General features: G+C 40.9%; 1 protein-coding gene across 2 annotated transcripts; it reads left to right on the top strand.

The window, feature by feature from the left end:
* The first annotated feature begins 32,965 nt into the window (after positions 1 to 32,965).
* ARRDC4 (arrestin domain containing 4) lies at positions 32,966 to 46,468 on the top strand. 2 transcript variants are annotated; one of them, XM_041752873.1, is made up of 8 exons: positions 32,966 to 33,388; positions 37,918 to 37,984; positions 38,226 to 38,373; positions 40,333 to 40,435; positions 41,449 to 41,705; positions 42,401 to 42,563; positions 43,123 to 43,277; positions 43,658 to 46,468. In XM_041752873.1, exons 1-8 carry the CDS (start codon positions 33,100 to 33,102, stop codon positions 43,712 to 43,714), a joined length of 1,239 nt encoding a protein of 412 aa, XP_041608807.1. In that variant the 5' UTR covers positions 32,966 to 33,099; the 3' UTR covers positions 43,715 to 46,468. The 2 variants fall into 2 exon arrangements, with proteins under 2 accessions (XP_041608807.1, XP_041608808.1); XM_041752874.1 differs by lacking the exon at positions 32,966 to 33,388 and adding an exon at positions 33,418 to 33,744.
* The last annotated feature ends 25,621 nt before the right edge of the window (positions 46,469 to 72,089 follow it).

Raw genomic sequence — 72,089 nt, 5'->3', positions numbered from 1 at the left:
TTTTGAAGGACATGAAATAAAAATCGGATAAAAATGCAATAAATGCTATTTCTTTGGCAAACTTTCCAATCATGATACAGCCAGCAAACTGCCCTGTTCCAGATTCTCAGATGCCCCTTGCCTGCCTGCTTGGCAGCTGTTTTGGTTATTTCTGGATTCCCCAACAACATGTGGGGTGGACAGAAAAACAATAGATAATTTGGATGTGATTATGCCCAGTCTGCACAGAACAAATAAAGAACAAAATGAAGTATGAGAGTGAGAAAGACAAGAAAAGCCAATAACTGTTTTAGTTCTATAATTATAAGAATCCTAAAATATTAAAATTTACAGGATATTTATAATGTGTTAAGCTCAAAAATAAAGCCTAATGCACCTATGTTTCATCATAACCCTATGAAGAAGATATCATTATTGTTTTCAATTTATACATAAGGAAACTGAGCTGGGGAGAGATTAGTGCCATTAACGAGTGACACAGCTAGGCATTCGGTAGGGATCCAAACTCAAGCAATGTAATTCCAGACCCTACTCTTAATCCTGACCCCGTGAAGTAGGTATTACTTCCTTCATTATTAGAGGTCATACTATTATCCTCACTGTCAGTTCCAGAAGCTTGGAATTCTGAAGTGACTTGACCAAATTCATCACTCTAGCCTTGAGATTCAAATGTGAAAGTTGACCAGATTCATATTCTTCCTACTGCAACCAACCATAGTCCAAAATAGAGTGACACTAGCAGGGGAGCAGGAGAAGAATAAAAAGCTTTAAGTATTAATTATTCATCAGATACTAGGATTTGGGGTGGAACAGACCTTCAGAAATGTCAATAGACTATACATTATTAATGGATTTATCAAAGTCAAGAATTTAAATATTTAAACATTTCTACCACTGAAACATAGGTAGCAAACCCCATAGTCACTAAAACTGTTTATAGCACATTAAATTTCTACCCTCAACTAATGATGTAGGGCTTCAATTTATCCAGTTCTAATAATTTGCTTTAGAAAGACAGGCCTGGGAGTCTCTGGAGAGAAGTGACAGGCAGGCAGGCATCCCAAGTTACTGATTCTCAATCTGCAAAACTGCTTCCTTCAGCTGCTACATCATCTTTTAAGTGTCTTTTCATTCCATCCTAGGTAGAGATTTAATCCTTGATGATAATAGTTCAAAATAACCTTACCCTTTTATTTTCTTTAGAAGGTAGCCCATTCTTACTGTAGATTTAAGAAAAGAGAGATAATCTTTGACAACACTAACACCCCCTTAATACTGCCATAAAATTGCCTTAATCGAGAGACTTGCTTCTACCTCAGCCATGGGCCACCAAAGTACCTAGGATTTTGTGGGGCAAAGGTTGAGTCCATGATGTAGAAGTAGAATTTGACCCCTCAATAAAGTAGTTAGTAAGCAAACTACTGCGTGTAAACGTTCTATTCAATGTCCGATGAACCAGCTCAAACCACCAGGTCAGAGTGTCTGAAGCTTCTGGACAGAGAATTAGTGCTAATAGAAGGAGTTTTCTGCTCAAGCACTCTGGATTAGGACATGATCCCAGGCAGCTGCTGGAATTACTGCAATAGCTTTGAAGCCTCTCAAGAAAGTCACCTTGGGTCAGTCATGGTCAGTCCGGGTTGAAAGCCCCATTCAAGCAGGATGAAATACAGCACAGCTGAATAAAGAACTCAACATTTGAGGCAGGAGAGTAATTCTTGGATATACCAGATGACTGGTCTGCTTCAGATTCCTGACCCAGTCAGCTTTGATTTCCTAGGCTCAGTAATGGGTAAGACCAAGACTGCAAATTGGATATCTTTTGTATGTAGTGCTGAGTGATACTAAAGCACCTAGTAAAGATCTTGTTGCCACATGATAGGTATTAGTAATAATAGGTCAGTCTTGATGTATTTCCAAAATGTCAAAGCATGATCATCAGATAGGCCTTGCTGCCTCAACATTTTAATCATATATACTAGGCTGATTTGTCCCAGCTAGCTGGGTGTGGTTAAAACGGAGCAAAGAGGATTTCATTCAATCTGGCTTAAAAAATTACCAATAATTATCAAATTATTGGCCAGGATCCAGGTGAGAAGTCACTGCATAAAAGCAAAACAAATAGGGATCCCTGGGTGGCGCAGCGGTTTGGCGCCTGCCTTTGGCCCAGGGCGCGATCCTGGAGACCCGGGATCGAATCCCACATCAGGCTCCCGGTGCATGGGGCCTGCTTCTTCCTCTGCCTGTGTCTCTGCCTCTCTCTCTCTCTCTGTGACTATCATAAATAAAATAAAAAATTAAAAAAAAAAAAAAAAAAGCAAAACAAATGGTCCCCAAAAGAAACAGCATTGACTTTAAGGGAAGAGAAGAAAACGGCCAAAAGTCTGAATATTCCATCTGAGACTGAAGGCAATGTGGCATTCATATAAGAGCAGGCTGGTAAAGACGTAAAATAAACAAAGTAAAAAGAAAAATTCATAGACAAAAATACAATTAGCACAATATAAAGTAGGGCATAGAATAATAGTGAGGCACAGGATAATAAAATGTACAGTTAACCTCCAAATAGTAATTTAAAAGCCCAATTTGAGGGGCACATGGGTGGCTCAGTTGCTTACCCATCCAACTCCTGATTTAAGCTGAGGTCATGATCTCAGAGTCATGGGATCAAAACTTACATTGGGCTTTATGCTCAGCATGGACTCTTCCTGGGATTTTCTCTCCTTCTCCTTCTGCATCTCCCCCTGCTTGCACCTGTACACTCTGTAAAAAATAATAATAATACAAATAAATAAATAAAATTAAAAAATAATATGAAATGAAAAAATAAAAGTCCAATTTGGCAATGTAAAGCAAAAGACAAAAGAAATATGAATTCTTCAAAAACAACTTGAGTTTTTATAACTAAAGTGCCACCTAAATGCCAAAAAGAAGTACTGAAAGGAGTCGCATATTACTAGATATATCCTGCTATTAATTCTGAATTTAAAAGTTAATTCTAAAAAAATACTACTCAGAACTTTTAGAAAGATAAAACAATTTTATTTAAAAGGATAGGGAAACAAACATGCTTAATTTATTGTAAGATGCTAAAGACTAAAAACACAATGAAGAAATATCTACAGTGTTCTGAAGAAAATGTTGTGAACCTTAAATCTTTTAGCCAGCCATATTATCATTTGCACATAAAGACCAACTAAATATTTCTTCTGTTGTATAAGGATTCAGAAAATATACTCCCAGATTTTTCTTTTCTGGAAAAGGATATTACTCCATTATATATTCTAGCCAATTAAAAATTATATGTACATATCCAAAAAAAGAGAAAAACCTTGGATATAAAAAATACTAGAGGTAAAGGCAACTAGTAAACCCTAGGACTATATCAAAACAAGGGTGACAATGCATTTCTAGAGTTTAATGCAACTGCTCAGAACAGATACTTTTATAAACAAGACAAATAAATAAAAATTTTAAGTTTCTAAAATAGAGAATTAGATTTTAAAAATAAAAAATTTTAAAGCATTTTTTAAAAATCTGGAGCTAAAATAATGATTTTTAGAATTACAAATATTATCAAACCTGGGTCTTAGGAAGCAGAGGAAGACAAATTGAAATTTTTAGAAATGCAAAGGTTTTATTCTCATCAGAGATTATAGATATTAATGTGACAGTAAAACATAGGCTCAAGAATATAAAAATTTAGGAGTACGTTTTGGAAAGGAAATATGGCTGAAAAAAGAATAAGGAATATTCTATGATGCTGATACATAGTGTGCTACCTTTTTGAAAAATCATGCTGCACACTATTGATCTAAGCAATTTTCTATATGCATGTTATACTTTTTAAAATTGATCTTAAATTCTAGAAACTATAAGGTAGGGATCCCTGGGTGGCGCAGCGGTTTGGCGCCTGTCTTTGGCCCAGGGCGCGATCCTGGAGACCCGGGATCGAGTCCCACATCGGGCTCCCGGTGCATGGAGCCTGCTTCTCCCTCTGCCTGTGTCTCTGCCTCTCTCTCTCTCTCTCTGTGTGACTATCATAAATAAATTAAAAAAAAAAAAGAAACTATAAGGTATTATAATCAAAGTTGTAGGATATAAGTTAATATATAATATCCACCACTTTCCTATATACCAGCAATGAATAAAAAGGAATTTAAAATTAAAATCACAATACCGGGCAGCCCCGGTGGCGCAGCGGTTTGGCACCATGGTTTGGCGCCGCCTGCAGCCTGGGGTGCGATCCTGGAGACCTGGGATCGAGTCCCACATCAGGCTCCCTGCATGGAGCCTGCTTCTCCTTCTGCCTGTGTCTCTGCCTCTCTCTCTCTGTGTCTATGAATAAATAAATAAAATCTTTAAAAAAAATAAAAATAAAATCACAATACCATTTTAATAACACCTCCCCAAAATTAAATACTTAGGTATAAATCTAACAAAATATGTACAAGAGCTATATTAGAAAAATTACAAAACTCTGATGAACAAAATCAAGGAATACCCAAATGAATGGAAAGATATTCCACGTTTATGGATAGTTAGGCTCAACATTGTCAAGATGTTAATTCTTCCCAACTCTAATTACAGATTCTACATAATCTCAATCAAAATATCAGCAAACTATTTTGTGGATATTGAAAAACTGATTCTAAAGTTTATACTGAGAGGCAAAAGACCCAGAATAGACAGCTTAATTTTGAAGAACTAACATTATCCAACTTCAAGACTTACTATAAATCTAGTATTTGCCATTGGCAAAAGAAAAGACAAATAAATCAGGGGAACAGAATAGAGAGTCCAGAAACATACTCACATAAGTATATGATCTTTATCAAAGAAGTAGAAACAATACAAAAGAGAAACAATAGTCTTTTCAACAAATGGTGATGGAGCAACTGGATATTCACCTTAAAAAAAAAGAAGAAGACTAATCTAGACACTGACTTTACACCCTTCACCAAAACTAGCTTAAAATAGATCATAGATTTAAATGTAAAACACAAAACTATAAAAGTCCTAGGCAAAACATGGGAGAAAATCTAGACAAATGAGTATGGTGATGACTTTTTAGATATAGTACCAAGGGCACAATCCATGAAAGAAATAAGTTGGATTCCATTAAAATTAAAAACTGCTCTATGAAAGACAGTGCCCCAGAGAATGAGAAGACAAGTCACATGCTGGGAGAAAATATTTATAAAACACACATCTGATAAAAGATTTTTCAAAAATACAAAGAACTCTTAAAATTCAACAATAAGAACACAAACAACCTGATTTTAAAATGGGCCAAATACCTTAAAAAAATGAACCAATGGGGCAGCCCAGGTGGCTCAACAATTTAGTGCAGCCTTCAGCCCAGGGCCTGATCCTGGAGACCCAGGTTAGAGTCCCACGTCAGGCTCCAGGCATGGACCCTGCTTCTCCCTCTGCCTGTGTCTCTGCCTCTCTTTCTCTCTCTGTATCTCTCATGACTAAATAAATAAAATCTTAAAAAAAAAGAACCAATGAATATATAGATATGGAAAATGAGCATATGGAAAAATGTTCAACATCATGTCATTAGGGAAGAGAAAATTAAAACAATAAAATATTTCTATACACCTATGAGAGTGGCCAAAATCTAGAACACTGACAACACCAAATGCTGGTGAGGATGTTGGAGCAAAAGGAAGTTTCATTCATTTCTGGTAGGAGTGCAAAATGGTACAGTCACTTTGGAAGACAATTTGATGGTTTCTCACAAAACTAAACATGTTCTTACTATAACATCCAGCAATCATACTCGTTGGTATTTGGCCAAAGGAGTTGAAAACTATGTCCACACAAAAATCTGCACATGGATGTATATAGCAGCTTTATTCATAATTGCCCAAATTTGGAAGTAACCAAGATATTCTTCAGTAGGTGAATGGATAAATAAACTGTGGCGCATCCAGACAATGAAATATTTTCTAGAACTAAAATTAAATAAGCTATTAAGCCATAAGAAGAAGTGAAAGAAATGTAAATGCATATTGCTAGGTGAAAGAAGCCAATCTGAAAATATTACATACTGTATGTTTAACTTTATGACATTCTGAAAATTGCAAAACTGTGAAAATAGGAAAAAGACCAGTGGTCAGAGGGGAAAGGAAGATTAAGTGAAAAACAAAGGATTTTTAGGGCAGTGAAACTATTCTCTATGATAATGTAATGGTGGATACACGTCATTACACAATTCCCCAAACTCAGAATATGCAACACCAAAAGTGAACCCTAGTATGAGCTATGGAGTTTTGGTGACTATGATGTGTCAATGTAAGTTCATCTATTGTGATAAATCCACCTCCCTGGTGTGGGATGTTGATAATGGGGAAGTTATGTATGTGTGGAGGCAGGGGTATATGGAAAATATCTGTATTTTTCTCTTGATTTTGCTGTGACCCTAAAACTACTCTAAAAACTAAAATCTAAAAAAAAAAAATTATCTCAATGCCTAAAAACAAGATTAGAAATTCCAAATTGTTACAGGTAAAATAGAACAAATAAAATTTGATCAACCAGTCAAAAATCAAGAAAAGGACTAAAGGAACAATATAAATACAGTAATTATAGGGCTATAAAATAAGATAGTAATCAAATCAAATAAAAAAGATAGTAATCAATATAAATGCTAAAGGGTTAACTTCACCTTTTAAGAGTAAACAATTCTTTCCGATTAAGTAAAAAAAATAAAAAAAAAAGTAAAATCCAGCTCTATGCTGTTCAAAAACAAAAGCACTAAACCAAGAAGAGCCATAACACAGGAATAAGTGCTATGGCTGGTAAGATATGCCAGGTAAATAGGAACAAAAAGAAAAAAACAAAGCAACATCCATACCAGACAAATTAGAAAGCATGAAACGGTGTTTTACTCAGGTCTAACCAGGGAAACAGAAACCACTTTAAGGATCTTCAATAGCAGGAATGTGGGGCAGAGAACTATTTTTTTAGAAGATTTTTATTTATTTACTCATGAGAGACACAGAGAGAGAGAGGCGGAGTCATAGGCAGAGGGAGAAGCAGGCTCCCTGTGGGGAGCTCAATGCAGGACTTGATCCCAGGACCCCGGGATCACAGCCTGAGCCAAAGACAGATGCACAACCACTGAGCCACCCGCATACCCCTACAGGTGTTATTTTAGGTGTGGAGGTGCTGAGATATCAGTAAAGGGAGAGTGTGGTTATACCAGGAGAGAGTCAATGTCTCTAGTACCTGGGGGTGCCAGCATCACTGTCTGGCAGAGGGTAGATTCACAAGGAAGTGCAGTTGAGACAGGAGTCAGAAAGGAAGGGGTGATAAGTACCCTAGCTTTTCTGTTTCTCCAGTTTTATCCCCCTCCAGGGCTTCTCACTGGCCAAACCCATCTGAAAACGAGCCAACAAAGGAGCCTGGGAACCACAGCCTCAACATGTCAGCCCCTCCCCGCCCCCCCCAATGCATCAGACAGTGAGGGGCAGAGGTGGGGCAAAGAATAGGAATGGATACAAAAGTCTGAGGACCAACAAAGAATTTGAAAGAAATGCTTTTAATATAGATAAGAGAGAGGTATAATCCACCAAGATCATATACGAAGCATGCATCTCTATGCCCTGAACAATACTGCTTTTTTAAAAAACATAAAGCAAAAACCTCCATGGATGAGACAAATGGAAAGGAACTTCTGGGAACAGAAATCTTTAATGTAAACTTCTAACGTAAACCCCTCTTCCATCCTCTACCCTCTTTGAGGGGAAGGCAAAGAACTGCTGAACTTCACATTGAGTCAGCAAGGTAGAGTAGTAGAGAGTCATGTAGCAAAGCCATAGGACTGAGAGAATGAAGAATGTATATGAAAGAGAGGGTCCAAGGAATTAAAAAGAATCCTACAGAGATTTAGGCTTCCTTAAACACCACAGAAGGAAATACTCAAGACTGTGTAAGTTGCATTGTGTGTGTGTGTGTCTGTGTGTGTCTTGTGCACCTGGACCCAGACATCTCAAGAGGAGGTGCTGGCCTGCTGGTGACCTGGAAATGCCATGAAGCTGATTCTGCACGTGTAAGAAAAATTACATAAACTTTAATTAGCTGGAACTACCAGGGCAAGAAAAGGAACCAAATACAAAAGCCACAGAACCCAGTCAGGTCTCCCTCCATCAGCTCTGCAGACTCTCTCCAGGATCCATTTGACAAAAACCTATCACAGAGGCAGCTGGCAGGAAAGCAATGTGATTTGAATAATCCCAGTCTTCTTACATTATAAGAAGCAAGGGCATAGACAGGTACGTAAAGTTGGAAAGAGTTTTCCCATGTGAATATAGTCACACTAACTAGAGCCCTAGTCATGTACAGAGTAAAGATACTTTATTTCCAATATCATTAAAGACATTTTCCTTTTAAAGATAACTGTCTTAGCTATAATTTACACTTACTGGAATTGGCCAAATTATCACTTTTTTTTCAGGGTAAGTCACCTTTCATATGGTTTCTGAAAATTGTCCATACCACCTCTAAACCTTTAAAAGTATATATTTATTTGTTTACCTAATAAAATATGTACAAAATTTACTAATGTGACACGATGATATATAAGGATTAACAATGGAGTCTTTTGTGACAATTTTATTTGGAGACAAACAGTGAAAAGAATTACATAAAATAAACAGTATGTTAGACAACAATAAGTGCTATGAGGAAAAAAATAAAGGCAGATAAGGAGATATGAACTACTAGGGGTGACATTTTAGATGTGTTACAAGGGAGATCTCACTGACAAGGTGAGCAGAGATCTGAATAAAGTGAGGACAGTAGCCATAAAGATACCTGGGGAAAGAGAACATTCCAAAGACAATGATATGTGCAAAGGCCCCGGGGTGGAGCATACCTAACTGCAGACTCAAAGCCATGACTTCTTGGATTCATCATGATACTGCTTTTACCCCTAAAGATGTTAGCTTTGGGAGGATGTTACATCCAATACACACAAATGCATACACATCAAATTTGTTTGATTTTACATGCTATTATATGAGTATACTTTTTGGCATTTTGGCAGTTCTAGCAACATAGGTGTTACTATATATATATTTTTTAATGTAATGTTAGAGTTAAAAACAAAACCAATGAATACAACACAGTTTGAATTATAACTGTATTTTAATTTTACTGCTAGGAATTTATCTTTAAGCCAATAAAGATTGTAATTTTCATTTTCAAAAGACATGTTAATTATTCCAAACAGACATTTTAAAGGAAGTTGATTGTGTTTATACTTTCTGTCAATGTAAGTTTAATATTTTCAATTAAATATTTTAATTGGTTGTTCATAAGGTAACTTTTCAAAAGACACAATCATTTTCAAGAACTGGAGACGTCCAAACACCATCTTAAAATTCAATTAGTTTATAATGCATTTGAATAAATTATAGCTTTAAGGACAGCTCTTTTAGAAGGCTGAACAAGATAGCTTAAACAATTAAAATTCTGTTACCTATATAGCTAGTGTGAATGCAAAATTTATTTAACTTATTATTATTATGAAATATTTAATACATGCTAACAAGTAAATAATATAAAGGTATAAGGTATAAAAATAGTTGTAAAATACTCATAAACCTTCCACAAAAGTTAACAGAACATTAGCAATATTTTTGAAGCCTGCCCCAACCTGATATGTTATACCATCTTCCTCTCTATGCCTGTTCCCCTCCCTCTCTTCCATTATCTCTCAGGAGTGACTAGTCTTCCAAAATTTGTATGCATCACTTTCTTGTTTGAATTCAAACAAACTCGTCAAAGTGTATGAATCGGGATTCATACACTTGTTTGAATTCAAACTTGTCAAAGTGTATGAATCCCTAGACAATATATTTTATATGCCTCTGAGCTTATAACAAATGGTATGATGCTGTGTTTTTACTGTAACTTTCTTTTTTCATTTAACACTGTGATAAGACTTGTTGATATTGAGATATATAAGCTGCCCTGAACTCATTTTCATTGCTACCCAGGATTCTATGGTATGAATATATCACAATTCATTCATTTTCCTATCAATGAGCCTTTGCTTGTTTTAAAAACTTTGCTATTATAGGCATTGCTGCTATGAATACTCAAACACATTTAGGTATTTCAAGTGTATACCTAAGTTGTAGATTATACACACCTTCAATTTTAAAAATGAATGACAAATTCTTTTACAAAACATATGCATAAATTGATACTCTCACCAGCAATGAAAGCCCTGTGATTTCTGCAGCTTACTGCCTGAAGAGTGTTTCTGATTCATAGAGCAGAGAAACAGAGCCAAGGAAGAAACAGGCAGACTTCCTGATTTGAAGAGACAATGTTAAGAGTCTGGGGAGACCAAGGTGGCTAGTGCCTATAGAATGGCTTAATAAAGGAAAGCTAAGTACTCACAAAAAAAAAAAAAAAAAAAGAATGGCTCAATAGAGAGAAGAGAGCAGGTCAGAGATACAACTATGGGAATCTGCTGAGGTCCTCCCTCAAGCATTCAGCTTAGTACTAGTCAGTGCATGTGTGCAAAGAAACTACCTAAGGTTGAGGAAAGAATCACCTGGAAGTAGTAGAGGTAACAGAGCTCTGATTCATAGAAGACTGGAAATGATGCCTGTTCCCACTGGCCAAACTGGAAAACCTCCTGATTCAAAAGGCATTAGGCAGACTGCTTAGAAGGCTTTGCCTCTGTAGTGGGGAATAATTAGCCATAGACTGAGCACTGCTTCAGTTCCTCCTAACAAATCATAAAGATGTGACAATCAAATTCCCTCTAAATAATTGCATCCCAGAACAAAGTTCAAGATCTTTTAGAATACAAAAATATCCAGCACTCAAAAAATGTAAAATTTATAGTGTCTGATATCTAATAAATTTGCCATGCATGCAAAGAGAAGCAAAGTAAGTACAACCTGTAATGTGAAAAAAAACTCAACTAAAACTGACCCAGAACTAACATGGACATTAAAATTAGCAAAGACATTAAAACATTTATTATACTGTATTTCATGTGCTCAAAAAGTAACACAGACACAGAAGACATAAAGAAGATCCAAATCAAAGATCCAAAGGTGAGAACTACAATGTATAAGCTAAAAGATACACTAGATGGCATTAACTACAGGTTAGAGATTGTGGGGGAAAGATTAGTGAACATGAAGACATAAAAAAGAGAAACTATCCAAAACAAAACAAAGTAAAAAAGAAAGATTGAAAAATGAACAAAGCCCCAGTGAGCCATGGGATAATTTCAGTCAGCCTAAGTTTAATTGTAGGGCAATAGGGATGGGTAGAAAAAAATATTTGAGGGATGCCTGAGTGGCTCAGTTAAAGCAACTCACTCTTAGTTTCAGCTCAGGTCATGATCTTGGGGTCATGAGACCAAACCCCAAGTGGGGCACCCAGGTGCCCCATAAATAAAATCTTTAAAATTTTTTGAAAAGAATAATGGTTGAAAATTTTACAAACGTGACATAAATTCTAAACTCATTAATCCAAGAAGCTCAATGAAACCTACATCATAGTCAACTTCTCAAACACTGATAAATAGAAAAATATTAAAACTAATCAGAGGGAAATTACGTGTGATATACAGAGGCACAAAGGTCAGGATGACAACATATTTCTCCTTGGAAACAATGTAGGTATTATGACAGTGAAGCAACATCTGTAAAGTAGTAAAAGAAAACAATGGCAACTTAGAGTTCTAATCCAGTGAAAAAACATTTCAAAACAGAAGTCAAAATAAGAACTTTCTCAGGGTTGCAGTAACTAAAGAATACATTAGCAGCAGACACTAAATATGCTAAAGGAAGTCATTCTAGCGAGGAGAAAATGATACCATTTGGAAATATAGATCTATATACAAAGGAATCTATACAAAGGAATGAAAACACTATAAACTATGACTACATGGGTAAACAGGTGTTTTTCTTTGTTTAAAAGATAATTGGGAGGCGCCTGGGTGGCTCAGTGGTTGAGTGTCTGGCTTTGGCTCAGGTGATCCTGGAATCCTGGGATCAGGTTCCACATCAGGCTCCCTGCGGGGAGCCTGCTTCTCCCTCTGCCTGTATCTCTGCCTTTCTCTCTCTGTGTTTCTCATGAATAGATAAATAAAGCCTTAAAAAAAAAAAAAGAAAGACAGTTGGTTGTTTATTTCTTTCTTTTTTTTTAAAGTAGCCTCCATGCCCAATGTGGGTCCTGAACTCATGACCCTGAGATCAAGAGTTGCATCCCCCTACTGACTAAGCCAGTCAAGTGTCTCAATAATTGATTATTTAAAGTAAAAATGGTAACAATGTACTGCAATGTTTATAACATATGTAAAAGTAAAATATATTACAACAATAACACAAAAACTACAGGGAGATATTAGCTTAAGTGTCCTTAACTGTAAGTCAATTGGTACATTATCACTTGAAAATAGACTGCATAAGTAAAAATGTATTTTTTAAAATCAATAAGCTGGCAAAGGGATAAAAATGGAATCATATTAGATTGGATTCTACCTACCCTTATATCTTTATTCTCTGCTTTAATTTTACTCTGAAACTTGGGGATAATGTATCAATCTAAATTTAAGATAAACTTTAAGTAACTATAAGTATAAAAATTGTATAGGAAACTTAGAAATAGGTAATAACTATAAAAACATCTGACCAAGATAAAGAAGAGAAATGAAAATCTTTGATTTAATGACAAAAAACATAATCTAAATATATGACTAATATACCTGCATATGTGAGAGGATTTATTTACCATTCAGGAAGTGGGTTGAAATTCCGCTCACATATTCAAAAGTATTGTTATATAGTCACTTTGTTGTCTATGTAGCAATGTGATTTTGAGTTGAATCATGAATGCCAGAACTGTAATTGTACCCTGTTTAGTAACTGTGGACTGAAAGGAAGTGCATAAGCAATACCACAGTTGACAAATAATGTAAATTCTCTTGTAGCTCATCACAAAACTGCTGTTCTCAGAGTTAAAAATCTTTAAAGTCCCTGGAAAGCCACACTTTGCATTCAATGTAGAAAAATATTTGTCTTTAGCACACATACCTACATACGTGTTTAATGCAACACTAGATATGGCATAAAAAGAAAATTCACAATAACCATTTTTAAAAAGAGTTTTGATTTTGGAACAATTCAGAATTAGTGATTAATGAAGTTAATTAACAACATGGTATATATTCATAAACTACTTTCAATTACACTAAAAATAATCATCTTTCTTAAATCACAGAGATAGCCATAGGAATACATAGTAGAAATGAGATATATTTTTCACTATTACAACAAAATTGTAAAATACCTAGGAATAAATAAAATGAAAACACAAAAAAATGTACTTGAAGAAAGCAATAAAATGCTAATGAAGGACATCAAAGAAGACCTGAACTAATGTTCTAGGATGCCAAGACTATATTTTAAAGATGGCAATTCTCCACAAATAATCAGTGCAGCCTCCAACTAAAATTCTAACAGAATTTTTTTGAATTAATGGACTTCATTTTTTAGAGAAATTTATGACTACAGAAAAATCGAGTAGAAAGTAGAGGGTTCTCATATATTCCTTTCTCCTGCCCTCCATTTCCTAGTATTACCATCTTTCATGGATATGGTATACTTATTACAAATGATGAACCAATATTGATACATCATTATTAACTGAAGTCCATGGTTTACATTGACTTTTTATGTTGTACAGTTTATTTTTGTTTTGGTATTCATGAATTCATAATATCATAATGTATAATGTCCATCAGTACATTATCACATAGAATAGTTTCACTACCCTAAAAATCCCCTGTGCCCCACAGGAATTTTTAAAACAGGAACCCAATGACCTGATTCTAAAATCATCTGAAAGAAAAAAAAATGCATGAAAACCAATAAGGATTTTTTGACAAACAAGAACAAAAAGAGATGTTGTCTTATCAAATATTAAAACATAATAAAAAGTCATAGAAGTTGAAATAGAGGTGTATAAATGCAAAAATATGTATGTAGATTAATGGGACACAAGATAAATCCCAAAATTAAGCATATATTTATGGAAATATAGATAGCTATTTCAAATTAGTGATTAAAAGCATTTAATAAAAATACAAAATTAGTTCTTATATCATACCCAATAATACCCACATTTAAAAGCCCAAACATAACAATATTATAAATAAAAATATAGAATATAAGACAATATCTTAATAACTTTGTAGGTAAGAAAATCCATTAGCTCACTCAGGGATTGATTGAAAATTGGGAGAGGATTGAATAATAATTTTTATTGTAAATCTCTGTATCACTTTCAGAATTAAATAGTACATAGAAAAAGAAAAAACAATGAGGTTTCTTTTGTGACTATCTTTTCTGATCAGGAAAAAAATGTACTTACACAACTTTTCCAAACAATGGTGGTGTCATAAAAATCTTTAATTTGTGCATACTGTAAAAGAAAATTGTCAGTTCATATTTAAAATTAAGTTCATATTCCTAACAAGGAGCCATATAAAACACTAAAATATAATCTTATGGAAAACAGGATTAAGAAGGTGTTTTCAAAAGTCTTGCCTTGGCAATTACTCACTAGAAATAATTTCCTTGATTCTTATTTTTTTGCAAATGTATTCTCAACTCAAAAAAAGTGGTGTCTTTTCATGGTTTCATCATGGAGCAAAAAGCCCAGTCACTGATTGACCTGTGGACCCTGGTTCTTCTCATCACAGCACAGGATCACGCTGACCATAAAACTTATTGCTCAAACCAGGACTTTTTTTGACAGTGAAAGGGAGCCCTTCAATAATTACACCCAGGCAGCAAGCATCAACTCGCACTCTCCTGGGAACACGAAGATGAATGACCAACTATGGGGACAGCTTGTGACGTTCTGTCCCTTTCCTACCTCTTTATACTTGTTCTCCACCAGTGCTTCCTCGGGTGATAGGAATTCCACACTACTAGTTTCTAAATTATGCCATTATTCCACACCTTCAATGTGTTGTATATTCAAAGCCCTCTGAAGAATTCAGTAATTACTATTGAGTAATTCAGAAACTCCTACTGTGCTTTTAAATGCATGCTCAGATGGTTAACTCTTCCAAAGGACCTCCAGGATCATCCTCTTCCTGTATCAAGAGCCAGTCACTGAGCATCTACACTGTGCTCTACTTTGCAGGGCTACTCAAGGTAGACATCACATTTGTGTTCTGGAAGCTTAGAATCTGGGATAACTCTGGACCTTGAAATGCTTCTACTACTATGATTGTTTCACTGTATAACATCTACCTTGCCATGCTTTATAGAACTACCAAGGTTTGGGGAGCCTGGGTGGCTCAGCTGGTTAAGTGCTCCACATTCAGTTTAGAGTCTGCTTGGGATTCTCTCTCTCTCCCTCTACCCTTCCCTGCCTCCATTTGTGTGTGCATGCTCTGTTTCTCTCTCTCTCAAATAAATTTTTAAAAACTTAAAAAAAAAAAAAAGAACCATCAAGGTTCTGTAAAGACAAATATTTCAACAGACTTCTGTGTCTGGCAACATCCTGACCCTCCTTTGGAAAAATTAGCCTTCCCTCACCGCATATGGTCTCGGTAAGGATGTTAATTAACTACTGCTGGGACTCCTGGGTGGCTCTGAGGTTCAGTGTCTGCCTTTGGCTCAGGTCGTGATCCCAGAATCCTGGGATCGAGTCCCACACTGGGATCCCTGCAGTGTGGGCTCCCCCACACTGGGCTCCCCAGGCTCCCTGGAGAGCCTGCTGCTTCTCCTCTGCCTATGTCTCTGCCTCTCTGTCTGTCTCTCATGAATAAATAAATAAAATCTAAAAAAAAAAAATAATTAACTACTGCTATATAACAAACCATGCCCAAACCTAGAGATTTAAAACGTGCACTGATTTGGTTGATGGTTCTGCAAGTTAGGGGGTAAGTTCTGTGGATATGGGCTTGCCAGGCTGATGCTGGAGGCTTACCTATGCACCTATAGTCAGTCGGAGGGGTCACTGGAGGCTCGCTCTTTGTGGTGGTTTTAGGATGTGTCCAAACATTCTTTCATGTTCTCCCTTTCAAAAGGTGAAACCTAATTCTCCTTCCCTTGAATATGGGCCAAACATATTGACTCATTGCTAACAAGCAGAATGTGGCAGAGCAGCGAAGGTAGGAGACTTCTGAGGCTAGGGCCTCAAAGGCACTGCCACTTCCAGCTTGCCCTCCTCAATTGCTTGCTTTGAGGTGCGGAGGAGCAGGGGGGATCCATTTTGTTGCCTCTGGAGAGAGGCCCTGCTGGGGAGGTAACTGACGCCTCCAGCCAATAAGCAATACCAAGTCACCAGCCATGAGGAGGGAGTCACCTTGGAAGTGAATCTTCCAGCCTCAGAAGATTACTGGCTTAGCCTACACCTTATCTGAAACCTCAAGCCAGGACCTCCCATCTAAGCTGCAACTGGATTCCTGACTTCAGAATCAACAGCCATTGTTGTTTTAAGCCGCTAGTTTGGGAAATAATCTGATTCATGGTAGTAGACAGTAGATACACTGGCTAAGATGACCTCAGCTGGGACAACTCGCTTCCACTCCATACCTCTCATCCTCCATCATGCTAGCCAGGCTTCCAAGAAAGGAAGCAGAAGCTCCTGAGACCATTGAGCCCAGCTTCAGAAATGGCCTGCCACCTACTCTTGCCTAAAGCAGGTCTACTGGGCCAGCTCAGGTTCAAGGGTGGAGACATAAATACCTGCCCCTGGATGGAACATCCTGCAAAGTCACATTAGTCAAAGGGGTAGGGAAACATTTGGCTGGCTCAGTCTGTAGAGCATGGGCTCTTGATCTTGCAATCATGAGTTCAAGTCCCATATTGGGCACAGAGCCTACTTAAGAAGGAGGGGACATGGATAACAAGAGGGAGATAATTAATAGGAGTGGGTTAACCAAGGCCACTTTGGCAAACAGCTACCACAACAAAATGGTCCCTTGACTGAAAGAAAGAAGGTCAACTGCTCCCCGCCCCAAGAATCTTGACTGATTGACTCAAGAGGAAGAAGAAATGGTTTCATCCCAACAATGAGCAATGTGAAATGGCTGCGCTTTAGTTCCTGATGTCGAGATTTCTTGAGTTTGTCTGCGTCCTCTCTTGCCCTGTGTCTCCTTCCTCAGATTTTCCTTTTGGAAACTACCATAGTACTTTCCAATAAGCACCCTCCTTTCCTACTATAATCAGCCAGAGTTTGTTTCTATTACTGACCCCCAGAGAACGCAGCCAGAGGGTTCTTGGCAGCACTCAGCATAGGCCTGCATGGTCTGCTTAGGAAGTAAATGTCCCTTGCCAAAGCAGGAACCAGAAGATGCCATAAACAGTACCATGAGATCCCTCAGATGATGACTAGCATGCAGAAAACCCTTTGAAAAAGTCCTTAAACATCCTTAAGGACAAATGTAATACAAATGCAAAGCAGCAGCAATAAACACTGTAGAAACCACTCTGGAATGTGATTTTTCCGTAAGGGCTGAATTGTTTAGTAGCATTTCCATGTGGCAGTGCTGCTGTATGCCAGGCCTCTCACGTGCCAGGAGAGGCCAAAGTGCTTGGCAATTGGACCAAATATTCATATTCAGGCTAGGAAGGCAACTGTCTCATGGCTCCTGCCTCCCGTTGACATATGGCAGCTGCAGGCCCCGGTTCTATTAGCTCATCTATTGTACTATAGTTTTACAATCACTCTGGGCATGAAATACTTAATGATTTCCACTGACGGCTGGTCATGTTTCCTTACTAATTCCCTACACCAATCGGGGATGACAGAAGGTATCAACTCCCTCCTCGGGTATTTAAACTGTGAATAGTCATCTATATGCAGAAAGTGTGCCCACAAACTTTTGAGAACTTTGCTTACACAGAGCCCAGAGACAAATGCTGCAGAATCAGACGCAGGAGCAAACGCTGCAGGATCCGATGACATTAGGCAGCTTCTAAAAGAAACTCATTAGCGTTTTGAGTTTTGGGTCTTTTTTTCCTTTTTTTTTTGTTTTGTTTTGTTTTGTTTTGTTCTATTTTGTTTTGTTTTTAGGTTGAAGTTCTAGCAGTTGTCAATCAGGGACTGGCGTGGCACTTGCAGCAGAGACAGTATGTCAGAGTGGTTAGAAGTACCGCCTTTTAGTCTGAAAACTGTGAGTTTCAATTTCACTCCACTCTTACTATCTGAGTGACCTTGGGCAAGTTACTTAATACTTCTGGGCCTCGGCTTCACCTTTAGAGTGATTGTGACAAAAACAGAAACTATCTCTTAGGGTTCTTTTGAGACTTAAATGTAACAACAAATGTGATATGCTTAGTCCAGAGCTTACAGCACGGGGCACTGAATAAATGCTAATCATTCCTGCTTTTTTATTATTACTAGTACTACTAATAATAGCAATAAATGAACATGCTAGCAGCTTCCAGGGCTGGAACAGCAAGACCCAGGGACGTCTGACTCACCAAATCGAAGCAGCAGAGCTAATGCTGGTGCAGGAGGGATTGGCATCAGTCCCAGGGGCAGGAATCTGGGAAAATAGGGCAAAATATTGTGTCTCAGTGTCTAAGTTCATCAATCACCTGCAGTCAGCATCTCACCTTCATGCTCCATCCGGGTTGGACCAACAGAATCAGAGGCAGACCTCGAGAGATGGGAGGTGAGAACACATCTAGGTTTCAGGACTGGGCTTCAGACTCAGCAGAGAACAAAAGCAGGTGCCTGGGTGGGAGCAAGAAACAAGACAGCTGGGAAGGGCCACAGACTGATGCTCATGGAGCACCAGGTCTCTGGTCATCCTGCATGAACTGGAGCAGCAATTCCTCTTCAAACCCATCCAATCAGCAGAAGGCAGTGAGCTTGCAAGGAGCTGCCAAGATCAGCTCTCCAGCAGACTGAAGGCAGCACTGGAATGTGAGCTGTTCTTGATTGTAAGGATAAGGTCATCTTCCTGGACTAAAGGGAAGAATGAGATCAGCAATGTTAGGGAAATCACAGAGCCCACTGGGATGGCACATCACAGCAACTGCAGAGTGCTCTAGCAGGGAGCAGGGCTGATCATCTGAAACAGGAGGAGTCACCGGCTCTGTCAAATCTCTAGCTCTGCAGCAGACAGAGCCAAAGGGTCCCAACCTCAGAGTCATCCTCAACAGAATCCTTTTGGATCTTGCCATGTACAGTGGTTCTCAGGGGGTATCAGAATCTGCACTTGAGCAAGATAGCCTTGGGATTCAAATGCACATTTCCATTCAAGAAGTTCTTCTAGGATTCCCTTATCAACTGGTAGGATTTAGCATGTGAGTTCAAATCTACTTTTGAACTCACTCCATTTTTGCTTTGAAAACAGACTGAAGTTGAAAGGTGCGGAAGGCATGAAGCATATCCCACCCACATTTCAGAAATGATAAGCTTCTTACTGATCTGCCAGGGACTTTTGGCTCATGAGAATGTTCCCATGTAACCAAAAGTAAGAGGGTCCTGGGCCAAGTGGAGATGCAGGTTTGGGGGGAAGCCAGTTAAGATATATGGGGAGTGGAACAGAAATTTGGAGCATGAGCACAGTAAGAATTAAGACTCTCCATCTGAAATTTTTAAGAGAGAGAGACAAAGACAGAGACTCTCCATGTGACCTGCTATGATTTCCTTCATTGTTTGATCATCTTGATTACTTGTTCTACTTCATCATTTGTAGGTTTGAGAAGATTGCACTCAATCAGCCATGCTCAGGTATACCAAGGAAAGGTGATTTTTCTCTGGGTCGGAATTGTTCAGTGGGAGCTGTCGCAGGCACCAGGAACTGGTGACCAGGGAAGTTAGAGAGTGGGAATAGGAGAAAAGTAAAAGTGTGGGGGACCCTCCCACTTGTAGGCTTTCTTTCTTCAAGACTGTGTGTGGGGCAGCCTGGGTGGCTCAGTGGTTTAGCACTGCCTCCAGCCCAGGGCCTGATCCTGGAGACACTGGATCAAGTCCCACATCAGGCTCCCTACATGGAGCCTCCTTCTCCTTCTGCCTATGTCTCTGCCTCTCTCTGTATGTGTCTCTCTCATGAATAAATAAATAAAATCTTTAAAAAAAAAAACCTGAGTGTGTATGTCTTTGTGTAGGCATGAATTTCATGAAGGTGCTTTGTCAGCAGTTAAAATATTTGCTCTCTGTGGCTTCCTTTGAGAATCCTCTAAAGGGAATGAACCCTTTCTCCCTATCTCCCCACCTGTCAAATATGAGACATACATATGCTCAAAGCTTGGCATACAGTTTAAGGGGGTTATGGAACTCCTATATCTTGTGGACCTCAAGTTAAGAACCCACACCTGGCACCTTCCATACATTTTTATTTTTTCTTTGGATCTATAACATAAGACCTTCACCAAACCATTGTCTAAATAAATAAGATGATAACCGGGTTGCTTCCCATTGGTGGGGATCAATGAGAACTAACGCATCTTTGAAAGAATGAATGGTCCTACACCAGATGTGCTATTTAAGCTGGAAATAACCAGGGAGCTCATAATAAACACTAGTGACCAGGTCAAAGGCTATGATTCAATTGATCTGAGTGGAGTCCAAGCACCCACCTTTTTTTTTAAGATTTTATTTATTCCAGAGAGAGAGACAGAGAGTACTTGGAGGGAGGAGCAGAGGGAGAGGGACAAGCAGACTCTAAGTCCAGCAGGAGCCAAACACAGGGCTCAACCTGGGGCTCAATTCCAGGACCCTGAGATCATGACCTGAGCCAAAACCAAGAGCCAGACACCTCATCAACTGAGCCATCCAGATGCCCCCCTCCCACAAATATTTGTATTTCTTTAAAGCTCTCTAGGTGATTCTAAAGTGCATCCTGAGTTTAGAATCACTGATCTAGGGGGCTTTTGTCCGGAACTGAGTCTGGGGTAAGCAGTGATCACTAATCTGCTCTCCCCTGTCCCTCTCAGCTGCTTCAGTGTACAGGAAGCAGGTGTGCCCAAACCTGGGCAGTATGAGATGAATGTCTTCTATTCATATCCTTTCCCTCGGATACAATCCTGTTTCTGTCCTAAGCACGAAACTTGGAACATATGTACACACACACACACACACACACACATAAAATCTAAGGTTAAGAAACACCTGCCAATAAACTGTGAATCTTCACCTCTGTCATCCCTCCTCCATCAATGACAAAGGTCTTTCACAAACAGGGTGGGGACACTGCCTCTGACCTCACTCACAGAGCCTTTCACCACTTGTGGGTGTGAAAACTCAGGTGAGCCACTTGGGTGTTTAGTAAACATAAGTATCTCCAAGCTACTTGCCTGGAAGTCGACCTCTGATCCATGTGTGCATATCATTTTCATATGCATTTGAAGGGGTGGATTTTTCCAGTCAACTCATAAAGTAAGTTACATCTTTGAAAATCACTAAGCAGCAAATTTAAAGCTTGTGGGTATTGGTAACAAATGTGATGAATTACCTAATTGGCAGTCTTAAAGCTCCACTTGGAAACATTCATTACTTCTAATGGCTTTACAACACACTCTTCATTTTTGGTTTTCAAGGATAGAGAGATACATGGTTGCCACACCTTGGTGGCTGGTTAGTGTCTGGCTTGTCCTCTAGAAGGTATGTATCAGCCACTGTTTGGTTGCAGAATCTGTAGAAACAGTGCCTCAGCAAATAAGGTTTCCTTCAAGGAAACATTAATCTCACACCCCAACCCACCATGTCCAATTTTAAAAAACTTCTGACTCTAGGGCCACCTGGGTGGCTCAGTGGGTTGAGCATCTGACTCTTGATTTCAGCTCAGGTTACAACCTCAGGATCTCAGGATCATGATATCAAGCACCACATTGGGCTCTATGCTGATCTGTAGCCTGCTTAATATTCCCCCTCACTCTCTTCCTGCCCTTCTCCCTCTTTGAAAAAACCTGACCCCAACTCAAAATTTGTGATAATCAATTAACTTTCTTTATTAACAATAATTGGACTACCTCTCTGCTAGCCTAAGTGCAATGAATAAATGAAATGGATTATTTCAACTCTGCTAATGAGACTCAAAGTATATTGGGCCCAATGCAACTGAGAGTTCTTCATTGTTTCCCCAAGTAATCCATGATGGTGTGGCTTGAGGTACAAAATCAAGGTTGTAAGTTGGTCTCATTATACCATTGAAAAGTAGTGTCCTGTGATGCTCAGGTTTGTGAGAGCAATTAGACTACAATTTGAGCACACAGCTTGGATTACTACCTGGGATCCTTATTCCATATATTTGTGGGAAATGGCCTAGTTGAGAACATGTTTAAAACACATACAAGGGCACCTGGGTGGCCCAGTTGGTTGAGCCTCTGCCGTCAGCTAAGGTCATGATCCCAGGGTCCTAGAATAGAGTCCTGCATCGAGCTCCCTGCTCTATGGGGGTCTGTCTGCTTCTCCATCTGCCCCCTCCCCTGCTTGTGTTCTCTCTCTCTCTCATGCTCTCTCTCACTCTCTCAAATAAATAAATAATAATTTATATATTATATAATAATAAAATATTTTTAAATAAAAAAATAAAACACACACAAATCCAGTCATTCAAAATTCTAAAATTCTTTTTTTTTTTTTTTTTTTTTTTTTTTTTAAATTCTAAAATTCTTCACAGGGCACAAGTGACATTTGAAGCTCCCTTTAAAGATTACAATTACAAATGTGATTTTATTTATTTTTTATTTATTTTTTTTAAGATTTCATTTTTTTAAATTTTTTTTATTCATAGAGATGCAGAGAGAGAGAGAGAGAGAGAGAGGCAGAGACACAGGCAGAGGGAGAAGCAGGCTCCATGCAGAGAGCCTGACGTGGGACTTGATCCAGGGTCTCCAGGATCATGCCCCAGGCTGCAGGTGGCACTAAACCGCTGCACCACCGGGGCTGCCCACAAATGTGATTTTGTTGTGAGCTAATAAAACATACTTCTCAGCATCTTAACGGGACCTTTTTTCTTTCCCCTAGAAGGAAGAAATGACAGAAATGAAATCATTGGCTACTGTTGCATGAAATAAGGTAGTTCACAGAGAACACCTACATGTTCTCCCTGGATCTTAATTGTGACTAGACCAACTTTGAGGAAACTCAAGCTTAAGAAATGCAAATAGCTTGTCCATGGTTATGCCTTCAGGAAGCAGCAGAGCCAGGGCTCAGAAGCAGGCTTTTCATACTCAAACCCTGTCTCCACCACCATCATCTTATGAACAACAACGAGGGCCCCGACTCACTGGACGCCTATTGTATACTAGGCACCTCAAGGAATGCTCCATTTAACACAAGAAATGCACAGACAGCAAAGAAGGCATTTAACATGTAAAGCCCAGAGAACTTAGTCCCTTCCTCAATTTTACTGAGGAGGTGCTAGTAGTAATAGTAGTAGTAGTAGTAAGGTTTGGCCCTGTGGCCTTCACAATGAGGCAGAAAATCTGCATTCCACGTGCCTCTGAACATCCATCACATAATACGCCCCACTCAGCAGCTTGTAGCTCTGGAGCCAATGCCAAAGGCCAAGCGGTCTAGCCATCTTGACTGTGATGTGGGGAGCTGGAAGTCTTCCCTGCCTTGCCTGATACTGTGCTCCCTTGTAACCTAAGTGGTCCAAAGGACACAGAGAAGTTGACACTTGGAATACATGAAAGGATTTATCATGTTTATACTGTTATGCTTTAGTTACCCCATTTGCCTGGAATCTACTTGACCCTTGAAAAAAACCTGAGAGGCCTTCATGGGCCTTGGAATCTAACAGATAGAGAAAGTCCACTGAGTGCTGAGGTGCAGGAGCAGGTACAAGCAAAAGTCTTCCGGTATGCTAGCAGAAGCCAATATGAAAATGTACAGGAGGAAAAAAAAAATCCCATTTATATCAAAATAGCATATTGAATAAACTGCACTAGAAATGTGCAAGACCCACATGAAGAAAAAGATAAAATTTTATTGAAGAACACATAAGCTCTTGGATGTGAAAACTTAATATTTATAATTCTAATTCTCTACAACTTAACTGATAAATTCAAACTTTTTCCAACATTATTCCAATTAAATATCTAGATATTTTTTATGGAAACCTGAAAAGTTAGTCTTACATATCTTCAGGAAGATAAAATACATAAAAATAGCCAAAGTAAAATGTGAAGAGAATAGAAATGAGGTATTATGTGCTCCACTAATAATAAAAAATTACTCTAGAAGAACCTAAAATGAACAAAAACGTTTTGATGCAGGGACAATGGGTCAGTACAAGGGAGAGTAATTAAAAAAAAAAAGACCGATGGATTTATGTCAATTCATTATGTGATAAAATGAATATTCCATATAGTGGGAAAAGGAAATAATAAATTACAATAAATTATATTGGAGGAATTAGCTATCTCTTTGGGGAGAAATACTTTTCTTTACAACATACTCAGATTTAAGGAGCTTAAGGTAAAAAAATTAACAAAAGGAGAAAATATAGGTAAAGTTTTCATAATCATGGTAAAGGGAGAACCTTCAAAAAAAAAAGCAAGAAAGATGAACTGCCATTTTGTAGAACAGAATAGAATGAAAATATGTTCATTCTCACTCATATTCATAAAAAGGTACATTTAAGCCCCAATGAAATACCACTTTCCACCCAACTGATTGGCAAAAATTTTAGGCTTTTTTTATCCAATGTTGGCAAGATAAAAAGTGATTCCACGCACTGATGATGAGGGTACAATCTTTTGGGAGGGCAGTTTGGCAATATCTACTTAAATTTAAAATGACATGTCCTTTGACCCAGCAATCACACTGTCGGGTTTCTACCTTAGGGGAAATAATTACGCAGAGACTTACAGAAGGGTGTGTGCAAAATTACTATTAAGAGTTCCAAAGCAAAGGGAACATAAATGCTTATTACTGGGCTGTGATTATACAAACAATGGTGTAGTCACACCATGAAATCTTAGGTTATTCATAAAAACTCTGAGGCAGACCTTTACGTCCTGATTAAACAGGCTTCAACATAGTTGGAAGTGAAGAAAACCCAGGTACAGAGCCCATAACTAGAGTATGACTTTATGTGCTTGTGCATACCTGTGTAAAACAAACATATAAAACTATATAAATGCACATATGCTTGCAAAAGTAAATACTAAGCTGGGAATGGTGGCTACGGCTTCAGACCAGAGAGGAAAGGTCTGAATGGGATCAAAACAGGAGCATGGAACTCTACTCCACTCACATGCTCTCTGCTTGAGTCCACTGGAAAACAGTCTTGATTCATAAAGTGATTTTTTTAGAGTTTTTATAATTTACAGTGTAATAAAGCTTTATAATTTACACTGGTAATTTTATTTTTGAATTCAATTAGAAATCCTCATAAGCCCCCAAATATCTGCAAGAAGGTGTCTTATGAAATCCATACATGGCCATTTTGTTCAGAGCAGACCCCTGTGGGGTAAAACGATAGTTGTAAAGGACAACTAGATAGAACAGATGATGTTTGGTCACAGATGAGCTCTTCCTATCGATTCTGCATTCAATATGGATCTAACTATGTTTATTTAAGATCCTTAATTGTTACTTATCTTACTTGTCTTGTTTTTATGTTTGCCTGTTCAGTTTCAGTAACGGAACTATAATCTACCATCAGTTCATTTGCAGGAAACAACTCCTTTCTCTGCTCATTTCTATCGCTATCACCATTCAACTACATTACCTATGCAAGAACCCTGCAGGAAGAAGGCAGGACCTTTCTGCTATTCAAAATAATTCATCTGTAGCAAAAAGTTCGGTGTTCCTTAAAAAAAAAAAGATTCTATTTATTTAATAGAGAGAGTGAGAGCACAGCACGGGGAGCAGCAGAGGGAGAGGGAGAAACAGGCTCCCCACTGAGCAGGGAATCCAATTCAGGGCTAGATCCATCCCAGAATCCCAGGATCCCAGGATCCCAGGATCCCAGGATCCCAGAATCATGACCTGAGCTGAAGGCAGATGCTTAACCAACTGAGCCACCCAGGCACCCCAAGTCTGGTGTTCTTACAGGAACTTCTGTCTCTCCACAAATGGGAGGATCAAACAAATTTGTCCATGGCATTTTCTTTATTGGTCATATTTTGGGCTTGTTTTGTTGTTGTTTCCTAGTCCTAGGTCAGTTGTCTATTTCCCCATATGCTTTCTCCCTTCAAACTTTCCTTCCAGAAAAAAAAAACAAAAAAAGCTCATTTCAGTTATTTCCTCTCCAGCTGCCACCAATCATTTTTGGAAGAAGGTAGAGGATCACTTTAGGCTGGTGGAGAAACAGATACTGCAGCACAGTGCTAATCATTTCCAGGAGAGTATCCTAACATAGAGGGGAACCCCTCAACGTCAATATCATGCAAACTGTGCTGGTAGGGAACCCCAGCTGGGAGTGGTGAACAACTCTTCTTTCCTCATATCAAAATAAATTAATCATTTTTCCTTCTTCCTTTCTCTTCCATCCTTCTTCCCTTCCCTCCTTTCTCTTTTCCCCCTAACCATGATACTGAAGAGTAATGTTACAAATGGAATGCCTTGGGTTTGACCTTGGCCCTGTCACTTAGTGACAATGGAAAGGGAACAAAGGCACTCCATTTTCTGAACTTTGGTTCCCTGTCTGTAAGCTTGAATCTCTATCCCAAAATGCCCCCTCACAGGAAATGTTGTAAGGGTAAAGGGATTACACATGTTGAGCCCCTATGCTGATATTCAGTGAATGTTCGGTAAGGTGAGGTCCTTATTTTTCCTAGAGATCTTTGCTTTGATCTTGATTTCCAATTCAGGTAGCACCTGAGTTTCAAACATCAGCAAGCATATAGGTGCAGCCTCCAAATAAAAATCAAGGTATGAGTGAGCACAAATTAGAGTTACCAGGTAAAAACAGTGAGGCAAAAAACAAGAGGAATGAGTCTACTCTTCAAAAAGATAAGGAATGTGTGTCGGTACTTATGCAGCATTTTAATTACCTTTTTAAGATCTGAAGGATCAGGAAAAATGAATTCTAATGCTGGAAAATGAAGAGTCGCACAGGAGAACACTTCTTTGCCAGTGTTTATAACTAAAACTCTGAAAATTTTTAAAAAAGGGGAGGAGGAAGGAGGAAGAAAAGGAGAAAGAATAGCAAGTATCTGAGCACTGCCTTAGGAAGGGAAGTCAAAACTTAAAAAGCAAGCCACCTTGAGTTTCTGGAGGGTTTTCTTTTACCTCCGGGCTTGGAATCAAGGATGACCCCACTGTAGAACTATAAAGCAGCCATGGGCAGCAAAAATATCATAGGGCTCCCCTATCTTGTAGTCAGAGAACCAAGAACAAGGGTTCCTGCAAGCAGGAGACTATGGGGGAAAAATCACTGTTGCTATTTCGGAATAATTTCAAACTTCCAGAAAATCTGCAAAGATAGTCTAGCATTCTCATGCACCCCTTACTCACTTTACCCCATTGTTACCAACTTACATTATCACAATCTATTTTTTAAGACTCAGCAACTATTCATTGGTACAATTGTCATGTGTTATTACATGTACATTACTATTCCACAATGCCAAACTTCATGTGGATTTACTAGTGTCCTTTTCTGTCCTGGGATACGATCCAAGGTACCATATTGCATTTAGTATCATGTCTGGGAGTTTCTCAGTCTTGTCTTGTCTTTACGGCCTTTAGAGTTTTGAGGAATGCTGATCAGATATTCTGTAGAATGTCCTTGACCTTGAGTTTCCCTGATCTTTTGCTCCTGCTTAGACTGGAGTTACGGGTTTGGGGAAGAATATCAAAGGGAGGGATGTGCTGTTTTCATGACATCCTATAAGAGGACAATGTTACCAACATAATGGTCACTGATAAAGTCAATCTGGCTAATCTGTTTTCTGGGCTGAAAACAAATCACTAAGTCTGGTGCAAAGTCAAGGGAAGAAATTCACTTACTAGGAATTCAGCTATAAGGAAGATATGACTCTTCTCCTCCATCTCTTTATTTATGTAATCATTTACTTCTATCACTATGGATTCACCTAGATTTCTTTTTTTCTTTTCTCTCCCTTTTTTCTTCCGCCCTGCCCCAAGAGTGGCTCTGGTCCTGGAGCTGCAGTGAGATGGTCATATTGGCATTACCTAAAACCTAAGCAGAAAATTTGCCTTTCTGGCTAGAGGAAATGGAAGAGACCCCTGAAGTTTAGGGGCATCCACACCTTTTTCTCTTTTCCTTACTGTTTTGCCTTTAGAGTGATCCCAGTTGTACAACTTGTCAAGATCTGTGGCTGAAACTTCTAGGGAAATAGCAAATTTCTATCCAGAGGATTGAAGAAAGGGGCCCCTGAAAGCCATAAAAAAAATGGGACAAATACTGGAGAGGAAAGAAATGGAGATGAGTATCCCTTAATTCTGTGTATGAACTGACAGAAGTCCTGGGCTCATTCTGAGCTCTTCACATGGATAAAAGATCCAGAGCCAAACAGCAAAGGATCTGAGAACTGAATTGACATTGGAGCCGCTGCCCAGAGAATGTGAGTCTACAACAGTCTGAACACACCCAAGTTCACTGTCCCTTAAATGAAAACAGTTGACATTCTCCAGAGGATTTTAATATAATGTAATATTCAAAGTGTCTAAGATATAATCTAAGATTTCTAAACATATGAAAAACTGGAAAGTGTGACTGATTCTCAAAGGAGTAGTCAGATGTTAAGTTCAAAATTACCCAGGTATTATTTTTTTCAAAAATCTTTAAATAACTATTATAGTCATGCTCAAAGAGACAGACATTCCTTATGAATGGAAAGATAGATGTTCTCATCAGGGAAACAGAAACTATTCCTTTAAATGAGTATTTTAGAACTGAAAAATAAAATATCTGAAATAAAAAATTCACTGGATGATCTGAATAATACAATGAAGGTGACAGAGCAAAGAGTCTGTGAATTTGCAAACAGATCAATAGAATTTACCCAATTTCTACATCGGGGGGGAGGGGGAGTGAAAAACTTAGAGTCACAAGTTCCTATGGGACAATATCAAAAAGATCTAATATTTGGGGATCCCTGGGTGGCTCAGTGGCTTAGCGCCTGCCTTCAGCCCAGGGCATGATCCTAGAATTCCGGAATCCCATCCCACATGGGCTCCCTGCATGGAGCCTACTTCTGCCTCTGCCTGTGTCTCTGCCTCTCTCTTTCTCTCTCTCTCTGTGTGTCTCTCATGAATAAATAGATAAAATCTTTAAAAAAAAATCTAATATTCATATTTAAGTCTCAAAAGGAGGGGAGAAAGAGATTGGTGTGAAAAAAATCGAAAGACATAATAACAGAAAACATAAATTTGGTGCAACACATAAATATACAGTGGCAAGAACTCCACACAAAATGAATTCAAAGAAAACCAAACCCATCCACATTGTATTCAAATTTATGAAAACTAAAGATAAAAATATTGAAAGCAAACAGAAAAAAATAACCTGTTACATATATAGAAACAACAATTTGAAGGATGGCTTGGTTTCTCACTAGAAACTAAAGTTCTCCTAAGACAATGAAACATATGTCAAGTGCAAAGAGAAAAGAACTTTCCACTCAGAATTCTATATGCAGCACACATGTCTTTTAGTAATGAAGAAGAAAACTAAAAGAATTCCTTGTAGCAGGCCTTCTCCAAAACAAATGCTAAAGAAAACTCTTCAACCTAGAATGTTCCCACGGGAACTTAGAACTTCAGAATAAAGGGGTGCCTGGGTGGCTCAGTCGGCTAAATGTCTGCCTTTGGCTCAGATCATGATCCCAGGGTCCTGGGACCAACCCCCACATCGGGCATCCTGCTCAATGGGGAGTCTGCTTCTCCCTCTCCCTCTGCCCCTCTGTCTGCTAGTGCTTCCTCTCTAGCTCTCTCTCATAAATAAATAAAATATTTAAGAAAAAAAAAAGAAAGAACTTCAGAATAAAGAAAGAGCAAAACAGAAACAGAGGCACAAATCAAGCAAATAATAACATGATACACCTGACACTAACTATATCAAAGATTACATTGTATGTGATGGTCTAAACGCACAAATTAATTGATGGAGATTGTCAGATTAGATTCTTTATTTTTTAATATGGTATATGCTGCCATATTAATGCTAGCGAACTTGGATGGATACTCATAAAAATGTATGCACAATAAAAATGGGATTTTATCTGTGAATGAAGTGGGTCACCATGTAATTATCAGGTGCTTAGTCGTAGAATAGTTTTTAATATCCTCCTTTTTCAAGGTTTGGCTGAGAGAGCTCTGCTCTATAGCAAATATGGCCAGGCCCACTTAAGCCAGTCGAACGGCTCTAGATTGACCACATAACAGCCATTTGCTACAGAGCTATGATTTTGTTTAGCCCCCAGAGAAAAATCACTGATCAGAGCGAACTGTAAGTCTCCTTTCTTTTTGCCAGTTAATGACCTATGGGTGCACAGATTGAGTCAGTTTGCGCCAACACCATATAAGAAGTCTATTTGGGGGCATGTAGGAAATATATTTTCTTTCTGAGAGGAGAGAGAAAGAAAAGGAAAAAAAAATTCACTTTTTTTTTTCCTTTGGTGAGCATGGACTCCCTCTACTTTATTATTTAAATTCTATTTTGAGATAATTAGAGCTGGGCAGCCCAGGTGGCCCAGCGGTTTAGCGCCACCTTCAGCCTGGGGTGTGATCCTGGAGACCCTGGATCGGGTCCCATGTCAGGCTCCCTGCATGGAGCCTGCTTCTCCCTCTGGCTGTGTCTCTGCATCTGTGTGTGTGTGTGTGTGTGTGTGTGTGTGTGTGTGTGTGTCATGAATAAATAAATAAAATCTTTTAAAAAATGACTTTAAAAAAAGAGTAATGAGAGCTGTGGTAACCAATGCTACCAGGAAAGGAACTGAGTATGGTAGTGGAATCCAATGAACCAACCCTGACAGCACCTGCCATTGGACTTCCAGTTATGTAAACAAGAAATATACTTACTGTTTAAGCCAATGTTTGGCTGTACATTCTGCTACCTGTAGCAAAGAGAGCCTGATCTTTCTTAACATAGAATGCCTACATATGTGCAATTCTGCCTTTTGGGCATAGTGGGGGGGGGGCGTTACCCTTTCCCCTTTCTCATACACTTAATTTGGAAGGGGGGAGTGGAGATAGAGAAGAACATCTGCTTAGAGAGGATTAAGATATAGTAGAGTAAGAAACAGAGTACCATTCATTTATTGCAGAGCCAAACAATACTGTATAGGTTGGGATTCAATCAAGTCAAGGTTATGGAGTGCTGATTGTGTCCTACAGTCTGTGTTAGGTAACAAAGGTACAGCAATGCGGACAGTGCACTCCAATGATAGTGATGAAAAATATCCAAGTAAGTACACAAGGTGAGGTGCGTTATAAAGAAAAGTGGCCAAGTCATAGCATATGGAGACTCTTCGAGATAAAGTGATGAGAAAATAAGAGCTATTTCAGAAACGTATGCAGATATTTGTGGCCCTTTCCACTTCCTTTCAGAAGTGATGAAGACACTTGGAGGTTGTAAAGCTTTAGTAAAGTTCCACGTTAGTAATTTAAACTAAAAGAAGGCAGTAAAGCAACCTTTCATTTGGGATCCTTAAAAAGGGGGGGGCGGATAGCTACTTCATGAAAGGTTTTAAATCTCAATATGAGGGGTACCTGGGTGGCTCAGTGGTTGAGCATCTGCCTTTGGCTCCGGTCCTGATCCTGGGATCCTGGGATCTAGTCCCATATCTGGCTTGCCGCAGGGAGCCTACTTCTCCCTCTGCGTATGTCTCTGCCTCTCTCTGTACGTCTAATGGATAAACAAATAAAATTAAAAAAAATCTTAATTCAAGGGCAATCATTCCGTGATAACTGCTCACAAACTTGGAATTTTAATAAGGAAGGGACTTAAAAGGGTTAGAAAATGGCCAGATAACGTTAGCTACGATGGTATAAAAAAAAAAAAACAGAATAGAAAAGGAATGGAATATTAAAGAACAAAATGAAAATGAGGACAGGCGAAAGGAGGTGGAGGTGTGGAGAACAAGTCATCAAGGCGCCTGGAAGTCTTCCGGGATTATGACAGGGAGGTCAGGAAATCCTTTTGGGTGGAGCAGAAACTTGGAGAGCATATATTGTTTAGAAACAACCTGATTCATGACCTTGTTTACAACAGGTAGAGTCAGTGTTCTGGGCCATTCCCAGCTTGGAAAGACTGTGAGCCGTGGTGAACAGCTCGGTTGGGGGTGGGGGTGGGGGGGTCGTACCAGATTGAGAATCACAGCCTTCATCCCTCCAGTCTGCAGCTCCCATTCAGCCTGGGAATTCGGAAACCCCCAAGAGGCGAGGCTGGGGAACCTGGAGGTCAGTGGTTGCCAAGGTACCCATTAAGGTTTCCAGACAGCCGCCCCCCAAAACTCACAAGAGAATTATAGCTGAGTCCCATTTTGCAGGGCATCTATTTCCCCACGAACACTGCAGATGAAATCATACATACAAGCGCGTTGGCAGTCACTACTTCATATTCCAGGGCGAACCCCACGACCTGGGCAAAGAGCCGCCCCTCGGCCAGAAACCCCGCCCCCGTTCGTAACCAGGGGAACGGCCGACACTCCGCGAGCCGGAGATTCCCGGTTCCGCCCCCTCCCTAACAAATATTGTTTCCCACTATCTGTCCACATGGGCGCACCGCCTCCCTATTGGCCAGGGCCCCAGGACTGTGCCTTGCCCCAGCCAATAAGCGGCCTGTGCACGTGTACGCCTGCGTGTCCCGATTGGTCACCGCGGCCTGATCACGCACTGCCTACCTGCGCCATCCGGTGCGTGGGAGCGCCTATGAAATGACTCAGTAGCCCTTTACAACCAATCGGCACGAGGCGGGTCGCACAGCCGGCCAATGGGCGCGCGCCGGGGGTGGGCTGTCCCGGCCCCTTTCCAGTCCCACCTGGGTTTGTTAAAGCGGTAGGCCCCGCGGCGCGCCAGGGCTCCACCGGGCACCGCACAGCGGCCGCGGCGGCCCTCGGCGTGCGGCGGGCGCCAGTGACAGCGGCGCCGGTCAGCTCGCCACGCCGGCTCCGGGCAGCCGCCGACCGCCCCGGCGCGGCCGCATCGCCCGGCGGGATGGGCGGCGAGGCGGGGGCCGTGGCGGCCGTGGGCTCCGAGGGCCGCGTCAAGAGCCTGGGTCTGGTGTTCGAGGACGAGCGCAAGGGCTGCTACTCGAGCGGCGAGACGGTGGCGGGCCACGTGCTGCTGGAGGCGGCCGAGCCGGTGGCCGTGCGCTCGCTGCGCCTGGAGGCCCACGGCCGAGCCACTGCCGCTTGGGGCCCGAGCCCTGGCGCCGCGGCCCCGGCCGCCGCCTCGGAGGTGGAGTACCTGAACGTGCGCCTGAGCCTGCGCGAGCCCCCGGCCGGTGAGCGAGGGCCGGGCCGGGCCGGGGAGGGGGCGCGGGCTCCGCCCGTGGGTGGCGGGAGCTCAGCCTGGTGGCCGCGGCGGGCGGGTAACAAACAGTGCCCGCCCCCTCACACTTGAGAGCCCCGGGGCCGTCGCGCCTCCAGCGGGCGCCCTGCCCCCGGCTCGCTGGGCCCTGCCCGGCGTCCCGGGACCTTCCAGGACCGCAGCGGGAGGGAACCGTTGCCAAGGGAACCTGTGCTGAGCGGCCAGAAATCTAGGCTCTGAAGATAGAGGTGCTGTCCCTGCTGGCCTGAGGGATGGAGAGCTCGATCAGTCCAGGTGTTCCCTGGGCCTCCCCTCCTTCCCATCCTGGACGTACGTAGACACTCGTTCTTGGTTCATGATGAATTAGCAAAACCTCAATCTTGGGAAGGGGGAAGTAGTCCCTGAGCCCTAGGAATTCAGAGGAAGTGACTCTTGACCCTCACACTTGGTTTTCCTCGTCTGGGAGCAGAGTAACTTAAGAGTTCTGCCTCTGCCCTATATTTTGTCTTTCATTCTCCGCTTCTTTTTGTTTCCTTGCAACGTATTTCCTCTCCTACCCCGCCCCCGCTCCCCCCAAGTAGGCCTTTGGAGACAGGGGGGTACCTGGGCATTTCACGTTTCTGGAGGAATGATTGCCCTTCCTGTCCACTCTTGTGAAGGCCAGTTAGTCGTGTCGGGCTTTTCCAAGTGCTCATGTGGGAACCCATGACATAGTTGTTTCATCCATACATATACTGTATATAAAAATACAGGATTTTATATGATTACGTATAATAAGTAGGGAAAAATTGATTTTCTTAATGATGAAAATACTAGTCTTGATCTTCAAGAAGCTGGTAGAAGCTACTTTATACCTTTCTGCCTTACCAGCTTCAGCTTTTATCTATAAAACGAGATGATGATAGAAGTTCCCCTCCCTTGAAGAGCAGAAGGCAGCAGCATATCAATGTTTTAACCTTGGCTGTGTCTTACACAAAGCGAATAGTATGTGCAGTATTGCTTGGTTCTACCATGGGGAAATAGACTTTTCACAGTTGAATCCTCAAGATATGTGAGAATCCAGTGATCCCAAGTATTGTAGTGAGAAAGAAATATATATGGAACCAAAACCTTCTTTTGGATTCACAAGTAGCAGTGCTTTGGGTGACCCTTTCCTCAGTCTGGTTTCCGGTAGCAGCCCACACATGCCTCCCCCCATGGTCAAGGACAGCACAGATTGTCAACACAGCTGACTGGAGTCAAGGGTCAGGGAAGAGAGAAGTAAAGTGTTGGTTGTTGGGTTTTTCTTTCTTTTTTTTTTTTTTTTTTTGTCTGGGACTTTGGACTCTGTATCTCTGAACCCATAACTACTGAGTAAACAGAAATGAGATTAATAGCAGTTGGGCCTGGGATTAGCAATAAAAAATTGCTTTGGTAAAATCTAGTCTGATAAGTACTGTTTTGATTGACAAGTTAGATTTTGCTTTTTCATTCTGATGGGGATACAATGTCTAAGCCTAGGCGACTTGAAAATTTTTAACTTGTTTTTAAAAGATCCTATAACTAATATTGGCAAAAATTATGTTTTATTTAAAAATCATAGTTTTAGGTGATCTCATTGAGGGAAAAAAGAACAAATATCACTCTTAACATCTGTAGTGTGGAAGAAGTTAGCAACTTTACATAGTTGTGGATTCTCAGGTTCTTTTATTTCCCAAACCTAGCTGAATTCCAATCACCTCAAGAGATTTTTAGAAATCCAAATTTTTGGGAAATGGGTCTATGAGATCTGTTTTCAGGAAATTTTCCCAGATAATTGTTTGGCACTCTTCATCTAATCTAACTACTTGCTCTCATTGTGATTGATCTTCTTCTTTCCTCCTTCTCTTCCTCCTCCTCCTCCTCCTTCTCTTTCTTCTTCTTCCTTTTCCTCTTCCTCTTCCATTGAGGAATTATGGTAGAAAGACAAGACAGAGTGTTGTTTTCACTTGGTCACCCATGAGCAGTATAGCCTTGTGGGAGTCCTTCATCCTTCCTGAGCCCAAGTCTGACTCTGTAATAATGTTCTTAGCTCCCAAGTGCCCTGAATTAGGAGCTTGGGCTCTAAGATCATTAGTGAATGGAGCACCTCTCTGGAAAATTCTAGTCCTTAGTATATAAGGCAGAAGTAATGAGCCATGAGAGCAGAAGCAGAAATGGGCACATGATTCAGCTTGTGAAACTTTTTTTTTTTTTAAAGATTTTATTTATTTATTCATGGGAGATACAGAGAGAAAGAGAGGCAGAGACACAGGCAGAGGGAAAAGCAGGCTCCATGCAGGGAACCCGATGTGGGACTCGATTCCGGGTCTCCAGGGTTGCGTCCCGGGGCCGAAGGCAGCACTAAACCATTGAGCCACCCGGGCTGCCCTGAAACTTTTTATTAAAAAAAAAAAAAATAGTAATGAGAGAAAGGAAGAAAACTAAGATTTGATTCCAACCTCTGTTTATCAGCTTTCTTAATTTTTGTTCCTATTTATGCACGGAGTGAAAGTCTCATTTTGAAGGTTACAGTTCTTATGTTAATTTAAGTTCTCTGTGAGGAGAGAACTTTATCTCTTACCTTCTCTTAGTTTCCCAAGTAACCGTGTTCTCCACATGTGCCCATTGTGCCCAGCCTCATGCTGTCCTGACCTACAACCCTCTCCTACGAACTGCCCCTGCCAGCTCTCAGGTCCAGGGCAGGAACCATCCCCTCACGGGCTCCAGCATTCTGTGCTTGTGTGCTGGAGTCTGTAGCCTCCTCTCCTCCCATGGTCTGTTTGAGGATTGACGTTACTCATCTTTGTATCCACAGTGCCTGCCATCGAAGCCCTGTAAAGTTTGAACTCAGATGAAGTCCGCATTTTTAAACATTGTGGAATACCCTGGTTGTCCTATATTCAGTTAGTCTCTAAGGATTACACATGAGAACTCCAGCCCAGCTCTCTCAGGAGGACGAGAGTTGCCTTGAGCCTTTTACATGATAGCACTGCTCTAACAGTGCTGAGTCTTACAGGGAGGGCAGCTCGGGGCGCACCCAAGCCCAGGGGATTGCCTCCATTGCTGTGGCTGTGGCTTAATGTGGCCTCCTGCCCCTGTCACTTGTTCATTTTGCCTCCAAGTCACCCACCTGTGTTGTATTTCTATTTGAATGACCCTCTGTGGTAAGTATTTTACTTTCCCCCCCTAATAGCTTATCTGCTGAAAATTGGGGATGGATTCAAAAGACTAAATGGGCCAGTAATGCATATCTGTTTTCTAAAAGTGCAAGGTAGAGATGTTACCTTGTTTCTAATAATTAAGTGAAAAAATATTCCATTTCACTAGCCCTTTGTCTTTTTTCTTTTTCTTTTTTTTTTTTTTTTTAAATGTATGGCTACAGTAGAAATCTCCATTTTTAGTATCCTGACCAAGCAAATCTCGAAGAAATTTCTCATCTGTGCTGCACTTCCTTCTTCTGAATCGTGCCACCCTTGATGAGGGAGTTTAGTTCTAAACTTGAATTGATGAGCATAAAATGAAGGGGAAGTTGATAAGTATCTCTGCAGAGCTGTCTAACCAAATGACAGCCCTGGAGTTGGCTTTGGATCTGAATGATGCCGATCGTCTGTGTGTTCATGGGGCCCAGCAGTGCCTCTGGTCCATTCACACCCTTCATCTTGGCCTTCTGACAAGCAGGGCTAAGTCTCTGTATGAGGTAAAACGGAGCTGGCTGACCCAGACCCAGAGCAGGAGGGAGGAGTCATGGCCTTGCTTGGCAGACCCCACTCTGTATCCTAACTTAACCACCAATTAACTAATCACCAATTAATTGGTACAGCTTAAGTGTAAATGCATGACTCTTATCTCGTCAGTTGTCCTATTGGTTTGGCAGTTTGGTATTATACTCAGTAGTCGCAATATTCCAAGTAAATTTTTCATCTTTTTTCTATTTTTGCACAAAAAATACAGAATCTGATTTTTGTGGCATATCCAAAATAAAGAGATGTTTTGAGTTTTAGATCCAATTTAATTTTGGTATCCCATATTAGTACAGTAGTATGCTATAATGTTAGTATAATGGTATTGGTTTGTGTTTATAATAATATAATGTGAGTATCCTTATGCTGGAGTAGGTTGAACAAGTGTGTATGTGTATATGTACATACATGTTGGGTGTGTATATATGTGTGTATGTATACATATATGTGCTCTTGTATACAAATACAGTATATACATGTGCATATATATATATACATGAGAACTCTGGGCTCTGACACTTTATGATAATTATTTGTGTGGTTGGTCTCTTTAAAGATAGAAACTGTATGCATTATATGATTTGAAATGGATTAAACTTGGAAGAAACCAATTGAAATTTAAATGTTCTAAATCTTAAAGATTAATGTACTTTTTGGAGTACCCTGGATGCTATAGCCAGGGAAACCTCCTTTTAAAAGAACATGACTTAGGCTGTGAAAATTCTTGATCTAATACTAACCTTAAATGTATTTACTTTTTTAGGTGAAGGCATCCTCTTACTACAGCCTGGAAAACATGAATTTCCATTTAGCTTTCAACTTCCATCTGAGTAAGTGAAACCATATTACTTTTGCGATTTTTCTTTCTCTGCTGTATGCTGTTATAGATTCAAGGGTACCAAGTGTATTCTGACGCTCAGTGATGCCCGTTTATCTTGAACAACCTCTCAATAGACTTATCCTGTTCACGTTCTTTTTATTTGTTTGTTTTTAACTCAGACCAACATTTTAAAGTTTTTTTTCCAGCTGTGTTTAACTGAAAAATAAACTTCTAAATTTGGTTCGTTTCAGACCTTTAGTAACCTCATTCACCGGGAAATATGGAAGTATTCAGTACTGTGTGAGAGCCATTTTGGAACGACCCAAGGTACCTGATCAGAGCGTGAAGCGGGAGCTCCAGGTCATCAGTCACATTGATGTCAACACACCAGCATTATTAGTAAGTTTTTCCTCCTCCTTTTTCTCCTCCCCTCCCTTCCAGTAGTGTTGTATGCATCAAGCCAGCATAGTGCTGGTCTGTCCCGTCACTTTCGGATACAATCTTCTAACCCATGGGTCCTCACTATAAATGTGTGATTCTTGGTTGGGCAAATTACAAATTGTGTGTGTTAATACTATTGATTATGTCTCCGTTGTTCAGGGCTGCTTTTGCCAAAAAGTTATACAGGCTTGAAATGCATTAATAAGGCTTAATAATAATAATGCACACAGAGAGTGGTTACTTTTACCAGAGCAGCCACATTCACAGGGCTGTAGTATTCTAAACTCTTCAATAATAGCAGGTTGAGGAACAGTAATTATGGAAGAGTATTAATCATGCTCAGCCTGTTATTGAGGCTCAGGCCATTATGCTATGTATCCTTCCATTTTGCATGTCATTTTCTAACATTAAGTAAGTGTGTGCAGCTGCTGTGGAGAGCCTTTCTCTTATCATTTCCTTATGACAGATTTGGCCACATTAAAGCATTGAACTTCTAATAATCACCAGAAATACTGTAGGCTGATAAGAAAGATTAGGCTATAAGTAACAACAGAATAGGCAAGATGGGAGCTAATGAGCTAGATTCTTTTATCTAAACCCATATTATCAAAATAATATAAAATTATACCTTGTACTTTCATGATAGCTATGAGGACCTAATGGTTCTTCATTTAAATATGAATGAATGATTTTTTTTTTTTTAACTTCATAGAAAATACTGGGATAATTTAAACTTTCCATCACGATACTGGTGTTCCAAAGATGTATGTTTAGTATTGAGGGTTTCTTTTTCCTAGCCAGTGTTTTTAAAGATAAGGGGAAAAAACAGGAATTTGAAGGTGTTTCACTCTATTTCCATTCCAAAATGGAATGGACTTCACTCTAATGTTCACTTTAAGAGGGTGGCAGTATAACAGTTAGGCCCTGGTGGTGTGGCCCCTTGTGGCCAACATCCTAAAATGGCCAGCACCCACCTGACAGTTATAGCTGTAAGTTACTTACCATCCACTTAACACCTTGTTTTTTTTTGTTTTATTTTTTTTTTGGGGGGGGGGTTGTTTTGTTTTTGCAAATTGACAATACTGTCTTCTATTTTTAAAAACTACTTAGAATTAGGAAGCTGGCTCTTTCTAAGCTAAGGCAAATGATTTAAGGAGATTTTATTTTTTTGCCAAAAAGAGAAATGACTAATCCTTTAATACTCTTTTTATAGGTAAAAAAATATCGCAGCTTGGGTTTTGCAATGAGCCATTCATTTGTGCATCTTTTAAACTGAGCTTTTGAATTTTTCTCTTGATGCTGTAGAATAGAAGGTTGGGGGAGGTCTGTTCAATAATCTGTGGGTCCATTACATTGGGTATGTTGTGCTGCCATCAAACAAATGCCAAAATCATTCTAAGTTAAGGACTCTTGAAATTTCTGCCTAGTCATGCATTTTTGAATTCAAGAAAAAAGGCTATTTGTTGCCTTTACATTTTAGATGACAAAACAAATAGAAGATTCTGATGGATTTTATATCATTTTTTCTTTTACCTAACCTACAGGTAAAGTCTTAAAAAGAAAAAAACTTGGTCATGTTAATAGTTACTACTGCAATTTTTTACTATTACTTTAAGGGAAAGTATAACATTTCCCAGCAATATAATGATTATGGGATAAAATAGGATGGTGCTACCTAATTTGAGTCTGACAATTCATCTTAGTTTTCCTGAAAAGAGAATTATTTTTTTTCAATGCTTTGTGTTTTAGTAAGTATTTTGCCTAATATACTGTATCATGATATAAATAAGTCATAGGATAAAAAAAGTTGATTTGTTTTCTGGAAGAAAACTATTTAATAAAGAATGATGTAATTTTAAATTCTGTGAGTTCTCTACTAGTCTAATTAAAGCCATGTTATTATTTGAAATTTTCAAGACCCCTGTATTGAAAACTCAAGAGAAAATGGTTGGCTGTTGGTTTTTCACGTCTGGTCCTGTCTCACTGAGTGCCAAAATTGAAAGAAAAGGATACTGTAATGGTAAGCAAAATGTTTGAAAGTCCAAATGGAAGGAGTCACGCATTTTATTAGCTACTTTTAAGTGATTTTAAATAGTATGTTTTCAATAAATAGTGTGTTTTGTAACTCATGAAGTACATAGTCTCTTAAAACATGGATAGTACCATATTTTCTGTTTTGCATATAAATAATGGGACACATAAGTACTTTTGAGTGGATGAGTAAATTCCAACAAAACTCCTGGTGTTTCCTGACTTTGGTCCTTTCACTTTAGTAACAAAGACTAAAACTGGAAGAGTGGGAAAATGCTACTGTTTTACTTGACATTGCAGAAGAATGGCTGGAGCAGCATTGCTCAGAAGAGCACTATTGTAGCACAGACTTCCTGTTGGGCATTCTGACCCTGGTTTGCGAATATGTATGCAAGTATAGGGGGTAAGAGTGTAGAACAGTAACAGCCTGAACAGTCAGATTGATATTGGAACAACCGTTTGTGGATTTGGCACCCACTCCAGGGTTCCAGCTCAGTGGAAATGTATCTGGTATATCTGGTACCAAACAGCATAATGGTGAACGGGTAAGGCAGATGTGAAACTCAGCTGCTCTCTTCATTGTTTCATTAATGCTTTAACATCAGTTCCTTTTTAAGGACAACGTCTTTGTTCTCTTGTGGGGGCCATTTTAATTTGATGGGCACTAATGAGTTTGTTAGTGATACTTAAAATAGTACTGGGTCATTTATTTGTATGTCTTAATTTTTTATAGATACTTGTCATTTACACATCTTCATAATTGGCAACCTAATATTATTACATTAGAAAAGCAAATAACACAAAAATTAGAAAATAGTATCTACTGTGACCTGCAGTGAATTCACAGATGTCTGACACAGATTCACAGTAGAAGTATTCCATCAAAGTTCTCAATTTGATAAAGTCACGTTGCGACATTTGCTTTTATGTGTTAGAGGCTCTCTTCCACTGTTGTGAGAACATTCAGAAATGCCTCTGATAATGTTCTTGTTTTCTTTTTAGGAGAAGCCATTCCAATCTATGCAGAGATAGAGAATTGTTCCTCTCGGTTGATTGTTCCCAAAGCTGCTATTTTCCAAACCCAGACGTATTTGGCGAGTGGGAGAACAAAGAGTGTCCGGCACATGGTTGCCAACGTGCGAGGGAACCACATCGCTTCTGGGGGCACTGACACATGGAATGGGAAGACTCTAAAAATTCCACCTGTTACCCCATCCATCCTGGATTGCTGCATTATCAGAGTAGACTACTCCTTAGCTGTAAGCAGAGATCATCTTCTTTTTTTTTGTTTAAGATTTTATTTATTTATTCCTGAGAGACACAGAGGGAAAGGCAGAGACATAGAGAGAGAAGCAGGCTCTCTGTGGGGAGCCTGATGTGGGACTTGATCCCAGGACCTCAGGATCACAAGCTAAGCCAAAGGCAAATAGATGCTCACCCAGGTGCCCCAACTGGAGATCTTCTTAATGTGAAAAGTATGTAGAATGGAGCTGTAACTGTGCCATGTTCCCACGAATATGTGCATCTAAGACCTAGGGCCATGTCATTTTATATCAGCATTATAGCAGACTGTGGAAGCATAGAGGATTAGCCTTTATTCTTAATCAAAAACTGTCCCCCTAAGACATTTAATTAAATAACACTCATTAAATAAGTGTTTGTTGTATTGAAAAGATATGCTTAATTTTTTTGTAACGATTATGCAAGCCATGCTCACTGACATGCAGTATGTTGAGGTTGTGGCTCCCCATCACAGAGCAGTCACTGTATTTCCTCTGCTCTTCACTTGGTTTGCTTTCATTTTATTTGGTCAGGATCATTTACAGTTGTATTGGGGAAGTGGTGGCAGGCAACAAAGACATTTGTTTCTGTGAAAAAACAAATTGGAAGTTTAACTTACATTTTTGTCTTTTTTCCTTTTTTTTTTTTTTTTTTTTTTTTTTTGACCTTTTAGGTGTATATTCACATTCCTGGTGCTAAAAAATTGATGCTCGAGCTGCCCTTGGTGATTGGCACAATTCCATTTAACGGTTTTGGCAGCAGAAACTCCAGCATTGCCAGCCAGTTCAGTATGGATATGAGCTGGCTGACGCTGACTCTGCCAGAGCAGCCTGAAGGTACGGGGTTCCGAGGTTCTTTCAGCGTGAAGTTTTACATGTAGGGCCAAGAGCCGGGTAAGACCAGGCGTGCTCGGATGATGGCACTTACTCCTGCCGCTACAGCTATCCTGACTCTTTTGAGTACTGAAAATTATGAAATAGCATTCCTGGAAGAGACTTTGAGAGCCTGGCCGGATAGGGCACAGAGCAGCTGATGGCAGAGCCAGAATAAAGTCTTCATCTCTTGATTCCTATTTATTAACAGTAAGACAACGAAGAATAGTCGGAAGCAGGATACAGTATTTTCTGTAGCCACATTTCAATGATTTTTTCTATCTGCACTATAACATACACTTCTCAAGAGCAGCATATGATAAATGTTAGTAGTGATTTCACAAAACCAGAGTCAATTAAATATGTTCAGTCATGATGGAAATAAAACTTTGCTCATTAGAGGGAAAGAGAAAACGTTGTTTGCAGATTTAGCTGAATTTCTTGTTTTGGTGAGAATTCAGAAGATGGATGTAATTGATTTTTGCACGGACTTCTGAGGACCCAACTCTTGTTTTCACCGCAGCACCACCAAATTACGCAGACATCGTGTCAGAGGAGGAATTCTGTCGACATGTGCCTCCTTACCCTCAACCCCCTGAAGGTGAGGGGGAAGCATGTTGCCCAGTGTTCGCCTGCATACAGGAATTTAGGTTCCAGCCTCCGCCTCTTTATTCAGAGGTAAGCAAAACAAAAGAAATGGAGATTTTTAGTTTGCCTTCTGGAGAGAATCCTTTGTAAGTATCTGCTGCTGATTCCTAACTGGTAAGGGATACATTTTTAAAGAGATTTTCTGGTGATGATAGGCCAGCACTGATCCAATTACCCCATTCTGTAATATGTTCCTTGTAAAACTACAGCATGCACGTAGAGTGCCACGGATCACCTTTAAAGTGTTTTCTGTGGCCATGGAGTACAGGGCATTTAAGTGACCCCTTGGGACTTCTTATTAATAGGCTTATAGCAACTTGGCTTCTAACCACTATATAATTAGAAGTAGATACTAAGATTATTTATACAGTGTTGGAATAGTAATCCCAGTGTGCTCTTTTTTTTTGCAGATTGATCCACATCCTACTGATGTAGAAGAGACCCAGCCTGTGTCCTTCATTCTCTGAACAAATTTCAGAAATCACTGTGTTCATCATCAAATTAGAATATGGGTTCTTTCCCCCCCCACCCCTGCCTTTTTGGAAAAGAGAGAAGATTAGTGTAAGAACATAAATGAACATCAAGATCGAAGATGATAGAAATTAAAGAATATGTGAACTTTCCAGTGGGCCAAGGAGATCATTGCACAGTTTATGATATGGTCACGTGTCCTTTTTAAATAATGCAGTGAAGAAGACATGAAAAGTCACATGAAGAGAATGCCCTGGAAGTCCTGATGGCGATGGAGTAAGTGAAGGGGGTGCCTGCACCTGACCTTAGGGACCAGAGTCTGTGTGGAGAGTGAAAACACTACACGAGTGTCACTTTAAAAAGGTTTCTCCAGGTGGAACAGAAGTTACCCTAAGCTTTAAGGAGATATGGACTCCTTGGGAGCCTTGATTTTGAAGAAGTTAGCAACACAGATGGGTGTACAACTAGGAGAAAGGCCCACTCTAAATACAAAGTGTGACCCTGACCCCTGCGCATCTTCATGGTTTCTTACCATGTCCCGTAGGACTAAAGTCCTTGAAAGAACCTTTTTATGAGGTCCTAATGAAGTATACAGTTTCACTTTATAAATTGGCTGTACAGTATTATGAAACCAAGAAAGAGTTCTTTGCAAGGCATGTCAGTTCAGAGGGGAGCGATAAATTTCAGTGTGAGAACACGTTTTGTTGAAGGCTGTACTTCTTACCCTTTAAATACTTTGGATATGTGTTTGATTTTCCCCATGTCTTATTTTCCTAGGATCATAGTAGAAAAAGAAAGGGAAGAAAAAAAAAGAAAAAAAGATTGCATCCTCAGGCTGCCTTGGTAACTACACAGAAAAAAATACCAAAAAAAAAAAAAAAAAACCCACAAAACAACAAAAGCCTTTCTTAACCTACCTCTAGTGGGGTTATCAGAATCCTTTTACAACTCTGGGCCTGATAAGCCTTATGTGGGGTTTCTGCTAATCGGCAGTAGCGCTCTCCTCCAACCCCTCACTAAATCTGTAGGTGGACCAAGGGAAAAACCTATAAGGTTAGCATTAGATGAAAGTCAGTATATGTCTACCAAAGGGTATTTCCAAACAAATGCAAAATCAAAAGAGGGTACAAATAACTATGTGTTTTAAAAAGGACAAACTGAATTCCTGCCAAGAGACTGAAGGCTACCAGTGGCAGTCACTGTGCTCTGCATTGTTACTCCAATTCCAAGCCTTTAGTAATTCTTTTTAAACTGTGATTTTTTTTTTTTTGCTTTATTGTTTTGGTGCAATATTTTATTATCGTTTAATCTCAGGATATTCCGACCAACAAGATTGTGTTGCTGCTAGAAGTCTGAGCAGTGTTTTTACTGTCCCCTCTCTCCCTTCTGTTCACGGTCCCATGTTCACTTGGTTTTCTTTTCATTTGTTCGTTCCCTGACTGCTGGACACTAAGTGGAAGGGAGGTAAGGATTCCCATGATAGAAATTTTGGACCTGCCGAATACTTTGGTTTTCTCCATGTCCTGCAGCTTTTACCAAGAAACCCTGGTGCTTCCCATGAAGAATGCCATACTTCATTCACCAGAGCGAGTCATTTTTTTTTAAATCAGTATATTCAGTCACAAATACAAAAATTCTTCTAAGCTTAGGTTTTGTATTTAGAAGTTAGCTGGCCATCTGATCAGGGATTTTTTTCTACATGCATTAGGTAATTGTATACTACTCCCCTTTCCAGACATACCTCTCTTTGTAATCACGCAAGCATCTTAAGCAATTTTTTCATTGTAAGCCACTATTTAAAATCACAGTGCAAATCTGTTACACCAGTAATTGTGGTACTGAAATAGTCACAGAACTTTATTCCTTGCTTTGGTTCTTAGTGCCTTTTTTAAATTTTGCTTCTTGTGTGTGTGTATTTTTATACATGTTATGTGTTTTTAAGTGCTATCTAAACAGTTTTGTTTTTACTCTAAAAAAACCATCTTTGGCTGTTTCTTGACTTCTGAGTTGTAGTTTACACGCCTTGTCAAGACATTGTCCATCTCCATGATATCAAAATAAAGTGAAAGAAACAAAGTAAAACGGTATGAAGGAAGAAAGTTTAGTTATTTGGCCCCCTGTGGAAAGCCAAGTAGTTTGCTTCCAACTGCTCAGTGGAAGCCTTCCTAGGATTGTTTTATCACCTGTAATGGAGACATCATGAACTGTGCTCACAAAATTCTAAAGCAAAGCTGATTTTGTAGCACTTAAAAGAGTAGCTAAAAGGTATGATTTGCCTTATCGAATTGGTATCAGTATATCTAACCTTAAGCAGTAGGTTGAAACTGCATACCTTTTTGTAATCAAGAAATTATTCTATGAATGTAGAAAATTCTACATTGCAACAGAATTCTTGGGAATGAAGATAAAAATTTAGCTGCTATTTGCTTGTTATTCTGTTGTTTAGTTTGCAAAGAAACTGTGGCCTTAGAATTTTCTTTTTGATGCAAAAATTTTGAAATTGAAAATGTGCATCTTTTGGCACACAAAATCTTTCCATGGGTGGAACTTTAATTTTTATGTTTTTGTTTTGCACAATAAGAAACTCAATAGGCAAGGGTTTTGTTTTTGATAAGTTAACTATGAAAGCTTTTTTATTTTTATTATTAAAAATATAACAGTTTAACCCACAGGAAAAAAAATAAAGATTGTATTTTGTACTCTGGTTTGAACCCCATGGGTTCCTTTTGTTAATAAAATGATGACACTAATGCTGTGAGGTGCTGGTTTTGTTTCTGTTTTGTTTTTATAAGACTATAACTTAAATTGTTACAGACTTAGGGGAAATCAGTACTGTAAGACAAAATGTAATTGCTGTTAAATTAAGATCCTTTTGTATATGGATCCTGTCACTGGGTTGGATGGCCCTGAGGGGCATCTGAGCCTGGTTTTACTGTGGGCTCAGCTTCCCCAAGGAAATCAGTCTTTAGAGTTCCATGAAGAAAAGTGGTAACATGAGTAAATATGCCTAAGCTATCTTGGTTGTTGAAGGAGGTATACCTTCATTTATTCCCAAATGACAATGGCTACTTTTAAAACTTCTGAAATGTTTGTGTTTTATGGGCCACGTGTTTCCCTGGGATTAGTTTTAGTGGATCTGAAGAGCTGTCAGTGGGCCCATACTGGAAGACACTGACCCAAGTAAACCTCTCGTTTCAAATGGATAAAAGCCATAAGTCTTGTACAAGGAATATATAAGTTTTCGCAAGAAAACTACTCAGATTCTCTCTCCCGGAAAATTCTCAGATTGAGCCAAGGGGTAGAGCCCTGCTAATTTACTCTCCAAGTGTTTATATTATGTGAGATAGCATTAAATAGTTTGTGGCTCTGCACTGGCAATCAACACTAAGACATTTGTCTCATGCAGTAAATATTGAGGCAAAACAGTTCACCTCTAAAGTTTCTGTAGTTTCTGTTGTGAAGTGGTGGGTTCTAAAATTTAAACTAGGCAGGACATTAACAAAGTTTCTAGGACAAAGCCCTCCTATTACAAACGAGGATACTAAAACCCAGAGGTGTAACCTGAAAGTCTGACCTACATTCTCTGTAAGATCTCTGCTCACTCTAAAATTTCCTGATTCTACTACTTTAATAGAAGCCACAGAAACAGTAATACTTTAAGTTACACAGTGTGTAAGACTTGCAGAACTGGATACTAAGAATAGGCTAAATCAAGAATCTTCTGCATTTCTGTCTAAAAGTCCTGCCTCCTGAAAGGATAGCAGTCTTTGACTAAATTGCTTCATAAATATGTTTAATTAGTAGCTGGAATCTTTTCTTCGGCAGAGGGATTTGTTCCTAACTTCATATTTTGAAATAATTACAGACCTACAAGCTGTAATCATAGTACAGAGAAATCCTGCATCCCTATCATCTGGTCTCCCCCAAAGGTAACATCTTACATAACTATAATAACATGACCCAAATCAACACCAACATTGACACACATTACCTACGATTCACTGGAATTCAAGACTTGCTTGGATTTGGCCAGTTTTTGAATGCAGTCATTGTTCTTGCATATATTTTTGTGTATAATCCTATGACATTTTACCGTGTCTAGGTTCATGCCATCATCACCACAATCAAGACAAAAACTCCGATCACCACAAAGAAACTCCCTTGGGCTACACCTATGCATGGACACCCTCCCCTTCCCGCCTCCCTGATTAATCACATCTCCATCTCTATAATTTTGCCATTGGCTTTTTCACTCAGGCTATCACCTTTAATATCAATGGGAGTTGCATCGATAGTTTGTGCCTTTGTGTTTCAGCTCAGATGTGTTGAAAGAAACCACTTGGCTATTACTGGCTTTGAAACTTCATTTTGCAATTTGCAAAGAAAACGTGTCACCTTTGGAAATGTTTTGGTTTTGATTTTGAGAACTACCTTTGATGGACAAAAATACACATGCAGGTTCACACAAACTTTTAGGGGTTCATTCTTAGTTTGCCAAGGAATTGAGTAATTTATATAGAAAGCTACTACATTATACATGAACAGAATATACCTGTGATGAAACTATAAGCCAATGAGAAACATCTCAAGCTATTTAAATTATTAGCAGCTGGTAAGTTTTAATACAAATTATGCAGGAAAGAAACTGCATTTGCCCTGCGTATTTTTTTAGTTAAATCTTAAGGTTTTTTTTTTTTTTCCTTATTCCTGTCCCTGCATCAATCCTTTCTAGTCTAACTGCTTTTTTAAAAGATTTTTATTATATATATACATATATATATTTTTTTATTGGAGTTCAATTTGCCAACATATAGCATAACACCCAGTGCTCATCCTGCCAAGTACCCCCCTCAGTTTTAAGACTTTATTTATTCATGAGAGACACAGAGAGGCAGAGACATAGGCAGAGGGAGAAGCAGGCTCCCTGGGGGGAGCCTGTTGCAGGACTCGATCCCAAGACCCCAGGATCATGCCCTAAGCCAAAGGCAGACGCTCAACCACTGAGCCACCAAGGTGTCCCTCTAGTCCCGCTTCTTAATATCTGAGGTGAAAAGCCCACTGGAAGCTGAGAAAAAATTAACTGTAAAATGCATACTTAATGATACAATATTATAAAGTAGACTCACTTTTTAAGACAATTAGATTTTTCTAGACAGGAGAACTCTTACACAGAAGTCATTAAACACTAACCTAAGAAGCTTTTCCCTAGGAAAAGACATGAATCTGTCAAGGAGGAAAGGAAGCAGGAAAACAAATACACTGTGAAAGGGATGAAAGCAGATAAAAAGTGATGACCAGCGCCAACTTCCAGAACATCACGGTAACTGAATTCATGCGGAGCTGTTGCTGTATTCACAGATGGGAGATTTCATCCCTGCTCACATTTTCAGAAAACCAAGATGTCTTACATGGACAGGAAGAGACATGCTTTAGGCAGCATCTGCCAGTGGAAACAAGTAAAACAATAGGCACTTCCCTTGTACTTGGCGATTGTCCTCCCCCCAACACATGTGAACATCCACACACGTGTGTGTACACATGCATGCACATAGACACCTTTATTTCTCACCTTTTGTCTATACTCTTTACCTTCAGACCTAGGTCTATTTTAGTCAAGGAAGGATGTCAGTTCTATTACAAAAGGTAGAAACAGACAATGGGTTCCTGCATCCACAAGAATTTGCTAGAAGAGAAGCCATTTTCTGCCAACTTCTTCCAACTGTCTTCCCCCAAACAATAACAATAGTACAACACTAGTAGAGGTTTCAGGGAAATAATTGTTTGTATCATCTTTGTTTTATATATATATATGTGCTTATATATATATATACATATGAACATATACTGTACATGTATATATACATGTATATACTATATATATACTATACATGTATATATATACATATATGTGTATATATAAACACATGTGTATGTGTATATACACACACACATTTTCTTAAAGATTTTATTTATTCACGAGAGACACGCAGAGAGAGAGAGAGGCAAAGACACAGGCAGAGGGAGAAGCAGGCTCCATGCAGGGAGCCCGTTGTGGGACTTGATCCCAGGTCTCCAGGACCACGCGCTGGGCTGAAGGTGGCGCTAAGCCGCTGAGCCACACGGGCTGCACCCCCCCCCCCCACATTTTTTTAGAGAGAGCACACACATGAGTGAGAGGTGGGGGGATGGGGCACAGGGAGAGAATCTTAAGCAGACTCCCCACTGAGCACAGACCCACCCCCCCTACACAGGGGCTTGATCCCATGATCCTGAGATCACAACCTGAGTGGATATCAAGAATCAAGACACTTAACCAACTGAGCCACCCAAACGCCTCTTTATATATTTTAATATATTTATTATATTATGTTATATTATTATATTTTATTTATTTTATTTTTTAATAATTATCAAATTACTAAACTGAAGGCAGTATATGCCAGGAATTTATCTTTTCTTTTATAAAAAAGTTACTGCATGCTACAATGGTCTTTACACTCACTCCCCTATTCTCCCTCCCCATGTCTTTTTTTTTTTTCTTTTTTTTTTTTCTTTTTTTTATTTATTTATGATAGTCACAGAGAGAGAGAGAGAGAGGCAGAGACACAGGCTGAGGAAGAAGCAGGCTCCATGCACCGGGAGCCTGATGTGGGATTCGATCCTGAGTCTCCAGGATCGCGCCCTGGGCCAAAGGCAGGCGCCAAACCGTTGCGCCACCCAGGGATCCCCTCCCCATGTCTTTTTAATGACTAAAGGACATAATGTCTTCCAAACCAAAGTAACAGTGACACTACTCAGACATAGTATTTACTGTGTCCTTTACATACACAAATTTGCTCTAACATGAAGATGCTAGGTTGATTGGTTTATTCTGTCTTTTAATCTAAGATGCCAAAATCCATCTGAGAGTCTGCATGATTAAGCCCTCACTCACTATAGGATAGCTTATTTGTATTTTCTATCACTGCAAATATTCAGACTTGCCTGGACTGGTTTACTGAGTTTATTAAAATAAAGTATAAAGGTTTATGATCTGTAGTTAATTAGCTTATTTCAAAATACAGCATGCAAACAGGCGCGTGCACACACACACACGTACACAGATGCTCTGTGTCGTAACTGGGGACTTTACCCCCCAGGCCAGGCAGTTCATGAAAACTTGCCTTGTTTATACTCTTGGGGAGTATTATACTCTTGGGGACTCAAGAGAGGGCACACGGTCATCACCAATTCATCCCACTTTTCGAAGAACTCAGAGGATGAGTCTTTGGGAAGCTGAAATATCCATGGGGAGTAACTAGATAAGAGTGAGAGAGGCTTTCAGCAAAACAATTCCATATTTTATGTAGCCCCTGAGTCACTACAGTCCAGCAAGTTGAAAGCAAAACCCTAATGTTGAACCATAGGAGTTCATGGCATGATTATGAAAATTCTAGATGTCCATAAGAGTCCATACAAGAAAGTATGCTGAATATTCACTGCCTGACAGCATCATTGCAAACCAGGTTTTACAGTCCCAAGAGAACTAAGATTGTGGAAAAACCGCTTAATTACCTAAGCACCTTTATAATGTTCTTGTCCTGCCTAAACCAAAACAAATTTAAGAAGTCTGTGTATGTGTATTTACAGGTATTAAGCAAGTCTCTCATTTCCTTTATATTTTTTGGGAGAGGCTAAAGTCAAAACCTCTCTGTAAACCTCTTAATAGAACCCACTTCCACAGAGGTGGATTTAAAAGCAAATCTCAGTGTTTGTTATTCCATCCTTAATTCAACATCTGGCTCTTTTGGGTAAACACACAATGCTGGTGCTGGGGAAAATTGTAGCAACAAATACCTCCCTTTATCTTATCTGACATTACAGAAAACCTCAGTAATGATGTCAGTAGATAACTTATCTTCAACACACAAGGCTGGCTGCAGACACCAAGAGCTGTTCCCCTAAGAGAGTGGTGGGATCCTGCCACATGATAGTGGAGTTTTTAAGACAATGAACGGCATTGTGCTTGAGGCCATCTTTGAACAACCAGCCCCATAACAATCCCCTGACAAATGAAAATAAGAACAATTCCCGCTGCCAGGGGGAGATGTTTTAAAGAGTGTCCACATTGAACAAGGGGCTCTCTGGTGGTCTTGTATGTGCTTCTGATCACAATACAGAAGTCTCACAGAGAAGAGTTGAGTTGGTGGGAGCCTGACAACCTGCATGTTAACCTTCATCTTTCTCCAGCTTCACCTGGCTATAGATAGCAGGTCTTTGACCCTTTAGAAGAATGAGCCTGCCTGGTTCCAAGATAAGTGACCCAGCTGGCTCCAAGGTAGATGCTGGTGTGAGCTGGACTATGGCTCATTGTTTCAAGTCTGGTCTGAGTCAGGCACGTAAGCACCTGCCTTGCTCAGCCATCACCTCTCACTGGTCATGTGACCCACACATAGCACTGGCCAGATCCTGGGACAGGGTCCTTCCCCAGACAGCTGCCTTCCTAGTTGAGACCTAGAATCTCAGCTCTAACACCATGATTCTCCAGGAAGAGAAAGGCGCAAGAAATTCTTTAAACTGAAGAGTAAATCAGAAGCGGCTGCTTTCAGGAAAAAATGAGAGTTCCTATATACCAGATAAACTCACTAAGAGGAAAAGTGTCTGTGTTGGTGTTTGTGCTTTGGGAGCATTTATTTTTTACCTGATTTTTGTGAAGGAAATTTATATGCTTAAACCCAGATAATCCCAGAGACGGAGACTTACTTCCTCCTACCTAGCCAGGGCCTTGGTGCCCTGCTCAGTGATTATTACCTGCCCTCATCCAGGGGAACCAAATTGTCATATTTGCCCATGCCCTGTGGTCCCTTCCCAGACAGATTGGTACATTTGGTCACCCTACCCTTACCACCTCCTCATCAAGGGCAAGCCTGCTCTGCTCTTCAAACCCCAAGCACACCAGCTGTAGGCCTTCATGGAGTTACTGTCACTTGTGTCTGAGGCTCTAGCACCAAAATCCTCCTGCTGTCACCCAAGACTCCCCATGAGAAGTGTTTCCCTGAAATGAACAAGGACACATGCATGGGGTCTGGAATGCTCAGGCCCCTTTGGCCACTGGGGTTTGGACTGGGTCTCGTGAGGAGGCCAGCCCTACAAGCGGGTCCAGTCTCCACCTGCCCCCCATCCCCATGGCCTCTCCTTCCTCATTCTGCCATGAAGGCTCAGCCTGCCTGCAGCCAGTCCAGGGCCCAGGGACTGGTTGTGGACCACAGGTCACATCTCTGTACACAATTTCCTGCCAGGTCATAGTGGTGGCCTCTCCATCTGCTATCTTTCTCTGTCATCTATGTGTGTGTGTGTGTGTGTGTGTGTGTGTGTGTCTGTCTGTCTGTCTGTCTGTCTCTCCCTTTCTTGCCTTCAAAGAAATGAGGACCTCATTTCCCAAGAGCTGCAGGATCCCTCTCTTCCTCTTGTAGCTTCCTCAAGACCTGGGTCCTCCAGTGACCTGGGCCCAGCTTCACCTTGGCTCCTCACTGTTTAAGGACCACACAGGGTAATGACCAGGACCAGATGGTATGTGCATGCACACCAGGAACAGCAACACAGCATGACAACACAACTTTGCTCACAGGACATCTGGGGCTCCTCTCTTGAACCTTCCCTCAGAGCCGTGACACAGTCTTCTTAATATCTTCACTGGTGAACAGTCTTTGTCCTTTGAGATTGGCATTGATGCTTTGAGACCATCCAAAAGCCATGGAGAAACAAGCCAGGAAGTAAAACCAAATGCCAGGCAGTGGTGGCATTGAGCAAATGGATCAAAGCTGAGGGGAGGGATGGCATTGAGCAGGATGTCTTCATGGGGTTTGATCAGCTGGCACTGGAACAAATTTTCAAATGGCTGACATGTAACACCTTATTTATACCTCACCTCACTTGTGTGTTCCCAAGTGCCATCAGTCTGTGGGGGTAAGTTGGATCCCATTAAAAATAGCAACCTCGAATCACCCACTCAACTTCTTGCCAAGTTCCTCTCCTATTCCCAAGAACTTTCTAGAAGGCTTCATTAGTAAGCCCATCCCCACTACACCCTGACATCATCTCTAATGCCCCAAAGGCTTCATAGATCCAGATGAGGTTGATTTTTACCAAGCAGAGAAGGATTCCTACTATTTCATAATTTTTAAAAGTCCCACAAACATGGCTTCTTGCACCCCAATCTATGGCCAAGGTTTTAGTGAAACTACTCTTTTTATTTTTTATTTGCCCAATTCCCGCTCCCTAAGACCCAGGTGAGGAACCTTGGGACTGTGCTGCTGGCAAGGTCCAGAGAGGCACCCTGCTCAGAATCTTCTAACAACCTGAGTCTGAAGACTAAAGCTCTGAGATTGGGCCAGATGTGCCTTCCCCAGCAGTCTCTTAACCTCGGCATGAGTCTCTTCCACCCCAGAGGCTCCCCAATTGTTTCCCACATATCTGCATCCACCTGAGAGCTCTGGTTCAGAGTCAGGCTGAGTCCCCTCCATTTGCAGTGAGAAGGGCAGAGTCACAGAAAGGCAGGGTGTGTCAGAGTGTGACAGCACGAGGGACCTAATGCCCAGCTCCCAGAGAAGTCACCTGCCCCAGACAACCGGTGACTCCTTTGAATGAGAGACTGGGCAGAGGAGTATATGCCAGGTTTCCATGAACACCCAAACCCCACAGGTAGACAGGAAACAGAGGACTCATACAGCCTTCATGAGAGGAAGTGCTTCTGAGCTCGTGGGTAACAACCTGGGGAGGGCAGGCCCAGGGGTTCCTGGGCCATTAAAGGAAAGCACAGGATCATGAAGGAACAGGGCACTGATGTGCCTACAGGCTTGCTTTGTACTTTCTCTTGGTTCTCACAGCCCATCCTGCAGTGGCCAGGGCTCAGCCGGGAAGCAACCAGTTCCCCAGCTTTGACAGAACCATGTTAGGATCGTGGCACTCGCAATAAATCTAGCAGGTGTAACTTCTTCCTGCCTCCTTTTCACCTATTTCATTGGGGTTTGGGGGCCCCATCTTTTATAGGCTTCTCCTATAAAAGGCTTCCATTTGTGCTCAGCACAGACTCAGAAGCCCAGGGAATTTTTATATTTATTATAGAGAGAGGCAAGCATCCATTCTGCCTGTTTCCATTAACACAGACTGGCAATTAATGTGTTTGGTTCAAAAGCCTTCAAACATTTGTACATCCATTTGCACGTTTAAATGGCTCTGTATAACAGTCAAGCAGGTGGTTAACTATATGTATATTAAATTCATAGAGAAACTGGTAATTTTCAATTATAATTGTCAGTTCACAGTTTACATGATAAGAATTTTTTGAATAGACCCATTAGCTGATTTAGTTAGCCAGGGTTTTTATAAATCATGGTTTATTTGCTTATTCTACTTATAAAGGAGGAATTTTCAGTGTTCTCACATGAATCAATAAATATTTACTTTGGTCTTTATTCTGCCCAAATGCCAAGTTTGACAATGAATGAAATATCATTGAGTTTTCTTAAATAGCTGTTTGAATGCGGCTGCTTTATTAGTTGTTTTGTTTAGTATTATTACTCAGATAATGGTTTAAAAGTTTTATTCATTTGCTATTAATTTGTTTTTTATAAATAAAGTCAAAATAGGGCTGAATTGCAGTTCCTCGTCATTTTACAACATATTGTATTTTCCTGGTAATATGTTTTGACAATAGAAACTTGCAAGCCAATGAAAAGCTGTCCCATTTTTCTAAATGATATCCTTTAAAGCAAAACTCTGATATATATAGCACTGACTTGTGCATAATAAAATTTGATGATTTTGTCATCACGGATAATATTTCTCTTTCCTAGGCAACAGAAATAATTTAAAAGCCTCTCATTTGGCTTTTACAGCACAAGAGGCAATGTAAGATACCAGTTTGGTGTTGAGAAGCTGAATGCCTTCAACATCCTCAACCCTTATCATTCCCTCGAGTCTCTTCCTAGATTTCTTTAAAAGCATGATTAGGCAGGAGCTTCTTGGCCCCAAAGACATGGGAAGGGGATGGTGGAAAATTTTCTGGTGATTCCCAATGACACCTTCTAATCCTCCATATTTGTAATTGGGGACTACCGTCCGTGGCATCCTTCCTGCTGGGACAGTTCTCCCCTGTCCCAGCCATCTGGGCATGAACTGCTCAAGCAATGTAAGAAACAGGAAGTCTTCCACTTCTTTCCCAGGGGTCCAACCAGGTATTTCTTGCACTAAACATAGGGCTGTATGACTGGACATGGCCAGTTCTCAATGATAACTGATGTCTTCACGATGGGCACCTAGAAGCAAGACTCGGAGAAGAATCTGAGTTACTCAGCTATGGATGGACAGACCGCTAATGAAAGACAACACGAAACAGAAGTATTTTTTATCTCAGATCCTTGAAAAATATTACAAACCATTTTAATAATAATAAATCCATAATAAGCTACCACATATTTTCGAACAAACATAAACTTGTTATTCTCTTTCAAAAGTAATCTTCTAATGGCTTTCTCCTGCTAGCCCCTGAATAGAACATTCCTGTGGGCAACATAAAGCTTGACTCTGACTTAGGATCAGTTGCCTACTCCACTTGCAAACAGTGGTGAAATGATCAAAAGGGATTCTCTCTTCACTTGGGTCCACTGAAGTTATCAGGTGGGACATTGTAGGGAAAAATGCAATGCTCTCCTCAAAATATATGTTTACAGGTAACCAAAGAACATTTCCTGGAAAGAGAAATAAGAGCTTGTTCTTCAACAGAGAAAACAGATCCAGTTGGAGAATTATCCAAACGAGAGGCAACACCAAACAGAATCAGACTGGGATTTAATTCCTGGGTCCCCAAATATATAACCTTCTCTGGGCCTCAGTCTCCTTATCTGAACAATGGAAATAATAATACAATCTCAGTGGTTGTTTAGAGATATATTGGGGTAACATTTGCAAAGCATAGATCCCATAAAATATGGAGCCATAATGGATGTTCAATAAATCTTAGATGAATCTGGAACAGTTACGTCAATCATTTGCTTCAATGATGAGATGAGTTAAATTTGAATCCAGAGGGATTGAACATCCAGATCCTTCTTCCTCTCTTCCCTGAACTGCCCTCACTACCCAGTAACCCCAAGACTAACCGTTTCTTCTTCTCCCATAGAAATTCTGGAGGGTCTAGTGTCCCTAGCCCACCACATGGGATCCTGGTGGCTCCCACTTAGCACCCACAGCAATACCACTCAGGAGAGAAGTGGGGTTCGGGGGGAGGACCTTGGGGAGAGCTGTATTTCATGTTTCTATAAATGACTTTAGCACTCAGCATTGAAGGTCAAGGCACTATCAGCAGTGATATGCTATCAGTCAGTGTTGAGTAGAAAATGAGAAAAAAGGAGCACACAGTCACCTTACATGAAGCAGAGTATCTGTAGAGAAGACTGAAGCTTTTTAAATGTTCTTAGCAATGTACCTAGATTTTTAGGATCACTTCAGGTATGATTCTGTGTAGATTAAAAAGCCCCCACTCCATTCTCTCTGATCTTATTGCTGGAAACCTTAGGAAATAAACATCTGGGCATAGGTCAATCCGTTGGGTAGACCGGTGCTTGGCAAACCTGAATTTCCATTTGGTAACTCACTGTGTCAGTCATGAAAATGTTATGTTATTTTTCATTTTGAAAACTATAAGGTATTTCTAGTTTAGGAAATGAGAATAAAGTACATACGTTCCTACTTACCATCCAGTTTTTCACCACCCACATTTCACTTTATCTACTTTAGATATTTCTACATATAGAAACCTAACACATTAGACAAAGTCAAAGACCCTAGTTTTGGTGGTTTACCCCCTACCCTTTCCTAGAGAAGTCCATAGTACCAATGTGTGTGACTCTATCTTGTACATGTTTTCATAATCTTACTCCATCTCCCCCTCAGAAACAATATAGAGTAAGGTTGTTTTGTGTATGTTGATATTATACATTAATGGAGTCACACTATTCTATACTTCTTTGTCTTCTTTGTCGTCTTTATCGTTCTTTGTTATGTTCTCAGGACTTATCCATGTTAACATATGTAGACCAGGTTCACCGTATTTTATTGTAGGAACAAATGCATGCTTGTTGTAGGAACACATAATGATCTATTGGAAATTCCAATCTCTTGAGATTCCTTGTTTTCTCTATTCTCATTTTTTAATTTTTTTAATTTTTATTTATTTATGATAGTCAGAGAGAGAGAGAGAGAGAGAGAGAGGCAGAGACATAGGCAGAGGGAGAAGCAGGTTCCATGCACCGGGAGCCGGATGTGGGATTCGATCCCAGGTCTCCAGGATCGCGCCCTGGGCCAAAGGCAGGCGCTAAACCACTGCACCACCCAGGGTTCCCCTCTATTCTCATTAATACTTAATACTTGCCCAGTTTTCATTTTATGCTGTGATTTCCCATTTTTTTAGCGCTCATTTCCATAGCTACTAGAGAGGTCCAACAACATTTCATGTTTATCCGCCATTTGGGTTTTATCTTCTGCGAAGTCACTTATTCCTACTCTTTGCCCATTTTTACTAACTGTGTCTTTTTTCTTATTGATTTGACAAAACCCCAACTTTAAAATTTGGGTAGAAATTAGATGTACAAGAACAGGAATCAGGGAGGACACCTAACTGGAGATTTCATGAGCAAATATAAACTCATTCTTTGAGCAAACCATTTACATTGGTTTCATTTTAGCCTAAAAACAGTTCTGCAAAGTGATTATCATCATTATCTTTTCAAACATGAGGAACCCAAGATTCAGAGAACTGGGGAAGTTGCATAAGGTTCTCAAAAGTAGTTCCAGGTAAAGCCCTGGTTTCATGATTTCCATAGCCTTTACTCTTTCCATGTCACTACACCATTTCCCAGGGGCTCACGGGTCTGAGCAAGAAAGACATGTGTGCAAAGACAACAGACCAGCTGGTAGAGCCCAAGTCTTGCATGCTGCCTGAGCATGGGCCTGGAAAAAGGTTGGCCAGCCAGAGGTTGAGGGGCTAGAGCCACCCCAAGCAGACTGGACTAGTCTCACACAGGGAGGTCAGTCCTCTGGAGAATAAAGACAAGCCATTTGTCAGAGCAGTAATGCCTGAGAAGCTTTGAACAGTCTGTTCTTGTGAAGAGCTAAGCAGAGAAACAAGAACAACTGCTTTTTGGCTCAAGATAATGAAAGTTTAGCAACAAGAAATCACAAAGCTCAGGGATGCCATTGTGCAGATGAGAAAGCCAGGAAAACTCAGCCTTCTCAATAAATATCTATTGAATGGGTGTATAAATAAAGGTGGAAAAGAAGAAAAATATATGTATGACATGGGTAAGAGGCCCAAGGAAGATCACTCTAGCAGAGAGGAAAAAATAGATAAGGACACTGTTGCTTTCTTGCAGGACTCCTTTCTTTGTCATGGCTGTTTACCTTTCCATGTGTGCATAGTGGAAAGGGATCTAAAGGGCCCTAACCTTCATTTTGCTTCAATTACACTCTTGGGCCTTTCCCAATATCCCCAGTGCATTAGACAGAACTACCTTTCATCTCCTGGCAGGGGGCTTCCCAGAAGATATAGGAGGTAAAGGGCAGATGATCGAAATGAATTGGCCCATTCTATAGGGAAGGACACCATGGCCTAGAGATATCCAGGAATTTGTCCAAAGTCACAGAGCACATGATCCTCTCTGGCTGTTTCTACCACTAATACTGGACTTTACCTTTTGTTTTTTTCTGGGGTTGCAATAGACTAAATGTCCATATTCTATGAAAAAGAAGCAAATATGCACTAGTACCTCTCAGATCTTAGGCACTGGTTCCTTCTAAAAGATGCCCCTCTGGAATATGTAACAGAGAAGTAATGATGGGGTGCCATGGGGTAGCGAATTGGCCTGATTTAACTAGAGAAAACATATAATAATCCTTCACATCTATTCAAGAGCTAGGAGGTGACAAATCCTTTGGAATCCATTGTTTAAGTTGGCCCCCACAATGTCCTAGAGACACCCTTCCCCTTTATACGTGAAGCCCAGGACTCCCATAAATAGTGAATGTCTGTCCCATAGACGGTGGACTAAAGTGTACACTCCAGTCTTCTGATCCCAGCTAAGTTCTTCCCAACATCACGGAGCTGGGAAGACAGAGAGGCAGATAGAAGTAAAGAACACTGCCGCAGTCACATTCCCTGAATGCAGTGGCTATTCATGTGTTTATTCACTCATTGCATTTGCTCTATTGAGTTTCCTGCATGACAGGCACTGTGTGTAAGTGGAGCATGTGGAAGTCCCTACCGTTATTAAGTTTAATTATTTTGACATGTTCCACTCTTTTTGTCTTTATTTTTTAAAAGAGTTTATTTATTTATTCATGAGAGACACAGAGACAGAGAGAGAGAGAGAGGCAGAGACACAGGCAGAGGGAGAAGCAGGGTCCATGCAGGGAGCCCGATGTGGGACTCGATCCTGGGACTCCAGGATCACGCCCTGGGCTGAAGGCAGGTGCTAAACCGCTGAGCCACCCAGGGATCCCTCTTTTTATCTTTTTATATGAACAAGGTACAAGACACTTGAACATAAATCTCTCCTCTTCTATATTCCAAGATGACTAATTTGCCACCATTGAAAATGCATCCTTATGGCTCTGAGAGACCCAAAATATGTTTCATAAGACCTGGTAAAAGCCTGGGAAGTGTCAGCATCCAGAGCTCTTTCCCAAACTTATATGCACAGCATTTCTTATCATTCCATTAAGGCCACTACTTGCTGATCAAATCACCCATGCAACCAGCCATGCAGCAGTTTGGAGTTTGTTAACATAAAATGCATATGTATTTGAAGAAGTCAAATATAACACAATTATCAACTCTTCCCATGCCCATGGGGATTCTAGCTATTTCTCAAACTTGATCATCACAATACCCCGGGGTACATGTTGGAAGGAGAGATTCCTAGATACCCCATGAGTCTTCGGACTCAGGCCTGCCAAAAGGGGGTCTCTGGCAAGTCCAGGATTTTTTTTTAAGATTGATTTATTTACTTGAGAGAAAGACAGAAAGAGAAAGAGCATGGGGAGGGGCAGAGGGAGAAAGAGAGAGAGAATCTCCAGCAGACTCCCCATCCTGAGGACTCAGGACTTGATCTTAAGACCCTGAGATCATGACCTGAGCTGAAGTCAAGAATCAGAGGCTTAGCTGACTGAGGCACCAAGGCATCCCAGCAAGTCTAGGAATTTTAAGAAACTCTGCCTTAGACCACTTCTGCCAATGTAGAAAGAACTCTAGACATAGAACTTGGGCTTTGCAGGTTTAAAGACTACTTGGATGCAAAAAAAATAGGCGGTCAAAGTGGTTAAGTCAGGAGTGTGAGGGGCATTGATGGGTCATCTATTCAAGGTAAGACAAGGTGAAAGAAAAGGAAGGGAGGACTGGAAAAGGGGATGAGAAAGACAAAAGGAGCACTCAGTGAGGATTCAGGGTACAGAGAGGTCAGGAGATCAGCTCTGGGACAAACAGCACAGCTTGGCCTGTGGCCAGCCTTTCCCAAATATGTATGTTCATTGGCAGAGTGCAAGCCAGTTAGACCAAGCCCATCTGACCTTTTGCTTCTCATAAGCAGAAGGACTTGCTAAATTCCTACTGTTGGCACTAGAAACTGGGTAAGCTCTTGATAATACATGGGAAGCCATTCAGCACTTGTCAGGGAATCTAACTCAGTCTGTGGCTTTCTCACACAAGTCTGTACCTGTTTGGGGCAATAGTGAGGAGAACTAGTCATGAAGGTGTTCATGAAGGCTTCTGTCCATAATCCTCAAGATCCCTTGCTTGTTTCTTGCACTGATGAAGTTTTCAAAATTCCCCTACAGGAGGCTGGGTGGCTTAGTCAGTTAGGCATCTGACTCTTGATTTTGGCTCAGGTTGTGACCTCAGGGTCATGGGATTGAGCTCCTTGCCTAGCTCAGAGTCTGCTGGAGATTCTCTCTTCCTCTTTTTCTACCATACCCACCACCACAACTCATGCTTTCTCTCTAAAATAAATAAATAAAATCTGAAAAAAAAATCCCCCTTGTCTCATCCTCAAAATGCCATTTTAAGTTTGAGTAACACTAAATACTTGTCATCATGTAACTCATGTAAAAATTCCCAAGCCTTATAATTTGGAGAAATTAATAAAAATGGAGTTTGCCTCATTTTAGGAACAAAGGCAAGGGATGATTTCAACTAACCGACTTAAAAAAAAAAAAAAAAAACACCAGTTGCCTCTAAGGCTCTTAAGTAAGATCGTGGAATATGGAAGGAAGAAGGAAATATGTTCATGGAGCCCCAAAACACATCCAATTTATTTGTCATCCTTTACATTAAATCATTGACAAATTATAGTTGACACTTCAATATGGGTTGGAACTGTGCAGGTCCACTTATATGTGGACTTTTCTCAATAAATACAGTACAGTACCATAAATGTGTTGTGTCTTTATGATTTTCCTAATAACATTTTCATTTCTCTAACTTACTTTATTGTAAAAATACAGCATATGATACATAAAACATATAAAATACGTGTTAAATGATTATGTTATTGGTAGTGGTTCTGATGTACAGTAGGCTGGCTATTAGGAGTTGAGTTTTGGGGGAGTCAAAATGATATGTAAACTTTCTACTCCCCAACCCCCATATTGTTCAAGTGTTAACTGTACATCCACACAGAGTCTCACTTAATCCTCAAAATGGTAACAATAAAGTAGAAATGATTATGTCCAATTCACAGAAGAGAAAACTGAAGTTCAGACTAGAAGGAGAGCTGAGGCCCTGATTTAAACTCAAGGTTGATATTCTGATTCCAAAGAAAGAGATGCACCATGCAATACAACTTGTAAACTTGTGTTCCAGAAAAACTAAGGAGAGTGTACTAAGAAGTGGTTATCTCCGCTTAGAAAAGTAGGCAACTACTTTTATTCATCTTTGACTCCCTAGAGTCTACCACAGAGCATGGAGAATGTTTGATGAATGAATGAATGATTTAGTACAAGTTTGAACTTTTAATGGCTGCTGCACTGGATGATCTCTAAAAGCCACTCCTATGTTTTAAGGCTTTTGATTCTCCTAGAGAATCTCTTCTCAGGGCTTTACTTCCACTTAATCATTTGCCATCAGGGCTGGGATCCAGAGAACCCTCCCTGGCTTTTCCCAAATGCTATCCAGTTTCAGCAATATCTGATTTTTTAAAAATATCTTACATTTTTAAACGTAAGATATGTATTGCAAAAGCATGTCCCTTGAGACATGAAAAGACAATTAAATCAGGCCACCAGAATGTTTGAGTACAATGGCATTGACAGGCAGACACAGATGAGTCACTTGGCTACGGGCTGATGTCTGGGCGCCTTTGTCAAATCACCAGGTCCTAGATGGGGAGTGGTTATGGATGCCTGGGGGTCAGCTGCAAGGTAGCGCCTCAGGTTGCCTCCAGTAAATGTCTTCTTGTGGGATGGGTCCATGAAGCTGTTTCTGCCTGTGAAAACTCCCCCCATCCTTCAATCACCTGCAGAGACCATCCATGGAAGAAGACAAACTGTTCCCAACAGTCTCCATTTTTCGGGATCCAACAGCTGCAGCATGACACCTGGGATTGAGCTTAGTTTTGCCAGTTTCCAGCTTTATTACTTCTGGCCATTGCTGTCATTTTTCTGAGCCTCAGTCTCCACCGGCGTGCAAAAATAGAAAGGTCAGAATGCTACTTTTGCTGCTGGGGAGTCATGGAATTTAAAGAAAAGACTCTGTGCCAACGCTGCCCAGCACATTATAAACTTTCGGCAAATATTATCATTATTGTGATACTTTTAACTCTTAAAGCCATTTTATTTTTTGAATTAAATGGATTGTCTGGTGAAGATCTGCTGCTTATCATCTAGACAACATCAAAGACTGTGTATGAAACATTTTTGCCCTTCCCAGGCTCATAGAACCTAGTGACCCCAGCACACTACCCCAGAGAGCACCTCTCACTTCAGACAAGGCAAAGACCCAGAGAGGTGGCACCATCCTGAATCACGCCAGCAAGATGCCAGGATTAGAGTTCAGGTTTCCCTGTGCATCTCCTCCGCTTGCTCTACTACACCATTTTCTTCTCTCCTGGTTCACATTCCTTTTTTAGTGTCCAAATAAATATCTCTCTGAAACCCAAAAATGCTGTTAGTAATAGTGGAAACTGTCAAAGGAAAAATTTATATGGCTCTTCAGTCTTTGCATTTAAAAATCTCTTAGGGGCACATGGGTGGCAGTTGAGCGTCTGTCTTTGGCTCAAGTCATGATCCTTGGGTCCTGGGATCGAGTCCCGCATCGGGCTCCCCACAGGGAGCTTGCTTTTCCCTCTGCCTATGTCTCTGCCTCTCTCCGTGTGTCTCTCGTGAATAAATAAATAAAATCTTTTTTTAAAGATTTATTTATTTATTTGTTTGTTTATTTATTTATTTATTTATAATAGACATAGAGAGAGAGAGAGGCAGAGACACAGGAGGAGGGAGAAGCAGGTTCCATGCTGGGAGCCTGATGTGGGACTCGATCCCGGGACTCCAGGATCGCACCCTGGGCCAAAGGCAGGCACTAAACTGCTGAGCCACCCAGGGATCCCCAAATAAAATCTTTTTTAAAAATCTTTAAAAAATAAAAAATTCTCTTACTCTTAAAATCTATGAAGGAAACTCTTAGATTCAGCATAGACTTCTGGTAAGCAAAGTATAAGAAATCAAAAAGGAGAGGTAGTTGCAGTAAGGTCTGAAGCTAGAGAATGCTCTTGTCTTGTTCCATTTTGAGATCTTGTTTTTAGTGAGATCCTAATCCAATATTTATACCAAAGAGCCTCATGATGTGATGACTTTATTGGGGGGAATAAAATGCCTCTGTAGAGATCTTTTGCTGAGATGAACATAAGCATTAGAATATAAGTATTAGAACTTTTAGATGTCATGCTCCCCTTTGCAACCTGCAGTGTATTGGAACTCCACTATCCTGTACAGAGGAGCCTCAGTTACAGACTTCAGACCTGGAGGACCTCTGTCCTTGGATGAAGGTCATGTCTCCATGAAGACAGAGCTATGTCTGGCTTTTCACTACAGCATTACCACAGCCTAAAAAGGCGTCTATCAGATGGTGGCTGGTGTTACTGATGCTCAGAGGCAAGTTTTCAAATAGAAGACATTCAATAGACTTCTGATTTCTCAATAAGAGTTTAATAGGTCCACAAGAACTATAACAGTAACAATGAAACAAGCAGGAAAAACTTAGTCTGCCAAGACTGGGTTCTGTCCACATCTGCCACACTGCCTATGTGTTTTCCTGATGCCTTTACAGATCTCTGGAGTGTCGTTGTTTGGGTGCGCTGCACTTGCTTATTTCTGGGTATCACACTAGTTCTAGGATTTCACACAATAAGCAGGTTTTAGAGGAACACCAGCTTGTCCCAGACTTCCCCTTCTCTAGTGGTTTCTCAGAATTCAGGTCACTTTCTATCTGCAGGTCTTCCTGTCACCTGTTACCAGCTTTCAGCTTCAGTTTTCTCTATGGGACATGGCACAGAGATTGTCACTGGGCCACCCTCCAGCTTAAAAAATTTCTTGTCTCATTGTGGAAAGCGGATCAGCTTGACTTTCACAGCAGAAGGGGTTGATGTCAAGTCAGGAAACCTGCACCAACCTCCCAAGGATCTGATATTTGGGAAGAAGTTAAGTATTTAACAAAGAAAACACTAAATGGCAGGAGATAAAAGAGTGTGTTAGATGGGCAGACTGGGTGGCTCAGTAGTTTAGTGTTGCCTTCAGCCCAGGGTGTAATCCTGGAGACCCGGGATCAAGTCCCATATCGGGCTTCCTGCATGGAGCCTGCTTCTGTCTCTGCCTGTGTCTCTGCCTCCCTCTCTCTCTCTCTCTCTCTGTGTGTGTATGACTCATGAATAAAGAAATAAAATCTTTTTTAAAAAATAAAAGAGTGTGTTAGAAATGGATTCCAGTATAAAACAAATCTGTTGGTGCCATGGTGTTATACAGAAAAGAAAAGAGTGATCCTGAGGTCTAGGGGTGGCAGAGCGAAGCCTCTCAGTGTCAGATCTCAGAAGGGATGGAAGACAAGGTGTGGAAGAAATGAGTGGGTGTTTCTGAATACATAAAAGATGGCCTTGTTTCTAAGCTTCTTGATAAGGGTGTTATGGTTTCATAATCTCTCATCTCACTGCCTCAACCCATATATCACCATTTCTGCCTGGAGGCTGCCTTTGTTGGCAAAAGTTATTCCCACTGGCTTCTGGATCCCAGTTACTCACTTGAAAATATGTATTGGGGCGCCTAGGTAGCTCAGTCGGTTAAGGATCCGACTCTTGATCTCAGCACAGGTCTTGATCTCAGGGTTGTGAGTTCAGGCCCTTCATTGGGCTCCATGCTGGGCATGGAGCCTACTCAAAAAAAAAAAAAAAAGTCAAGAAGACATTTATTGAGTGCCTTGTACATGACAGGTGCTGCTCTAGTTGCTATAGAGACAAAAACAATCATGAACTATGGCTTCTTCAGATAATAAACAAATGAACAAACAATTAAATGAAAGAATGCAAATCGTAGTTGGTAATTAAAAGAAAATGTGCAGGAGGCTGAGAGAGACAGTGGCTCTTTGAATGTGGTCTCCTATAGATAAGGACCAGGGAAGACCTCTGAGAAAGGATGGCATGTCAGCCAAAATGGGCACAATGATGAGAAGCCAGCCATGGGAGGGCTGGCTGGAAGAGCATTCTTGGCAAGAAGAGCAAGTACAAAGTTTTGAGATGGGGAGGACCATAGTAGAGAGCAGTGGGCAAAAGGAAATGAAGAGTAGAGCCCAGAGCGAAGCAGGAAGGCCATCACTCAAGCAGCTTTCCCCTGGGACAGAAGTAGGTCCCTGTGCTCCTGTAACTCAGGTCAGCTTACAGAATTTCTGCTGTGAAGATGATCCCTGACCTCTCATGGAACATGTCCAGCTGGTGAGGTCTCCAAGCAAGGTGAAGATCAGAAGAAAACGAAGTCTTAGGATTTTTAAGTGCTTTTTTTGTTGTCCGTGAAAAATAAAAATTGTTAGAACCCCAAATAGCAACAATCCTCCTTAAACCCGATGAATCTTCAAATTCTGGAGTTTCTATGTCTGGATACCTTACAAAAGTTAGTGGAATAAAAAGCTGGGTCTGAATAAAAGGTCTTGACTTTTTTTGTGCTCCTCTAAAGCAGTGGGATAACGTCATAGGAAAAAACATGAGCTCGGCCATGCTGGGCTCCTTAACTGCTGTGTGACTTTGTACAAATTACTTAACCCCTCTGAGCTTGACTCCTCTCCTTTTCTATAGAATCCCCACACAGTTTTTGTGAGGATTGTATGAGATAGTGGAGGCTCAGCTGACATTAGTTTGGCTTCCCCCTCCCTCCCTGACCATGTAGACAACAGGAGAGGGAACCTCAAAGAGATACTATTTAGTAAATGGAAGAGGTGGAGATGAGGGCAAGGAAATTGCCCATGACCAGAACTGTCCTGGAATACAGCATTTGCTAAACAGTTGTGGGCTGGATGAGCTCTTAAAGAGCTGAGCCCCCTGCCAGAAAGACTGGGAATAAGCACGGAAAGGGCCCCAGACAATTTCAGTACAAGTTCACTCCCAGTTGGCTTGTTTTTCGGCATGTGGTCCTTCCTCTGGTTTCAGGTCTAGTGAGGGAGTGATGAAAAGGCAGTGGTGGAGGATTGGGGGGCAGTGAGGGGAAGGAGGAAAGACACAGATCCTTGCTCTGTGGGAGATCTAACCACTAGTGATTATCCACAAGACCAAAGTATTCTTTGCTGCTTGGCTTGGAGCATCTGTTTATTTTCAAAATATGATATAATCTCCAGGATGTCTGAGTGGTTCAGTCAATAAAGTATCCAGCTCTTGGGGCACCTGGTTGCTCAGTGGTTAAGGATCTGCCTTCAGTTCGGGTTGTGATCCCAGGGTCCTGGGATCAAGTCCTATATCAGGCTCCCTGGGGGAATCCTACTTCTCTCTCTGCCTGTGTCTCTGTCTCTCTGTGTGTCTCTCATGAATAAATAAATAGAATCTTAAAAAAAAAAAAAAAAAAAAAAGCATCCAGCTCTTGTTTCAGCTCAGGTCATGATCCTGGGATCGAGGTCTGCATAAGGCTCCACTCTCAGCACAGAGTCTGTTTGAGCTTCTCCCTCTCCCTCAGCCCCTCCTCCTCCACCATGTACACACTCTACACACACTCTGTCTCAAATAAATAGATTTTTTTTAAAAACATGACATAACTTCAGTTGTGCATATCAAATTCAGAAAGTATAAAAAAAGCCAACAATCCCACTCTCAGAGATAAATTAATATTTTCATATTTTGTTCATTTAAAGTAGGAGGTGAGAAATCATTGAGATCCTATTAGGAACCTAGTCATGTGTTCAATCATTATGCATCTGTCAATCCCTGGGCTGGAATCTAGAAGGCTCTTCATCAACATAATTTTGATGGCAGAGTAGTAGTCTGGACTAAGAATGTACAAGAATTCGTTTAACCAGCACCTACTGCTAGATATGCAGTTGGCCTCCAGTGTTCCCATTACACATCCTTTGCTTCTTTTTCTTCACTGTATGAGCCTGGGGGGAGGCTGAGGAACAGAGCAGATACACATGTGTGTGATGTGATCAGGCATGTGAAGTCCTGGGGACAGGGCGTGCTCCACCAGCCTCACCACCCAGCAGGTCCCCTCTCCATCCTGATGGCCTCCCACCAAGAGCGGCCTTCACCAAGCCTGCTGGGGGTTGACTTTCCTTCTCTGAGCCCAAGCCCAGGACTATCGTCTGGACCAGTGCTGGACTCTTCCTCACCGGGTGAAGGAGCCAGAGGGTAGTAAAGAGAGACGGGAGAGTGAGGACTGCCCGGCTCCGGGTCTGCCCCAGGGGACCTGTGTCTCCTAACTGAGGTCTCTTCTCTCCAGGGCCAGAACCTGCAGCCGGCCCGTCTCATCCCATCACCTGGGCCTGAGGTCCTGGCCACTTAGCTCTCACTTGACATCAGAACACACGCAGCTTAGTTCTTCCAGCTTGGCCATCTGACGCTAGAAGGACAGCTGGGAAGCCCTGGGAGATGATGACTGAGTCAATAGCAATGTCCCTTCCTTCCCACCTGCCCTTCTCTCAGTGACAGAGCAAGACAGGTGGGTCTCTAAGCATCTGGGTCCCCACTCAGCCCAAGCAGGACGCCCCTCTATGGTGACCCTGATGGCACCATGAGCACACCCATAGGTCCCTGTGCCCGGTGTCTGGGGCTGCGACTGCTCAAATCCTCCTCCCTCCCCTAGCGCTTAGCACAGTTCTGGGCCTCAAGCAGGCACTTGAAAAATGTTCATGGCTCTTCATTTCCTAAGGCAAAAAATAATTAAAGTGGATTCTTTCTTTCTTTCTTTCTTTCTTTCTTTCTTTCTTTCTTTCTTTCTTTCTTCTTTCTTCTTCTTTCTTTCTTTCTTTCTTCTTTCTTTCTTCTTTCTTTCTTTCTTTCTTTCTTTCTTCTTTCTTTCTTTCCTTCTTTCTTTTTTAAATGAACACCATGGAAATAACTGGGAGCCCCGAGACTTTTAACCACCCAAGGTCAAGGACAATTCCTGCCGGCCCACTGACACCGTTCAGTCCTGCCACCCTCTCCTGGAATGCTCTGCAGAGCCAGATTACAAACTGCACAGAACACGGGTGCTCACTTTTAGCAGAAACTGCTTGCTTGCTTTAAAAAACAACAACAACAACAAAAAAAAAAACCCTGCATATTTATTCATGAGAGACACAGAGAGAGGCAGAGACACAGGCAGAGGGAGAAACAGGCTCCCTGCGAGGAGCCGGATACGGGACTGGGGACTCGATCCCAGGACCCCGGGATCACCACCCGAGCCAAGGGCAGCCGCTGCACCGCTGAGCCTCGCAGGCGCCGCCCAGAAGCTGCTTCCCGGCCCCGCCCCATTCCTCAGATCCAGGACCCCACTGGGCTCTGCGCGATGGCCCTAGTTTCTCAAAGCTCAGGTTGAAGAATTTGCCAGCCTGTCACTTGTGCTGCACGGCTTTCCGAGAATTCCCCTAATGCTCTGAGCGCTGGAATACGGAGCAACTTTCCAACCAGTCTTCCGGGAAGGAGGCCAGGTCCCCTGCGCCTGCACCGGGGGTGGGGAGGGTGGGGAGGACTGGCGGTCACCTTTGTGCCGTGACACACACCATTTGCTGTGACTTAGAAGCCAATTTCTGCCGTTCCCCCAAAGAGCCCACCATCGATTTCCACACGGGCTATTTAGGAAGTGGAATAGGCTTTAATGGGTGATCGCTCCGCCTTGGTGGGACTGGGTAGGACGCTCAGCCCAGGGCCACACTGGGCAGCGCCGACACACTCATTGCTCTACATGAAACCCCGGGGGGAGGCGGCTGAAAAACTCCCAAGAAGAACTGCTCTAGCAGAAGTGGCTTCTGAGAATTTTGTTATGGCAGAAAAGGCCTCTCTAATTTAGAGCTCCTTACTTTTGATTAAAAACAGTCTTTAACAAAATCACAGGAGAGGGAGAAGAGAAGCACCAGCTACTCTAAATGGTATGTTTGTGATAAGAGCTAAGTTTTTTATTTCTCAGTGAAGGCTCCAGTGGATCAAAGCCACAGATGGCATTTGCCAGAGGAGTCCAGCTCATCTCCTTGTTTTTTAAAAAAAAAAAAATCACCTAGTGGCCACAGTCCATGGACAAATCACACACACAGGGACGCCGTGTGTGCAGGCACGTCAGCATGGCTGGGCCCCGTTCCAAAGGGTCATTCGTGTCTAAGGCTGTGGATTTAAAAATCCTTACCAGGTCCAGTCCCTGCCCCCTGAATGGAAGTGAAATAAAACAGCATTTGACTTTTTCCTGGAATACCCAGTATAAGCATGAAGAAAGTCTTGGAACAAATGATCCAAACCCATAATATATTGGTCTATTCCAACCAACTCCACTATTACCCAACCTAAGAATATCCATTAGACTCTATTTCTGGAACTCCACAAAGTTCCATTAAGAGGCTCTACTTCAGCTTAAAATGTCCATCACTTCTGCTCTCCTGACTGCCCCTCCTCTCCCAGCTAATCATCTCTTACTCAAAGACTAAAGAAACTTCAAGATGAGACAGCCACACCCTCCTCCTTATATAAGAGCCACTCGGGACATTATTTTTTAAATTTTATTTATTTATTCATGAGAGACACAGAGGAAGAGATAGAGACATAGACAGAAGGAGAATCAGGCTCCCTGTGGGGACCCTGACATGGGACTCAATCCCAGAACCCTAGACTCATGACCTGAGCCAAAGGCAGATGCTCAGCCACTGAGCCACCCAGGTGCCTCACCACTCAGGAAATTAACCCCATGCCCAGTTCTCTCTGACCTATGACAGGCTTCACCTCTTTCCTACAATAAAGGAGCCAATGAAGATGAAAACAATTCTCTTACTTGTCTAAAGGGCTAGTCATGAGAGGGCATCAACCCCCATCATTTATCCTCAAGGAGATGGGTTGGGTTGCCAAGAATAAAAAGGGTTGTGTGTATGCACGTGATGCATGTGTATTTATGAGTGAGCATCATAAGGCCACAGGCACGGCTTCTTTGTTAGTTTCCAGGGCATCCTTTGGGCTGATAATAGTGGGGGGGGGGGTTGCTGTTCACACCCAGAAACTATCCAATGTCCTCTTTCTAATAAGGTCTGCACATCCAATAATAGCTGGGTGTGCCACCATCCCTTCAATCTCCATCAGGCAGAAATCCTATAACAGAAGGAGAAAGGGGAAGTGAAGAATAAGGAGAGGGACAAAGGATCCCTATTAAAATGTTCCTACTCAGGCACAGTCTCGAACCACTTCTGCTGCTGTCCACACTCAAAGGCTATTTACCATGGCCCAAGGGAACCTCTAAAAGGCTCTATGTGTCCTGTGCCTGGTGTGTGCCAGAAAGCCCAGGAGACCACAGGACATCTGCACAGAGCAACAGAGAACCATCTGTCAGCGCCCAGACAGCCAGAGGAAACAAAGTTCAAGTATTTTGCTCTCACTCTCAAAAGACAAGAAAGTTACTCTCCTTATGTTATGCTCAGCATAGATGCTGTGTTCTAGAGGGAAATTAAGCCTAGACCCAGGTCCTGTCCCATTTGACCTTATCATAAAGCCAAAAGCTGTGCAAGCAGTAGGGAGAGATTTGTTGACAAGGATATAATCCGAATGTATGGGAGTCAGAAACCAATTCGGTTCAGCAAACATTCATTGAATGTCTACTAAGCATCAGGTCCTCGGTTGAGGAGTGGGCACGTCAGAATTAATATGACAAAGG

Source organism: Vulpes lagopus, chromosome 4 (assembly GCF_018345385.1).
Source record: "Vulpes lagopus strain Blue_001 chromosome 4, ASM1834538v1, whole genome shotgun sequence".
Classification (NCBI taxonomy): domain Eukaryota; kingdom Metazoa; phylum Chordata; class Mammalia; order Carnivora; family Canidae; genus Vulpes; species Vulpes lagopus.
This window is presented reverse-complemented; position numbering and strand designations above follow the sequence as displayed.

Coding starts and splice junctions, on each gene's coding strand:
- ARRDC4 (XM_041752873.1), top strand. CDS start 33,100: ATGGGCGGCGAGGCGGGGGCCGTGGCGGCCGTGGGCTCCGAGGGCCGC. Junction 40,436..41,448: donor AAGAAAAGGATACTGTAATG/GTAAGCAAAATG, acceptor TTTTCTTTTTAG/GAGAAGCCATTCCAATCTAT. Junction 43,278..43,657: donor CTCCGCCTCTTTATTCAGAG/GTAAGCAAAACA, acceptor TTTTTTTTGCAG/ATTGATCCACATCCTACTGA.